General features: G+C 34.7%; 5 protein-coding genes across 14 annotated transcripts; 4 read left to right on the top strand and 1 right to left on the bottom strand.

The window, feature by feature from the left end:
• Window positions 1-2404: 2404 nt before the first annotated feature.
• LOC100804966 (DNA topoisomerase 2-binding protein 1-A) lies at window positions 2405-30235 on the top strand. 7 transcript variants are annotated; one of them, XM_014768877.3, is made up of 19 exons: window positions 2405-2599; window positions 3007-3258; window positions 3359-3401; window positions 4025-4146; window positions 14498-14605; window positions 15859-16003; window positions 16086-16177; window positions 17501-17594; window positions 18484-18973; window positions 19143-19285; window positions 19455-19774; window positions 20125-20292; window positions 22422-22712; window positions 22869-23285; window positions 23429-23473; window positions 23573-23658; window positions 29287-29374; window positions 29568-29696; window positions 29879-30235. In XM_014768877.3, the coding sequence occupies exons 2-18, from the start codon at window positions 3079-3081 to the stop codon at window positions 29643-29645; spliced, it is 2910 nt and encodes a 969-aa protein (XP_014624363.1). In that variant the 5' UTR covers window positions 2405-2599; window positions 3007-3078; the 3' UTR covers window positions 29646-29696; window positions 29879-30235. The 7 variants fall into 7 exon arrangements, with proteins under 7 accessions (XP_014624363.1, XP_006598813.1, XP_040866619.1 ...); XM_014768876.3 differs by having other exon boundaries at window positions 2406-2599; window positions 3004-3258; window positions 29284-29374; XM_006598750.4 differs by lacking the exon at window positions 29287-29374.
• A 3793-nt stretch (window positions 30236-34028) lies between these two features.
• On the top strand, window positions 34029-37815 carry NF-YA18 (nuclear transcription factor Y subunit A-18). The gene is made up of 6 exons (XM_006598746.3): window positions 34029-34683; window positions 34987-35296; window positions 35664-35812; window positions 35889-35963; window positions 36957-37124; window positions 37336-37815. The coding sequence occupies exons 2-6, from the start codon at window positions 35041-35043 to the stop codon at window positions 37645-37647; spliced, it is 960 nt and encodes a 319-aa protein (XP_006598809.1). The 5' UTR covers window positions 34029-34683; window positions 34987-35040; the 3' UTR covers window positions 37648-37815.
• A 3358-nt stretch (window positions 37816-41173) lies between these two features.
• LOC100170700 (PHD1) lies at window positions 41174-45435 on the top strand. 4 transcript variants are annotated; one of them, XM_006598606.4, is made up of 5 exons: window positions 41174-41740; window positions 42873-42905; window positions 43930-44158; window positions 44317-44449; window positions 44883-45435. In XM_006598606.4, the coding sequence occupies exons 1-5, from the start codon at window positions 41647-41649 to the stop codon at window positions 45147-45149; spliced, it is 756 nt and encodes a 251-aa protein (XP_006598669.1). In that variant the 5' UTR covers window positions 41174-41646; the 3' UTR covers window positions 45150-45435. The 4 variants fall into 4 exon arrangements, with proteins under 4 accessions (XP_006598669.1, XP_006598667.1, XP_006598668.1 ...); XM_006598604.4 differs by having other exon boundaries at window positions 44880-45435; XM_006598605.4 differs by having other exon boundaries at window positions 44317-44452.
• A 3456-nt stretch (window positions 45436-48891) lies between these two features.
• LOC100806043 (uncharacterized) lies at window positions 48892-52100 on the top strand. The gene is made up of 8 exons (XM_003548749.5): window positions 48892-49164; window positions 49448-49537; window positions 49655-49710; window positions 50156-50251; window positions 50366-50443; window positions 51131-51193; window positions 51271-51444; window positions 51700-52100. Exons 1-8 carry the CDS (start codon window positions 48963-48965, stop codon window positions 51877-51879), a joined length of 939 nt encoding a protein of 312 aa, XP_003548797.1. The 5' UTR covers window positions 48892-48962; the 3' UTR covers window positions 51880-52100.
• A 3119-nt stretch (window positions 52101-55219) lies between these two features.
• On the bottom strand, window positions 55220-57140 carry LOC100789089 (solute carrier family 25 member 44). The gene has a single exon (XM_003548730.5). It carries the CDS (start codon window positions 56451-56453, stop codon window positions 55431-55433), a length of 1023 nt encoding a protein of 340 aa, XP_003548778.1. The 5' UTR covers window positions 56454-57140; the 3' UTR covers window positions 55220-55430.
• Window positions 57141-57502: the final 362 nt, after the last annotated feature.

Raw genomic sequence — 57502 nt, 5'->3', positions numbered from 1 at the left:
ATTACTTAAATAATTTTAATTATATATAAGTTAAGTTGTTCTTATATAATTTTAGTATATAAAAATTTAAATTATTTATTTTCAGTATAAATATATGTTTTAAAATATGTTTCAAATTTGTTAGTTTTTAATTTAATTTTTTTTTATTTTAATTTTTTAACATATATATATATATACACACACACTTACAAACATACACACTCATGCACATATGCATGCACAGACATAAAGACATATATATAAATATATATTTTAAAAAAAGGATTACAAATATATTAAAAAATTATATTAATATAAGAATTTATAAATTATAAGCTTAAGACCCATGCATGGCACAGGTTATTACACTGGTTTTAGTTTTATAAAATACTATACTTATTTTCACTTTTCAGTCTTAACATGTAAATAATACTTTATTTTAATGTTTTTTTACTTCATTTTTTATGTTATTCTATATTAAGCTAATAAATATTAAAGTTAATAATATTTTATAAAACTAAGAATAAAATTTCAGTAAAAAAACTAAGAATTAAAATTAAAATATATTTTGTAAATTAAAAAGTATTTCATTCGTCCCATAATAGTTGTTATCTTACATTGTTTTATATAGACTAAGAAAGAATAATAAACAGGTGAAAACGATTAATAATTTTATATCAACATTAATATAATTATAGATTTTATAGTCAATCATTAATCTTATTATTATAAATTATATATATAAGTGTAAAAAAAATTAATGTTATACTAAAAAGGTAAAATGATCATTATTTTGAGATATATTTTTAGATTATAATTACAATGAAACAAAGAGATTGTCTTATAAAGTCAAAGATATTGTAATTGATAGTATAAGTTTGGATTAATTTTAAAAAAAAAATTGGATTTAAAGCTGAGAGATTAAATTTACTAAAAAAACAAAACAAATTTACTAAATTGTATATCTTATAAACAGGGTGCAAGCAGTAATTTGTTTTTTTTTTTTTTTGGTTGGTTTGGGACTGGTTTAGGAAGACTCGGCCTAACTCGCAATTATGCATTAGGGGATTGGAAAACCCTAGTTATCTCATGCAAAAAACAACGCAATCAAAGGGGAAACCACCACGAAGGGTGGCGCGTCGCCTCCAGCACCGCTAGTGCAGGGCCTGACGATACAAGACCACCACAGGGCGACAGTGGTGTGACAGTGACGACAGTGTAAAGGTTTCACAGTGGTGCAAATAAGAAAGAAAGAAAAAACGAAGGTGATAAGGGCCCCTAGCGCCACTGGATAATGACGAATGGTGGCGGCAACATGGACAAAGGCACCACGCCCTTGTGGGAGTTGACAAGAGGAAAAAAACAAAAACACATCATGAACGAAAATGACTAAGAAGAGGCATTTGAACAACGAAACGAATATAAAAGAATAAGAAAATAACAATGTTCGTCTATGCATGTCTCGCCAACGACTAAGGCGCTCACTGGCAAGATGATATGAAAAAAAAAGAAAGAAGGAACGGGAGAGAAGAAAAGGAAAAAGGAGAGCTAAAAAAAAAAGAGCGAGGAAGAGTCAAGGAATGGAACAAAGGATACCTTGAAAGCCCTCTCTCTTCTCTAATGGTGGAGTCAAGTGTCGCCCTATGCCGATGCCAAGTAGCGCTACTGGCGTAGGGCCCAAGGGCGTGAAGCTACCACATGATAACGACGAATGGTGGCGGCAACATGGACAAAGGCACCGTGCCCTTGTGGGAGTTGACAAGAGGAAAAAAATGAAAACACATCATGAACAAAAATGACTAAGAAGATGCATTTGAACAATGAAACAAAATAAAGAATAAGAAAATAATAACGTTTGTCTATGCATGTCTCGCTGGCAGCCAAGACGCTCACCGGCAAGATGATACGAAAAAAAAGAAAGAAGGAATGAAAGGAATGAGAGAGAAGAAGAGAAAAAAGGAGAGCTAAAAAAAAATAAAAATAAAAGAGCAAGGAAGAGTAATGAATGGAACGAGGGATACCTTGAGACCGACTCTCTTCCCTAACGATGATGTTAAGTGTTCTCATGATCCCATTTTTGTAATTAGTGCAGAGACCTTTCTCCTTTGAATTGAGCTCTCCTCTTCATCTAATGGACTCTCAAGGAGAACCCAATAGATCACACAAATGTGTTTTTATATTTTTATTTTACTCTTAGTGTTATTTTTTTTCTCATTCATATTATTTTTTTCATGTTTTGATTTCTTTTTTTAATACTTTTTTTGTCTTTTTTTTTGTTTTTACTGTTCTTTTTTTCTGTCTTTTCTTTCTGTTTTTTTAACTGTTCCTTCTTTTTTTGTTTCTTTCTTTTTCTTTTGTTTTTTTTTTTTGTTTTTTTCTTGTTATTTTTTTTTCTTTTATTTATTCTTTTTCAAGGGTATCATATCATCCAACATCTTTCTTCTCTCTGGATTTTTCTCCATCATTTCAGGGCTTTCTTTCTTCTCTTTTCCCTCCCATATTCCATTCTCCTCAAAATATCTCTCTATTTTCCTCTCTACCCCAACAAAATTTCAAAAATTTCCCCTCCTCTCTCCTTTTCACGTCACTTACCACAACTGGAATGCTCCAGTTTCTTAAGGTAAGATCACATTCCTGGGGTCTTCAAAAGTTTGCATCTTTTCGTTTCTGGGTCTGTCTCTTTCATCCTTCAATTGTGGTTAGTTTAATTTTAATTGCAGAATTGAATCAAACTTTTTTTTTTTTTTTTTATGTGGGTTTGTGTTATTTTATTGGAAGGGAAGACTTATTGTGGTATTGCCTTGGCATTTGGGATTCCCACTACTATGGTTGTTAGGTGCTTGTTTTGTGTTGTGTTGTGTTGTGTTGTGTTGTGTTGTGTTGTGTCCTGCTATGTACCATCTTGATTTCATTGGTAACAGTAAAAGGAAAAGGTTTTTCCACCAAACAAAAATCAAATCCCTCACTCTCACCCAAACTTCTTCTTCTTCCTCTCCCACTCAATTTCAATTTTTTCAATGGCAGCAGCAACAACAAGTTCCGAGTCTTAATTAGATAGAGAGAAATTGAAGTCGAAATCAAAGAATACGACGACTGAAGATGTTGAAGACGAAGCCATTCCAAGGCGCGAACGTGTTCATGTCGCGAAACCTCGTGCCGCCGGAAGTCTTCGACAAGCTACACGACGCGGTCAAAGATAACGGCGCCCAAATCCACCTCTGCTGCGACCCTTCCCGAAACGGCCCCAACGATTACCACATTATTTCTTCCAGCAAACACGTAATTGATAACTCCTCACCCACTTCCACTCTCGTTTAATCGTTTTCCCTCTTTTTCTCGCTTGTTTTTCTTCTGATTCCTTCCTTTCTCCGTTTTGCAGGAAAAGTTCGATGACCTCAAATCCAAGGGCTGTAAATTGCTCGGTAATTTTCCGTTTTCCAATTCGCGATAACAATGCGCGTTTGAAATTGCTTTCTGTTGTTGATTGAAACAGTCTCTATTCTAATGTCTGTGTTAGACAATTCCAGTTCTAGGTTTCAGTGATAGTATGCGAGAAATTCCACAATGTTCTCTGTTCATCTTCACATGACATGTAATTCAGTGTTATTAATTCTTTCTCATTTCCACAAAAAAAATATTTCTCATAAATTGTAAAATTTAAATGTGTTATGTAAAAATTGGTTGGGACTATGAATAGGTGATAGTTTAGGATCACCTAATAATATCTAGATGGTATACACACACTCTATAAGTGTGCCTTTGCGTTGGTTTGAGTAAATGATCACTTTGGTCCCTAAATTTGTCCATAATTAAAAAAAAAACATGTGACTAAAGTGATAATATTAGCATATATTTAGGCACTAAAAAAAGGACAGTAAGTAGTTAAAATTAGGGACTCTTTTGACATCTCAAGGACTTATTTAACATTTCTATAGTTTCAGGGACAATACGACTGTGTCTACCACTTTTAGGGACCAAAGTGACCATTTGCATGAAATTGAAATTGGTGTTGTTTGAGTTTTGTTTCTTTGTTATTGTTGAACAGGTCCTATATGTGTTCTTTCATGTGCCAAAGGAGGAAGGCCTCTTCCTAAACAAGGCTTTACTTGTTGCCTTGCCATGGACGGAGTCAAAGTACTTGCATCTGGCTTTGACACGGATGAGAAGGTATTTTCATTGTTGTCCATGTTTGCATGTTCCTGTATTTTCATTACGAGTAAATTTCCATTTTTGTTCACATGACTGTAAGCACTATTTACTTACCCTGACTTTACAAAACTCTCAATTCAGTCCCTGAATTTGTAAAATTTCTATTTTGGTCCCCATGACTGTAAGCACTATTTACTTACTCTGACTTTATAAAACTCTTAATTAAGTCCTTGAATTTGTTAAATGTTTCAAAATTTGTTTCTCTTTTGTCCTTTTTCGCTGGCATTAGGGATTGAAATGAATGAAATTTTACAGCATTTTATGGAGTCAGGGACCAGAGGGAAAGTTTCGTAAAGTGAGGGACTAAAGTGAATAACACTTACAATCTTAACAAAAAAGTGAGAGGTCTACTCAATTGGATATCAGCAGCAGGTTGTGATCATATTCAAGGTAGTCAAACTCGAGAGTCTATGTAGACTCGTGGAGCTTCCGTAAACTCGACTCATAAACTCCTAAGAGTTTACTTAATATAAAATAATAATCTATAAAAAGCAGGTTGCAGGTTCACTCATAGAATCGGAGGAGTTTACGAGTTTATGAGGTATCATTTGGCTCACTAAGCTATTTAATGAGATTTAAGAAAATGTCAAATGAGTGTAGAAAGAACACTTTGGTTTCTATATTTAAGAACAAGAGAGATATTCAAAATTGTATAAATTACAGAGGAATAAAAAGTCATACTACAAAATTATGGGAAAAATGTTATTGAGCATAAATTAAGAGAAGAGATTGCATAGAGAATCAATTTGGCTTTAAGTCAAGAAGGCCTACAGCATAAGTTATTTATCTTTTATGAGGCTTGATGGAAAGGCATCAAAGCAAAGAAAGAGACTTACATATGGTATTTATTGACTTGGAAAAAAATATGATTAAATGTAAGAGAAGTGTTGTGGAAGACTTAGGAAAAGGTGTTTGCATAACCTATATTCGGGCTATACAAGACATGTATGATGGGGTAACTATTAGTGTGAAAACTTCAGGAAGCAAGACTAAGGACTTTCCTATAAGGATAGAATTACATTAGGGCTTAGCCTTGAGGCTTTACTTGTCTACTCTAGTCTTCAATGTGCTTTTTTTTTGCTCAGCCAAAATATATATTATATTCATAAAATAGTACCAGAGGTACTAATCAAACAGATGATAGAATACAATTCATTGGTAGTTAGCAACAAGCATTGTGATTATGCAAGCTGAAAACTACCACTGATAGATGAGATTACAGAAAAGAAGCCTATATTCCTATGTTCTTGTCCAACAAAAGCCATCTTTGAGATTTGAGGACCACTGGTTGAAGTGAGGTGTGAAATTTTTTTCAAAGCATCTTAGCCATGACCATAATAAAAATACTGCGTCATCCATTATTTTCTGGGCATTGAATGAGCCATTGGAGAAAATGATACTGTTTCGGTGCTTCCACATAGTGTACGTCAGCGCTAACCACCATTGCTGCCATCTTTTCGCATGTAATCCTTCGAAGACTCCATAGAAATGCTGAAGAAAAGGCAGACTTGGTTGATGTGGGAAAACCCCCACAAGATTCACCCAAGCCATTGATTCCCACCATAGAGGGATAATTTTCCTGCAATAAAAGAATAAATGACTTGCGCTCTCATCCTCCAATCTGCAGAAAGGGCATAAGTAATCTTGTAACTCTACCCGCTTCTTTTTCAAATTGTCCCTGGTTGGTAATCTATCTTTGATTAGCCTCCAAACAAACATGGCCACTTTTGGTGGTACCTTGAGCTTCCATAATTCCTTGAATCCTCCATCCTGACCCTCTGTTGGTATGCCTTCTGAAATGACTCTATATCCTAGCTGAATAGCAGCCGCTTGGTTCTGCCACCCAAATCCAGTGGTCTTGCAAATCTGATCTGATTGTTGTCCCTTCGATATCTTGCAAGAAAGCAATTGCTAGTTCAATCTCGTTATCAAATAATGGACTCCTCCATTGAAATTGCCATTCCCAACCTTCTTCATTAAAGACTCCTAATTGCTGGATGAGTTGATGTTGCTGAGTCGATATGGTGTACAATCTTGGGTACTTTTCTGATAGCTTGGCCTCTCCAGTTAACCACCTGTCCTCCCAAAATTTAATCTTGTCTCCGCGCCCAACCTTCCACACAGTCGATCTGCCCAGCTGCTGCCCCTGTTGGGTGAGCTGATTTATTGTCTTGAGGTCCCTCCACCATAAGGATTCCGAATTAGCCCTTGGTGCTGCATCTAGATTCCTCCATCCTCCATACTTTGATTCAAGTATTTTTGTCCATGTCTCCCCCTGATTCTGTACCATATCCCATTTCCACTTTCCCAACAAAGATATATTGAACGAGGTGATATCTTTTACTCCCAATCCACCTTCTTCCTTTGGCCAGCAAACCTTATCCCATCGGACCCAAGCAATCTTTTTTTGATCAGCCACACCTCCCCATAGGAAATTCCTCTGTAATTTAAGGAGCTTGTGAGCCACCTGTCTGGGAACCCTGAAAAAGAGAAAAAATAGATGGGAATGGATGTTAGCACTGAATTTATGAGAGTCACTCTCCCTCCAAAAGACAAATGTCTTTGCTTCCATCTCGCTAATTTTCTCTCGCATTTAGTGATTATAGGTTCCCAAGTCTGACATCTTCTGGGATTGGCTCCAATAGGAATGCCTAGATATGAGAACGGGAAAGACATCAAGCTACAATTGAGGTAATTGGAAGCATCATGAGTCCACCGGTCCGACACACCAAAGGCCCCGTAACTACTTTTGGCAAAATTTATCTTTAGCCCCGATACTAGCTCAAAAGCACGAAGCATTGCTTTGATAGCTCTTACATTCTCCATAGTTGCCTCTCCCAAGAATATAGTATCATCTGCATACTGGAGCAGGCTAACTTCAACCTTATTTGAACCCACTAAAAATCCCCTGTAGAGCCCTCTGTCAATAGCTTTTGACATTAAACCGCTCAATCCCTCGGCTACAATGTTGAATAGGAGAGGTGATAATGGGTCTCCTTGCCTGAGCCCTTTCTGTGGTAAGAATTCAATGTGCTTAATAGGGACATACATAAGATTATCCTTAGAGAGAGAAACAACTTAGAGAGAGAGTGGCTGAGAGAGAGAGAAACAACTTAGAGAGAGAGTGGCTGAGAGAGAGAGACCTCGTAGAGAGAGAGTTTGCGAGAGAGAGCCTGTCCTAGTGAGCGTGAGGGAGAGAGAGAGAGGAAGAGAGAGTGGGAGAGCGATACGGAGAGATAGCAGAAAAGAGATATCGAGAGAGAGAAGCCGTGGTAGGGCCAGAGTCAACCATAGAGTGAGAGTCAATAGTTCACCCTCACACAGATGGCGCGATTATGGAAGGAGGAGAGACGTGTTCGAAGTAAACACTACCTGCATAGACGTAGAACAGCAACGTGAGATTCAAACCAACCAACTTCAGGGCACATGGACTCAAGTCAAGGGTAGGAGAAAGGCTCGATCGAAGCCCCATTCGGCACAAGGAAAGGATACAGTTGGTCATCCTGCTATTTACCAGAACACATCTCGAGGAAGGCGATCAACATCATCATGGAGGGACAGACCAGACATCACATCTTTCTATTTTTCTCATTTTCCTGACCATGTTCACGAAAAGGACCTTTGGAAGATTTTCCAGGAGTGGGGTAAAGTGTGGGAGGTGTTTATACCTATGAAGAGGAACAAACAAGGCCATAGGTACGGCTTCGTACGGTTCAAGGCGGTAGAAGACGATGAACGATTGGAGAGAAGACTTGATAACAATTTATACATAAAGGGGATGAAGTTGTTCGTCAACAAACCAAGATTCCAGAGAGGAGGCCACAGGGCAGATGATACTCAAGCAGGGAATCAAGGTAGAGCAGGAGTTAAGCTCTTGGAGCACGCTATATCGGAGCAGAAGAAACACCATAGCACTCTTCCGCCAAAGGTAAAATCATATGCGGAAGTGGTGAGACATCAGGGCACGCAGGAAGGAAAGGAGCTACCGGGGCTCACGATAGGGACCGCTGTAGAGTCCATTTTTATCCAAACGAAGAAGGAGCAAAAAGAATGGCTTGACAACGTTTGGGTGGGACGTCTAAAAAATAAGGGAATGTTCGAAAGGGTGGAGGAGGAGGTGCAGGGGTTGGGTGGTATGAATGTGAAATCAGCATATTGGGGAGATGATATGGTCATTCTTCATGATATGGACGATGACACGGCAGCCAAAATCAACCAACAAGAGACCGATAACGGAGGGACTCCTTTCTCTTCTATTCAGAAATGGACGCCGGAGTTGGCGACATCGTACCGTCTAACCTGGCTTCTCATTTGGGGCGTTCCCCTGCAAGCTTGGGAAACAGACCATTTCGCATCCATGGTGGAGACATGTGGGGAACTAGTGGAGCTAGACGCAGCAACGGAGGACAAGGTGAGGATGGACGTTGCACGGGTTTTGGTTCGCACGAAGAAGAAGCCTTTCATAGCTCAATCGGTGAACGCTGTAGTGGACGGAATTCGGCACCGCCTGGAGATTCGTGAGGACATGGATTCCGGATGGAGAAGAACGGCGCGTTTTGAACCTAAGGAGGGCTTTCCGCCGTCTCCTTTCTCGACGGACTATGAGGTCTCTGAAGCAGAACCAAACATCCTCGTCCCTCGTGGAGCTTCCCCTGACCGACGTTCTGATGATTACTCCGGAGATTGCTCCACCCAGTGGCTCTCGCCTGGTACGGTGGAAACGGGTCGGAGACGCCGGGACCACGGTTCCCGACGGTGGCGGAAACTCGGTAATTCCAACAGCGGTGATGACGTGGCGTCGGGCAGAAGGCACGTGACAGTACATGCTCCTGTGGAACTGTCACCTAGGAGAGAGGACCAGCAACTTTGCAACGACCATTTTTCTAGGAAGTTACATGTTAAGGGTATGACTGACCCTAAGCCTTCCTGCCCTAACCCAAATCAGACACCATTTGCGGAAAGTGTAGAGGCTGAAAAGGTCAAAGATGCATCAGGGCTAGGAAGTATACATCGGGTTTTGGAGGGATATCCCTCGGTCATGAATTCCGAGGAATACCCAGTGGGTAAACATGATTTAAATCTACCAGGTCTGTTTGAAAGGGCTAATAGCTCCCAAGGCTTGGAGGGGGACGGGGTACAGAAGGTTTTGGGCTTGGAATATAGTGGCCCAAGTATAAATGGCGGTAAAACTAGTTCTGTTTTCAAAGTGTATAGGAGAAAAAAGGAGGGTGTATCAGCGAATTCCAAGGCCCAGTTAAAGCTGAATCCAGTTTTTAACAACACTGGAAATGTAGTTGAACCAGAGAAGATGGGTACAGCTAGTAATATTAATCATAACAACGTAGGGGGCATGTCTCGGGCTTTAGATTCAGTCCTTTTGACCCCCAATCAGGAGCGCTCTTCTCATAGCCCTATTTCACCAAGTAGTTTCAACACTGAATTTTATGGAGTGGAGGAAGATGCTCACTGGGAGATAGCTAGAGACTTGGGATTATCATTTGCGGAGGTCACTACAAACATGAACAAGAAGAAGAAGGCAGAGGGTAACAGCAGTAAGGCAGATGCAGTAACAGCAGAGATGGGAAAGCAGCAGCATGACCCATGAATATTTTATCTATTAATTCGAGAGGTTTGGGAAGTGGAGTCAAGAGGTCAACCATTCGGAAGTTAACTCTGGCCAACAAAGTTGATATCCTCTGTATTCAAGAAACTAAAATGGACTCTATTGATAAAAAACTTTGCCAATACCTGTGGGGGGACAGCCATGTATCTTGGGAATATCTCCCCTCTAACAATGCAGCTGGAGGTCTCTTATGTATTTGGAATAACGAATCCTATGTGGTGGATAGAAGGGTGGTTGGAAATGGTTTTATTTTGCTGGAAGGAAGGTGGGTTAAGGAAGATAAGAAGGTTATTATTACCAATGTCTACGCCCCCTGTGATTTACAAAGGAAGAGAAACCAATGGGAAGAACTTCTTCAGCTAAAATCCTCCTATCCTGATGATTTATGGTGCATCTTAGGTGACTTCAACTCGATAAGATACCATCATGAGAGAGTGAGTTCTTCTCAGACAGAGGGCAACTCTCCTGGCATGGCTGAGTTCAATTCCTGGATTTCAGACATGGCCATGGAGGAGGTCAGATCTATTGGCAGAAACTTCACCTGGTACAGACCTAATGGGAGTGTAATGAGTAAGCTGGACAGGTTCTTCTTATCTGATAATTGGCTGGATCAATGGCCTGATACCACTCAATTTGTGCTGGATAGGGACTTTTCAGATCATTGCCCTATCCTTTTGAGATCCAAAATCATTGATTGGGGGCCTAAGCCTTTCAAGATCATGGACTGGTGGTTGCAAGATAAGGGTTTCCAGGATATGGTGGTTTCCAAGTGGAATAATTATCATCCTAATGGATGGGGAGGGTATGCTCTCAAGCAAAAGGTGAAATTCATTAAAGATTGCATTCGTCAGTGGAGTTACTCCAATGGTATTATCTCTGAAAAGAAGATTCAGGATCTCAAGAAAGAGCTGAATGATTTGGAGGCTGGTATTAATGATAGAATTCTGACTCCAGCTGAAGCGGAAATAAAGAAATCTCTTCAGGAGCAGCTGTGGAATGCAGCAAATGCCTATGAATCCATGTTGAGGCAAAAGGCTAGAGTGAATTGGATAAAAGAAGGGGATAGAAATTCTGCTTATTTTCATAAAATAATCAACTACAGAAGGAGACACAACGCTATCCAAGGTTTGACAATAGATGGGATGTGGATCCAAGAGCCTAGTAGTGTTAAAAATGAAGCTTTTAACCATTTTAAAGAAAGATTTTCTGAGCAGAATCTTAACAGGCCAACCTTAGATGGTGTCCAGCTACCTTCTCTTGATCAAGGAGAGAATGAAACCCTTGTGGCCCGATTCACAGAAGCAGAAATTACAGCAGCTGTGTGGGAGTGTGGAGGAGATAAAAGCCCCGGCCCGGATGGCCTTAATTTCAACTTTATCAAGCAGTTTTGGAAGACCTTGAAGCCTGACTTCATGCGGTTCTTGGATGAGTTCTACATCAATGGATCTTTCCCAAAAGGAAGCAATGCCTCCTTTATAGCTCTTATCCCCAAGCGAAATGATCCCCAATCTCTCAATGATTATAGACCAATCTCTCTCATTGGTTGTGTCTATAAAGTTGTTTCCAAGCTTTTGGCTAATAGATTGACCCTCGTTCTACCTCATCTTATTGATGAAAGACAAACAGCCTTCATCAAAGGAAGACATATTCTGCATGGAGTCATGATTGCTAATGAAGTCATAGCTGAAGCTAAAACAAGAAATAAACCCTGTATGTTCTTTAAGGTTGATTTTGAAAAAGCTTATGACTCGGTCTCTTGGGGTTTCCTTAATTATATGATGATGAGGTTGGGTTTCTGTGAAAGGTGGAGAAAATGGATTCATGGATGTCTATCTAGTGCATCAATATCCATCTTAATTAATGGCAGCCCCACTAGAGAGTTTGTCCCCGAGAGAGGCCTAAGGCAGGGGGATCCCCTTGCCCCTTTTCTCTTCAACCTGGTAGCAGAAGGCCTTACAGGTCTAATGAGGACAGCCATATCTAAGAATTTATTCACCAGTTATCAAGTGGGAAGCAAGCAGGAGGATGTCAATATCCTGCAGTATGCAGATGACACTCTGTTTTTTGGAGCTGCAAATTCGGCCAATGTTAGAGTCCTAAAGTCTGTTCTGAGATGCTTTGAGATGGCTTCAGGTCTCAAGATCAACTACTCTAAGAGTCAGTTTGGGTGTTTGGGTAAAACAGAAGCTTGGTGTAGACACGCAGCTCAATTTCTAAACTGCAGTCAGATGGCCATTCCTTTTTCCTACCTGGGAATTCCAGTGGGGTCAAATCCCAAAAGCTGGAGTGTTTGGCAACCAATCATCAACAAGTTGGAGTCCAAATTGGCATCTTGGAAGCACAGGTGTCTATCAATGGGGGGCAGAATAACCCTCATTAATTCTGTCCTGACTGCATTGCCTATCTACTTGCTGTCTTTTTTCAGAATACCCAAAAAAGTAGTCCATAAGATTGTTTCTATTCAGAGAAACTTTCTTTGGGGTGGTGACAATGATACAACCAAGATACCTTGGGTTAAATGGGACATTGTCTGTCTTCCTAAGAGCAGAGGGGGGCTAGGAATTAAAGACTTGAACAAGTTTAATATAGCCTTACTTGGCAAATGGGGCTGGAACCTGGTGAATAATCAGCATCAGCTTTGGGCAAGAATCTTATTGTCCAAATATGGAGGTTGGCATGCTTTACTATATGATAAAAACAGTGCTCACATCTCTCCTTGGTGGAGAGACTTAAAATCAGTCTTCCAGCAGCAACATCATAATATCTTAACCAGTAACTTAAGGTGGAAGGTGGGTAAAGGGGACAAGGTTAAGTTCTGGCTGGATAAGTGGAGGGGGGACGATTACACCCTCAAAGACAAGTACCCGGCTTTGTACCAAATCAGTCTTCACCAAGACTCTACTATCAACCTAATGGGCCAATTTGCGGATAACAGGTGGGAATGGAGAATTCTATGGAGGAGAAATTTTTTTGATCATGAGATTGATATGATGGCTGCCTTCATGGAGGACATTGCTGATGTTCAGATCCACTTTTCTAGTATGGATTGTCTTGAATGGAGGGCTGATTCTACTGGGTCTTATTCTACAAAATCAGCACACAGCCTCTTGATGGGTGATGGTACTTCTGCTGCTGAAGACAGTGCTTACAGGAGTTTGTGGAATCTGAAAATTCCTCCAAGAGCAAGTGCATTCTCTTGGAGGCTCTTAAAAAACAGATTGCCCACTAAGGCTAATCTAAGAAGGAGGCAGGTAGATTTACCATCTGATAGATGCCCTTTATGTGATGTAGAGGAGGAAACAGTTGGCCATATTATGTTTTCTTGTTCAGCAACTAGGAGCCTTTGGTGGGAGGTTTTAAATTGGGTTAGTAGAGTGGGCCCTTTCCCCACTGACCCTATAAATCATTTTATTCAATTCTCTCACTGGAACAGCAAGAGACATATAGTCAAGAGATGGGAAGTACTTTGGATAGCTCTATCCATGACTATTTGGAAACATAGGAATTCAGTGGTTTTCAATAACCAGATTTTCAGTCCCGAAAAAGTCATGGACGAAGCTCTGTTTCACTCTTGGTCTTGGCTAAAATGCATGGACAAAGACTTTGATATGCATTTCAACCAGTGGTCTTCTAACTTGAAGGAGCAGCTGTCTTAGGGGGGTTATGTCTGTATTGTTTTTGCTTTGTGTCTATCTTTATGCCGGTTGGGTTAGGCAACTTGCCTTATATTTTTGTATCCTATTTCCAGTACACCTAGTACTGAGTTATATATAATAATATATGATTTTTGCTGTGCAAAAAAAAAAAAACATAAGATTATCCTTGACTGTGTGCATGTAGCAGATGATATAGTTTCAATTGAGGAATCAAGGGAAGAGGTTAACTTTAAATTTGAGCTTTGGAGGTAGACTTTGGAACCAAAGAGTTTTTCCTTAAGTAGGAGCTAGACGAAGTATATGCATTGCAATTTTAGCAAGAAACAAGAAGAAAATGACTTGGAAATAAATATGGGAGAAGATGTCATACCTTAGCGTTCTAAGTGTAAATATATGGGATCAAAATTACAAAAATGATGGGGAAATTAATAAAGATGAAGCACATATGATACGAGCTGGATGGTTAAAATGGAGAAAGATGTCAAGGATTATGCGATTGTAAAGTACCTACCAAACTCAAAGTAATCTTTTATTGTACTACTATATGTGCAGCTATATTCTATGATAGTGAATGCTGTGTTTTAAAGGGACAACAAAAGAAAAAGGTGGGAGTAATAGAAATGAGAATATGAAGATGGATGTGTGACCACACAATAAAGGACATGATATGAAATGCTTATATATGAGAAGATATTGGTATGACCAAAAGATGACAAAATCGGTTAAAGTGGTTTGAACATGTGCAAAGAAGGTTACTAGAAGCTCTACTGAGGAGAGTAGATTTTATTGTTTTATCCTTGTGAAAAGGGGGAGAGGGAAACCAAGGACATTGGAGAAAATTGTAAAGAGGGATCTCATGGCGAATAATATTCCTGAAAATTTGTTCTTTAGTTGAGCTCAATGGCATCATGCAATCTATGTAGCCGACCTCACTTAGTGAGATGCGAATTTTTGTTGTTTGTTGTCTTCTCCTATACTCCTTCGTTTTTTTAATCTCAATTGTCAGTGTTTAATGTATGTGATCCTGCAGGTTAAGATAGAAGAGTTAGTGGCTGAAATGGGAGGAGTTCTACACACTAAAGCATCATTGGATTTGAACTTTGTCGTTGTGAAAAATGTTTTAGCTGCGAAGTACAAGGTCCGGTAACTCAAGCATATTCTTAATTATCACACACACAGACACATAGATTATGTTATGTAAATATTTTTGCAAGCAGGAAGCTCTTTCTTTTCTGTCTTATTGCTGCATTTTATTCATATTACCGATTAGCTTATGTGTTATATTCTATCTTGCATCTTATTATCCCCTCCCTTAATGAATCACAGTACCACTCACAGAAGTTCAGAACCAGGGAATTTGTATGCAGTTGTGCATGCTAAAGTTAATTGAAAGAGTTATCTCATTGCTTGACATTTGTAACACAGTATTTGGTCCAAAAAGAGGAAGCTTCTGAACTTGGACATATTTGGTGTTAATTGACTTTGTTAATGGCTAACAATTTAGAAAGTAGTATTTATTTATTCTATTCAGGATCATAGTCGTGTCTAATTTAGAACAATTTGGTATGATTACTTAGTAATTACATTCAAAGTTAGTCAATGTCATATCAAGGCCCTTATTATTTATTGGATGGGTTACTGCTTAAACCAGGAGCAATGTACTTGGACTGCAGAAGTGAGGAAGTTGTACTGAACATTTGTTAGGTTACTCAGCTATTGTAGATTGAGGTGATAGGCAAAACAATTTAATCTCAGATGTAGCACAGAAACAAATCAACAAACTGATAACAATACCATTCAAATTTGTGGTTGTGTTTAAAAACCTAAAAAGACTGATTTTTGTGTCCTCTTAGCAGTATATTTTATTTGATTGGCTGCAATACATTTGAGGCCCATTATTGGAGGGTTCAAAGTTTTTATATATTCAAGCTGATGCATAGTTTGTTGATCCTTCTCGCTGTAATGATTCAACTGATTTTCTTTTCCTTAGTCATGGCTCAGTATTCAAGGAAGTTTGATATATCTATTTGGATTGGAATAAATTTCTGTTTGGCATTCATTTTTTTGTGATTTGAATAGTTTAGCTTCCAAACTGTTGGTGGCTAATATGGTTCTTAATAGAGCTCACATATTCTGTTTCATGGTCTATCTCATTGAGTTGAGTTCGGCTACATCTCCGTACTGCATCTAGATGGCCATTTGATTGTGGAAATGTGCAGATACTAAAAACTCATCTGCCTTCTCTAATTATTCAACCTGTTAGCTCTGATTGTGTGATAATTCAGCAAACTGGTTACACTGTCATATTCAATCTTTGTGGAGGTTTTAATTGTCAATATGTTTGATTGTTTATGCTATACTATCTAATATACATTGCTTTATGTCTGGCAGTGGGCTTTGAATATATTGAAGAAACCAATAGTCACTTATGAATGGTTAAAACAATGCTCAGATGAGCATCGTGTTGTTCCTCAAGAGTCATACAAGGTCCTTCCTTTCTCTGGGTTAAAGATTTGTGTTACTGGAATCCCAGCAGGTTGAAATTTAGCTATCTGTTAGTATTGGTCATTGTAGAATGCTTCTTTTTTGGATGCTAATGTGCTTGAGATTTTTTTCAGATAATCGTAAGGAGATGGAGAAGCTTATTTTACAAAATGGTGGAAAATACTCCGCAGAATTGACAAAGAAGTGCACACATTTGATTTCTGAGATATCCTTCTGATAGTTCTTATAAATGATCGTGTATCTATTGGACATGCAAATATTCATTTATTATTTGAGTAGAGAACACATTTTCATTGTTTTTTAGCAAGCATTTTGCCAAATCTTCAATGTCAACAACATTTATGTGTTTCCTAATTTTTCTTTATGGACTATTTGGTTCAAAGGAGGAGAGGGAAGGGGAGGGGAAGGGAAGAGAAGGGATTTTGATTAGACATTATGTTTGATTGAGAGGAGGGGAGGTAGTCAATTCCTTGTTTGGTTCACAAGGGGAGGGGAGGGTTTTAAAAATAAATTTACCTTTGTATCCTTATAATTTTAAATGTCATTTAATTTGAAATGTTTTAAATCCCCTTCCCCTTCCTTCCAAATCCCTCCAATATTGGAGGGGAACAAAACTTAGATGTGGAGGGATTTTGCTCCCCTCCATTCCCCTCCCCACCTTTCCTAAATATTGAACCAAACAACCATTATTTAAAAAAATCCCTCCCCTTCCTTCTCCTCTCCTCCATTTCCCTCGAACCAAAATTATGTTAAGGTCATTTTTATTGTTGGATCATCAGCTTCTTGCTACGGAGTCTCAACACCGTGCTATTACTTTCCTTTTTTTGTGCTAATGACTATCAGCCAATCATAAATTATTCATAATTTCGAGTAATAATCTGGATACCCCCTCTAAAATAAAAAACTCGATAAAATTGTACTTCATTACACTTCATGCACTTTTTGATACTGTGTAATGCGACACATATTATTGCTTATTGATAATCAGTTTACAAGATTGCCCTAGTGCTTTCATTAGTTCCAATGCATTGATCATATTTGACCATGCCTCCCATTGTATTGACAAATTTCTAAAGACATTTCGGTTTAAAAGATAAGAACTGAGACTCATTTAGACAAGAATAATATTCTGATATTTGTTTCTTGTTATTCTTAATCTGTTAGAATGTATGACATTTATTTATTTTTATTTTCTAACAATCTGCAGTGAATCTTTGTATTGCTTTTTTCTACACTAGGTGGAATTTTGTTTCAACTGTATTAGTTAGCCTTTTGATAAGACAAATTCCTGTATGTTAAATATTTCTATGAATTAGCATGCTGTATTTTGCTTGTTTCCGTGTCTCCTATTGCACTACCTTATGGGCTTAGATGCCCTACTTTGCTTGCAATTGTGTAAAGGTTTGAAAGGTTGCTCTTTTCTTTTTCTGTATGAGATCCTCTTTGCCTGAATAATTTAGTATTTGAACTCAATATATGTTATTATGGTTTAGAAATGGTGGATATTTGTGTTCTTGACTGTTCTTACGCTCCTGAAGGTGACAAATATAAGGTGGCAAAACGATGGGGCCACATTCATATTGTGACAAGGAAATGGTTTGATCAATCTATTGCTCGAAAAGGTAACTTCTATGTTTTAATGATGTCTGTTGCAACAACTTTCAGGTTTGAAACTAAATAGTAGGACATCACATGTTAGAATATAATGTTACTATTGTGTTAGTGGTCTCTTAGAATTTGGGTTTGGACAAACTCAACCCCAAAAATTTTGCTCAAAATGTGAGGGTTACCCCTCTTCTCTTATATACACTGTTTTGACCATGCCACTAGTCATTGTGGGATACCCAACACCCCTCTCATGCCGAGGATTGAACATCTCAAGTGTGAAATTTGCAAAACTAGACATTTGAGTGTGGTCTAATACCTGGTGGCCTCATTGGGCCAACAACAGCTACTACAATAGACTCTGATACCCTTTTAAAATTTGAATTTGGGCCTAACTCAACTCCAAAAAGCTAGCTCAAGTTGTAAGGATTACCCTTCACTTTTATACACAATTTTAGCCATATCACTAGTCAATGTGAAATCTCCAACATGGTCTTATTATATCTCTCTAGAGTTATTAGGGTGCTCTTGTACAGGTTGTAATGCACTTGAACCATATTTCATTTTGGTCCTTCAGTTCAGTGATATATGTCATGTCACAATGGTACTCTGAAGATAATTAATGCCATCAGTTTTGTCTTTAAAGGGCCAATTTGATTTCATATTTAATGGTAAATTTGATGTTGTGCATTGGAGGACCAATTTGATGTACTTATAAATGGAGGACCAATGTGATGCCAGTAATATCTTAGGAGGACTAAATGAATTTTTACTCTGTTCGTAGGAGTTTAAATTTAGTGTTTGTAACAGTATACAATTATTTAGACCCGTATTAAATATATTATCTTCTTTCTCCTTTCCATTATTTAGACCGGTATTTGACCATCAGTTTTCATTTGTTTGTAGCATGTCTGAATGAGGAGTTGTTCGCTGTTCAGCATGGATCTGTATCTTCGCATAAAGTAACTAGGGACTTAACAATGCAACATAGCCAAGAAAAGGATTTCGGGAAATTGCACTCTGCGGCATCCTCAGGTGCTACAGATTCAAATGTGCAAGTTTTTTCTTGTGCTGAGTTTATGGATAGAGATCTCGAAGCTACACAGTCAGAACACATGTCTTCAGTTTCAAATGTTCCTTTATTTGCTAAGGAGGCAGATTCTGAACCTCTTCCATTGCAGACCTGCAGTGAATTGAACTTTGATGGTGCTGTTGCTAATGATTCTGAATCTGATGATAATGACCTGTACTTGTCAGAGTGCAGAATATTACTAGTTGGTTTTGAAGCATGTGAAATGCGGAAACTAGTTAATATGGTGCGTAAAGGTGGTGGCTCCCGGTATATGTCTTTTAATGACAAATTGACACACATAGTAATTGGGAATCCTACTGAAATGTAAGTCCAGTCTGATGTTAAGAAGAATCCTTATGGATGCATTTCATGTTTGTGTATCTCGATAGTTTCCTGAATTTATGTTTTAGATTGTTACCAGTATCAATCTTAAATGTTTTGGCAAACCTTTTTCTTTTCTTTAGTATTTAACATGGTTGTTTGTTTTTTTAAGGGAAAAGAAGGATGTGAGGAGTCTTGCTGCTTTAGGTGTAATTTATGTTGTTAAAACTGCATGGCTTGAAGATTGTGACCGTGAAAAGAAACAAGTCCCTGTTCTTAGGAGACACATTGCATATGATCTACTTTATCCAAAAGGTCTGCTATTATGATGTTCATGTTCACTTTTGTAGTATGTCTATTTTCTCTTAATCATGTTGAGCTGGAGAACACTTTTTAGTTAATCTATTAGATTTTTCTTGAATAATTTGTAAACTTGATTTTATGGAATTCATGCTTTATTTGTTCTCTGATTTCTTAAACTCAGCAAAAGGAGCAGTAACAGGCAGTATGTCTATGGATCACGCTAAAATCTCCAGCTTTCATCAAAGATTGCATCAGGTGGACTTTGAAATTGTAAAGCCAGAATCTTTGGAGAAAAGAAAAGAAGAGAAAAAAGATATGGGTATAAATGGTCACTCTTTCAGTGAAGCAATAGGCAGAACGATGCTGCAAAATCAACTTCCTGATAATAAATTGAGCTCACAAAGGATGACCCAACATAACTCCAGTGTTCAATACACGAAGTCAGCAAATGTTTTTAGAGGGAAACTATTTTGTTTCTCAAATTTATATCCTGAAGAAAAGGCAAGTCATTAGGATCTTAATAGATTTAATATAATTTTGCTGTAGAATTGTGAGTTAGGGATCAATGCCCAGGAAGTTTGAAAGACAGAAGTAGGATAAGAGGAATCTTGAATGTTCTGATTGATAAAAAACTATTTAGTTGGTGAACTTTGGGATTGATATAGACTTCATCTCAAAATTATTTCAAAATAGAAAAATCACCGGCATACATGGACAAAGTATATTTAAGTTTTTAGACATCAATATGCCACAACCTTATTCTATCAAAACCTGGAACTTAATCAGTATTAGAGATGTAATATAAAAACCATTCATTAATGTTTAATTTTAGTTTTGATTGCTTTTTTCAGAGAGGTGAGGTTGTTCAATGGATAACTCAAGGGGGAGGAGAGATAATAAGTGGGCAAACAAAACAGAGTACGTACTATACTATTGAGTGTCACGGTGTAACACCCACGTTGACACGTGATTCCAAGAGTTTGTATATTTCTAGTCATTGGATACGATCTTGTTTGGAGGTAAGCCTTATTAGTCACAAATGTATATTTCCCTTTTCAGCTTTATTTTTCAACGTTTTTATCTTCTGCAATTGTCAGGTGCTTGTTTGGCTATAAATCTTGATTTATATATTTAATAAATAAGATGAGTTGATGGGGAAAAGCCAAAACTGTCTTGGCCCAAGTGTTCCAAGTTATTATCTCAGAAGTTCTATTAACAAGAATAAAATAATGATGGAAAGTGGTAAAAGTTGGTTCCATTTTTACATGGCTGCAAACACTTAATACTTGGATCATATGCTATCAAAGCTCACAATCTTCATCGTTTAGTCGTTTCTCCTCAAATTCCACTGCGATTCCTTACTGAAGAGGATCGCAATCTCGATCATGTTAATCTGCAGTATCAAGTGTGGGAGAAACAAGATCAATTTCTGCCCGTATGGTCGCAATCATCTCTTTCAAGCTCTATGCTAGCTCGTGTTCTTGGATCTATTCATTCCTGTTGAAAGGGTTTACTGTAATGTGTTGTGTGCTTGGATGACCACACTTAGTCTTTATTTATAATAAGCAAATAGAATCAGTATTGATTACATAGGATCAATCTATTAATGAGTAATAATGACTAAATCCCTAATTGCTATCTAATAATAAATAGGAGAATAAAATATAATCTAATACTCCCCTAAAGTTGGAGCATATATGTCATATGAACCAAGCTTGTTACAAAAGTGGTAAACCCAAGAGAAAAGAAAGGCAGTTCTGGCTGTGTGATCGTGCTGGATAAATGATGGCTTGACAGCAGCCAACAGAGGCCCACAGGTAATGGGTACTGTTCACTTGTGAAAAGAGCACGCACTGAGGCAAAAAAAGTAAAGAGAGAGCACACCTTGAGGTGGAAAGGTACTCACGTGCTGATGTGGTGTGAGTGCGTGAGATGCACGTGTGTAGAGTGGGATAACCTCAGTGCTGTTAATCTAGCTCATAACATTCCTCTGGTGCTGTGAGATAACCTCAGTGCTGTTAATCTAGCTCATAACCCTGTCCTTCATGCAAGGACTAAGCACATGGAGCTTGATGTTTTCTTTGTTTGCGAGAAGGTTGTTGCCAAACAATTAGTTGTTCAACATATTCCTGGCCAGGATCAGTGGGCAGATATACTTACTAAGCCCTTGCCACCTGCTAGGTTCTCTTTTGTTCATGCCAAACTCAATGTGGCTGAGCTCCCTTTGGTTTCTCAGCCTTCTTGAGTTGCGGAGGGGGGTGAGAGTGTATAACTCCTTTCACTGTTTTGTAATTACCTATTGCTAACTGTAGTAGCTAAACTCTGGTTAAGTATAACTGCCTTGGTCTTGTAGTTATGACAAACTCCTAACTGAGCCTCTGTAGTATATATAGGTTTTGTAAACAGAGATTCAGTGTCTTTGTATTTTCTCAGTTTCATAATAAACATTTTCAGTTTCTCAACAACAGATAATGGCAAAAAATTAATATAGTAATGTTTACATCATCATCAGCATCATCATAATTATAATAATTACTCTTTTATCCCCTTGTAGTTTCACACTTTGGCCCAATTTTGGATTATCTTTATACTTATGAGAAGTTTTCATTTAAGTATTTGATTCCTAACTTATAAAAGACCCTTGGATTGAAAGTTTATAAGTATTGAAGGAGAAGTTAGATGGGGGAGCTTCTGAAAAAGTTGAGGTCTATAAGTTGATTTAACTTATGTGAGAAGTTGAATTCATTTTACCTCCTTGATTCATTTTATTTGCTTCTCCTGTTGGTGTAAGTGTTTGTTAAGAATTTTATCCAAAAGATCTCTTTATCAACTTACCTCCCTATTGTATCACTAAACTCCCTTGTCCCTTATTTTTGCTTGATTGATATGCTTATTAACCTTGCAAGTTTAACCATGGTTTTTCACTTTAACCTAAACTTTAGGAGGGTTTACGGGTTGAAAAAGTATAGTGGTTAAAAGTTGAGAAAATGGAAAACTACAAAGGGATGAAGTGTAATTTACTTTAACAGCGATAACAATAATAATAATAATATAGTGATAATGATTCCTTTTCTGTTGAAAGCTGGATTCTTTGAGAATATATGCTGGTTTACATACTTATACTGTGATTATGGTGTTTTTGTTCAAGGCTGGATCCTTGCTGGATGTTGACAGTCACATTCTTTATTCTCCACTTCCCTGCCGTGTTCCCTTGCCTGGGTTTGAAAGCTTCCGGTTTTGCTTTTCACAGTATGACGAGAAAGACAGAAATCTCCTAAGAAACTTGTGCTTTCATCTTGGAGCTAAATATGGGGAGAAGTTGACTAAGAAGGTTACCCATTTGTTGTGTAAATTCACCAATGGGCCCAAGTATGAGGCTGCTTGTAAATGGGGGATTCAATCGGTTACATCTGAATGGATATTTGAATGTGTCAAACAGGTAATGTATTTTGATGGTGACTGAGTACTGGGCAGTGTGAGCTTCAGTGTATATTTATGCATATTCATTATGCATGCATGTCTACATGTATTTTCTATGTTATGTATGTTTGACTAAGAAAAGTCCTTATCAATATGCAACTTTTTTTTTTTCCAGAATGGAGTTGTGGCCATTGATCAGTTTTTACCAAAAGAAGTCACTGCTCAAGACCGAGATGCAGGAATTTGCACTGTGAGTCAATTTCCTACCCAGGCTGTTCAAATGATAAGTGACTTGCCCTCCCAGTTGTCTAGTCAATCACAAACTTTGAGAGGCACGACAAATAAAAATGTCAGTTGTGGAGTTGATAATCATGAGACCAGTTTTAGGATACCAAGTAATTATAGCAAAAAGGCAAGGCTTGTGGAGGAACCTTGCCTATCCAATAAGAAGCCTTCAGCTTCAAATTCAGGTATTCATGCTGATGACAAGAATTTTTCCAAAGACAATATGCTTATAGATGCCGGGGAGGCTTTTCATGCTGTTCCAGATGTTGCTGCTGCAATTGAGGACTTGTTAGAGCAGACTAGTAAGGTAAAAGCAGATTTTTTGTTAATGGCATGTTGATATATATATATATATATATATATATATATATATATATTTTATTAAATTGGTTTTACTCCACTATGTCCGAAGCATTCCTGCTTAACTTTCTCTTTTTCTTTGGTATAAAGATGCATGATCAGAGGTCCCCAGCACAGACTGGGTGTGAGAGAAGTGTATCCTTAAGTGTGATCAATTCTATTGGGGTTGTGTTTTGTTTTATAATTTTCTTAATTTATTTTTCTGAGTAGTAGTGATCCTTGATGATAGAATAGATTTACCCATCTGATCGCTCAGTCCTTAGTGAAGATAATTCCAATCCTCATACTGTCTTTGGATTATCTAAACACTGGTTAAACAGGTTAGCTCTCTATAGTTTGCTGTTTAAAATTTATCATACTGTTGTCATCTCTCCACATAATCTTCGTTTGTCAAAATTAGATTTTTGATATCAAAAGGCCTTTAAAAGACCTATTTGATCAGTTTATATAGTTCAGCATTTCATGAATTCATTATGTGATGACCGCAGAACTTTTTGCCTTTATAGTTGCAGAATGTTGCATTGTGAAATCCATATTCTCAAAAATAATTTAAAAATTTGAAACAAGCAAACTCTAAATAGGAAAAAATTGCCTTAGTAACAATTAGCAATCGGCATCACCTATATGTTATCATCAACGAATTCATCTTAAAAATATTCTCTCTGTTTATTTTTATCTGTTTTTTGCATAATATATAATTGAAGAGAAATGAAAGATAGAAGAGATTTATTCAATGCTTTTAAATTGTGGTGACTAAGTTATTATTGATTTGAATACTTAAACTTAATGACTTTATTTGTCTATTGTAGGAATCAATTTGTTTCAGTCATTTTAGTGAAATATTTTTATTTTGAAGAATCACTTTTAAAAAGAAACCACTGTATTTGTTTAAGCTTTTACAAAAATAAAATTGGAAAAATTTATTATTTATGATTTGGTTTAATACCTTTTTTATTCCTATACAAAATCCGTTTTTCAATTTGCTCTTTATATAAAACAGATTTATAATCAAATCCCAGTGTTTTTTTTTTGGAAAGCAAAACTATAATATATTAATTAAATTAGTACCAGAGGTACTACAAAATACATAAGTAGAGTCCTGTGAATCATAAGAAAAACCGCCCTACACAAACAGTACCCTACTAGGGGTCACACTAGCTAAAAGCTATAGACATTCCTGAAGACCAGCAGTGGAAAGGGGTCTTGAAGTCTTTTTCCCATCCCCTCAGCCAAGTCCATAAAAGAAATAAGATGCTATCTGTCAACTTAGAGATTTCAAAGGAGTGATTATGGAAGATCATATCATTCCTGAGTCTCCAAATTGAGAATGTAGCTGCTACCCACCACATTTTCCATCTCTTGTTAGAAGCCTTTGAAGCTGCTGCAGAATAATGTTGGAGGAAATTATCCATTGGGCTGCAGTGGATAACCTTGTCTTCCTTGACCCAAGAGAAGAATTCCCACCACATAGGCATAATCTTATCACATTTGAAGAAAAGATGGGATGCAGTTTCAGGTTGACTATGGCAGAAAGGGCAGAGGTCATTTTCAACCTGAATTTGTCTCTTGAGCAGGTTATCCTTGGTAGGGAGTCTGTCCCATAACAACCTCCAAGCAAAAGAGAGAGCCTTAGGAGGAATTTTTATCTTCCAGAGTTGCTGGAACCCCTCATACTGACCTTGATCATCCAGCTCAGGTTGAAGAACTTGGTAAGTAGATTTAGTTGTGAACTCTCCATTAGCTTCAGCTCTCCAAATCCAGGTGTCCTTCAGGTTAATATTTAGGCTAGATGCATGGATTTGATCAATGAACTTAGACGCTAACTGCAGTTCATTGTCAAAGAGATTCCTTCTCCAAGACAAGTTCCAAACCCAACCATTCTCAGACCAAGATCCCATCTCTGCTACCCTGATATCTCTTTGGGAAGACACTCTAAATAGCTCAGGAAATTGATCTTTGAGGGGGATTCCCTCAACACCCCAAGGATCTTCCCAAAAGAGAAATTGGTCACCTCTGCCCAGCTTCCAACAAATTTGATTATCAGCAGCAAACATACTCTGCCCAGTGTTGATTATACAATGGAGCATATCATTATATACTATGGGTAATAAATAAAAAAAATAATTACAGATATTCTAGTTTCTTGATTACCATAATGTTGGGAAGTCCCACATAGCCTACCTCAATTTTTAGGGTGAAACTTAAATATCTGTTGAACCACTTCACTTAATGTCAATTGGTTTTAAGATGAAATCTAGTATGGTATTAGAGCCTATGGCCCATCTAGGTTCTCCTATTTTGAAAGGCTCGCATGTTCTGGTATCCATATGTGGAGGAGGGCTGTGCAAAAACCGGTTTGGAAAAAAACCGAACCGAACTGGTTTTCAAACTGGTTTAACTAGTTTTGTTTTTAACCCAAATCTGCGAACTGGTTTTCAAACTGGTTTGAAACTGAACTGGTTTAGAAAACCAGTTTTGAACTGAACTAGTTTCGAACCAGTTTATAATTCTTTTCAGAACCGAACCGGTTCTGAAGTGGTTTTAAATTAGTTTAAAACTGGTTTTAATAGTATTTCAAATACTCATTTTCAAATAACCAGACTAAACTCTGTTTATACCTGAACCTAGTCCAAATTTGAACACATTCTTCTAAGAGGAATAAAATATAAAATGACATACACCAAATTTCATCCTTAAAGGACCAAGAGTATATTATATAGCCAGATTCAGTAGATATAGACTTGTATGTAGCCAGCTTTTGGTTCCTATCGAGATTGTGTTAAGTCTGATATCTGAAACCAATTGTATGGACTATCACAATTATGTAATCTTTGTACCTCTGGTACTCGTCTATATATATATATATTATCTTTGCTGATAAGAAAAATAAAAAATATAGCCAGATTCAGTTAAAACCTCAAATAAACAAACATAATTTTGGCTTTCTAAATTTAAAACTTGCCTAGCATTCCAATGACAGAAACAATAAAGGAAAAAAAATCAATATTCAAAATGAAGAACAATAGTAACAATCTTTTAGATATATAACACACTTATCTTAAATTCAAAGTGAATACATTCATGCCTTAATTATATAGTGAAAACTCACTTATCTTAGCTGAAAAAACAGAAAAAAAAAATGTTAAAGTCTTGCCTGAAAATGCTGCAACTAGGCCTTGGAGTAGGGTGCTACCTAGTCAAAGGGGGAACTTATGCTGGCTCAGCCATATTGATCCTAGTCACAATGTGTTCTGTAAATGGTCCAGCTTTCGCAACATTAAAATCCAGCCAAGCAAATCAGCATCAACATACAAAAGTACACAAAAAAAGTGTAACTGTCTGATAACATAGAATAACAAAGGTTCTATATAAGCTGAAATTCAAACACACTATATCATGAACCGATTATCCTAAAATGATAATAAACTGGGTGAGAAAACATAAATGACTTTACATTACATATTTAACGTGTCTATTTATGCAAGAAACCTTTAGACTTAAAAGTAAACTTTTTCGAGAAAAATGAAGACAATAAAAAGCAAACTTGATATAAAGGGATTAACATGTAGATGAAGATGTCGGAAGAAGCAAGAAAAAATGTGGTATGACTATTCTATTTCTACATATTGTCCAAGGGAAATTTGATGGATGGTAGAGATATCACTGTAAGGATGATCTGATTATAATGAAAGAAAAAAGACCATCTAGACCCCTATCTTGTTTTTATTTATTTATTATTATTAAATATGTTTTTAGTCATTTTAAATGAAGTAATATTTATTTTTTGTCTCTAAAAAATAAAATCATTTATTTTTTTTGTAAAGGACAAAGACTGATACGTTTTCATAAAGAGAGACAAAAAATATAATTTATTTTTGAAAGATAAAAAAATGAACTTTGTTTGAAACAAAAAAATATATCTTTTGTTCGATACAATATGAATGAAAGAGGATGCATAAGGTGTAGAAGTAACATTTTGTTTTCTCACCCAGTTTATTACTATTTTAAGATAATTGATTCATGATATAGTGTGTTTGAATTTCAGCATCAACAAACAAATAGCATAGGCTGACAAATTATATTGTACATAAAAAAGGAAAATTGGAAAGAGAAAAAGATTTACAAAATAACAAGATAATGCACGCTGCACAGCAAGTTAAAAATATCACGAATAGCCCTGCAATTATCATAAATGCCACTATCACTAGAGCAAGGAAGTATTGCTATTCCACTCCAGTCACATCATGCTATCAAAGACATTAACTCAGACTAATTGGTATATACTTTATGATTACGTTAAGTAGAACAGTGATGAATTTATAAAAAAGAACAACAAATGAAACAAATGCTATAGTTCTGAGATGGTGACCCTTTCTCAAATTAGTGATCTCAAATTACATGTGAAGATTAAAGACCAGCTGTCAAACACAATATAATGAAATAGCAATGAGGGTCGACATTGATTAATTTTGCATTTTGACAGCTCTGGGAAGCACAATTTTGGCATGGAAGACAACTAATAATATTACTATTGCTGGTGCCTTTTGGTTATATAATGATGTTTAAACAGAAGGTATCCACCTTCTCCAAACTTAACAAAAGATAAGGAATCAAGACAGTACAGTTAAAGGCAGAGATACACTATGTATATAGCCTAAGTACATACTGTAAAGGAAATTGTGCATCGACATGCAAATTTGACTTATCTTATGGACAAACCATCAATTTTGATTAATAAATATGTTTTGCATTTTTTTAAAAAATGCAAATTTTGACTAGCACCAGTACTGCTACATCAAACAAATTTCTGCTCCAAATACCTAACAAACCTCTCAGAAAATCCCATAAGCAATCAGTGGAGGGGAACTCACTCATTCACAGAATCGTGGACAAAACAAAATCCACAATTTGAATTCAAGACCCCATGGATGAAATACATAAGAGAGGGAAAGGGATACTCACAGCCCTCAAATCAAAGTTAAGACTGAAGACCTTGTTTTCCTGTTACTCTGTTAGGCCGCTAGTGTTGGAAGGTCTCTGCATCCACTCTGCATGAATAATCATTTTATTTTGTGGATGATGGTCAATTAAATATTTCATATGCTATCATTTTATGAACTTTTTACACTTCAAATGAATTGATGCATGATCTACGACTGCAACATGGTGACATTGGTTTATCACAATGAAACCAAGTAGAATTTGGTATTTTAATAGTTTTTAAAAAAACCAAATTATCGTTGTTAAAGGCTAAAGTGAAAGGCCTACTCACCAAGCAAGAGAGTAAGAAATAAAGCAAACCCCCAAACCCACAAATATCACTCAAAACCTGCCTCTTTTTCCTATATTGTTACAGAGTCACTCTAAGGAAAAGCAAATTAATCAGTTCTGTCAGAGTGTTATGCACATTTTAGCAACAGAGAAAGAGAACATGCCTGCGGTGACCGGCGAGAGCACCTATAACCTCATCAGTGGACACGAACGTTCCGGTGAAGGTTCCGAGAAACAAACAGTATCTCAGCATTTCCTTCAGATCCGCCACAATCGCTTCGCCATTCGAACTTCAAAACCACAATTCCCTTCCTAAACAAATGAAGCTGCACAGCAAAAGGATCGTAGGATGATGAGAATGTGCAATGCAGTTCAAGTTCAAATGTTATCTATCCAAAGCTAATGATCCATAAAGATAACAGTGTTGTTAGATTACATTACGTGATCTTTTATTTATTATTGATAGAAATCAGTGATTATATTCCCTATTAATCAGTAATTGATTGATCATGTAATCAATATTGATTCTGTTTCTCTATTATAAATAAGGATCAAATGTGGTCATCTAAGACACACAATATTATAGTAAAACACTGTTATAAGTATAAACTATACCAGATTGCATATCATTTTTCACCTTTCTCAAAATCAGTACTGAGCTTATATTCTTTTAGAAGTGGAAGAAAAGATGATAATGGGGAGGCTTCTCAAGACAGAAGAGCAGGAATATATGATGGTTTTAGTGAAACACAGACAGAATCTCAGGTTATATATATCAGACATTGGCTACTCCCTTTACTGTTCAATTTTTGCAAGTACTTTGTCTTGATTGTGACTTCTGTTTTGTTTAAACATTTGTTGTTAGATACCCATCTCCCGCTGGATTTGCACTGGCTGTTGACTAATTACTATTTCTGAGTATACTTGGTGAATGTCATTTACTTTTGTCATAATGCAGGTTGTTAGTTATGAAGAAGATTTATCAGGAAGGCAAATGCTTATAGATAGAGTCCGAACTCGAAGTAGCTTGCAGTGAATGGAAACACAAACAGAATCTCAGGTTTTATATCTTTTGGACATTGGCAAGGTAACTCTTACTGTTCGATTTATCCAAGTACTTTGTCTTGATTGTGACTTCTGTTTTGTTTAACATTTATTGTTAGATACCTATCTCTCCCTGGGACACGAATTAGTTAACTTTCGCACTGGCTGTTGACTAATGACTATAAGAATACTTAGTGAATGCCATTTACTTTTGTCATAATGCAGGTTGTTGGTTATGAAGAAGATTTATCAGGAATGCAAAGTCCGATGGCAAATGCTTATAGAGTCCGAACTCGAAGTAGCTTGCAGTGAATAGGAACAAGAATCTGTCATGTCCTGATTTCAGAAACAAAAGAAAAAGAAAAAATCAACCTTGGTCAGCTAATGAAGGGAACATCGGCTGCTGCTTACTATATAGAAGGTCAATATTAATTATATTTGTCGTACCGTTGGAACAAGTTGAGTCTGATCAAATAAGTAACACCCTTAATTCCGTAGTGTAATAGTGTTTTACAGTAATATTGTATTGTCTTATCAGACCACATGAAATACTCTTATTTATAATAAAGAAGGTTTACAAAATACGAAAACTAAATAAGGAAAATAATTTCATACTAAACTGTTATAATTAAAATATATCAAATCATATATTTCATACTCTCCCTTGAGAGCTTATGTTATAAGAACAAAACTTATTAGAAATGTGGTAAATCCAACAAAATGAAAATAAAGACGGTTGCAGTTGTGTGGTTGCACTAAAAAACATTGGTGGCAACCAATAAAGGCCCTTAGATGCGACGCGTATTGTTCACTCGCCAGAGATGTGTCACGCGTCGTGTGCATGAACTTCTTTCATCAAAAAAGGTCCTTGCGTGTGGTCGTTGTGGCAGTGTTTTGAGTTGGTTGTGCATGCGGATAACATGATATTCTTGAAAGCTTGTTGATGCAAACCAATAAGAGGGTGGTGTACAAATGTGTTTGTGTGAGGGATGTTGGCGAACATCATTGTGGAAGTGGATTTTGAAATAGCCAGCCAAATGAAGGTGTTGAGAGGGGTGTTTGGTTTCAAACTGAGCCAAACAGTCTAAAGGTCAGCCAGAAGTAGGGAATGGTAGCGGAGGAGCTGCCGAATAATGGGTCTCACCGAAAACGACGTCACATGTGAATTTTTGAAGAGCACGTGGGTTACACGCGTTGGAGAGAGGAGGCGCGGGCAAAGGAGTTATGCATCGTGACTCTATTTTAGACATCATTAGCAAAAGGGATGGGTGGCGATGGCCAAACGGCGGATGCAAGTGTTGCAGGTACTTATTCACCCGAAAAAGAAAAAAGATGTGCATGGAGGCACATGCAGCAATGGCTGCCCGATGACCAACGTGGAGGTCATTGATGGTAGGATGCCAAGTAGAGAGGTCCATCGGAAACTTGATAAAGAATGATAGAAGAAAGGTAGCGAGCAAAAGTTCCCAATGAGAGACAATTTTTCCTTTTTCCCTCAACCTAACTCTGATATCATGTAACCGTGTTTTAGTGTAATGTTGTGTTGTCTTTTCAAACCACATCAAATACTCTTATTTATAATTAGTGAGGTTTACAAAATAAGAATTAAATAATGAGTAATAAGGAAAATAGTCTCATAGTTATAATTAAAACATATCAAATCATATATTTCACACATAGAATTAGGAGGTTGGAAAAGTGTAACGAAAATGATGGGTGTTCTAATTAGATTTATTGTATCTAAAACTAATAAATAAACTCAGTTGATTAAGAAAAATATAGTTATTACTATTTTAGTGGGAAGGGGCAGAAAGAAAGGGGATAACCATATGCTAAGTTGTGTAAGTTAGTAATTTTTGTTCGCATGACTGATCTAATTGGATAATTAAAATGCTCTTCATGAATCCGAAATCACATGACACCTTTAATGAAACAGTTAATAGATTCTCAAGATTCATTTTTTCAGGCTAAATTATCTTTTTAATCCCTTTTTCAGAATATTTATTTTTAGTCCTTGAATTATTTATTATATTTTTAGTCCAATTTTTTTCCATCCTTATTTTTAGTGCATGAACTTTTTTTATCCATGGACTAAAAGTATGGATGAAAAAAATTAAGGGAGTAAAAATAAAAATGATAAAAAAATTGAGGGACTAAAAATAAATAAAAAAAGTTCTAGGACTGAAAACAAAAAAATAAAAAGTTTAACAACTAAAAATATAATAAATCATTTTTGTATACTATTGATTGGGGCAGTTTTTATTGTTACTTTTTATTAACATTGAGGTTGTTAAGAAACCACTTCAAGAATTTAAATCAATGTTAATGTTGTAGCTCACGAACAGTTAGAGCGGAGATTAAAAGAGGGATTCTATTTGTAGATCCCATTTTTCTCTTCGCACTGTTTCCATTTTATTTTTGTAATTTTTTTTTCTAAAAAACAATCTTGATATAACTATTTTAAATCGAGATTTAAGTACTCTTAAAATATTGAGGAACCACATAAAAGTCTTATGATAACCAATAAATTAAATCCAAAAGTTACACTTTAATGTTTTAGAAAGTTAATTAATTAGTTTCTTTATATTCAAAAATGTTTTTTCTAATTACACATATTCTTCTCTTTTTTTATAAATTTTTCCCCAAAATTCTATTACTAAAATTAGGGGATTTCCTCGAATACATGATATATATATACTTACTTGAAGCTACTATCTTTTATAGTTCTCACTTTCCTCCAATTTATACCCTGTCAAGTTTCAACTCGTATAATGTACAATGTACATTACTCTAGTCATTTTATAATTTTTCTCACAATTTCTCTTAAATCATACTTTACTAGAAGATTTATGTCTCTTAAACCATACTTTACTTTCCTACATTTTTGCCCTATGGTTCCTAATTCCAATTTAAATGCAATATAACAAGCGTAGTTCAAGTTCGTGGTCGCCTACCCTCGAAACACATCTTTGTCATACTTGAACCTAAATTCACAATGCCAAATTAAAGTTTAGATAGCAACAATGTTATTTGTGTCCAAAATTCATGAGTTTTGTTGAAGACTAATTTTTGTTAAAGAACTTTATTAACCACCTTTAATGAAATATTATTTTTCAATCACATTTTTTTCATTCACAAGACTTCAATTCAATATTTTACTTAAAAAAATTAAGTCTAATTTCACTTATATACTAGTATTTGAAAATGTAAACATATTTTGCAAAAAAAAAAAATAGGCACATAATTTTATTAAATATGATACTATGAATACATTAAGCAAATAATATAATTTTAACAAATCTCAACAAGTAAAAAGATACATAATAATTTATGTCACTCAAAAAATTACATGCAACAAATATTATACATAAGGTCACTTTAAAAAGAATATATACACACACAATATGAATATATAACTTTTTTATATAATTTTATTTCTTAAAAATTCTCTTTATTTTCCTCAAATGAATCACACCAATGGTATCAGCCAACAATAAGGAAGCTAGTGAACGAGGACAATGATCCCAAGAGAGGAAGTTATCATCATGGGAAGTGCCAAATTTCGCAAGTCAGTCCGCGCAGGAATTGGCCTCACGAAAAATGTGTTGCAGTTTGCATTCCAATCCAATTCCAATAGTTTGTGAATTGAAAGGATGAGAGTAAAACACGGATGAATTGGATCTGGTTAGAAAAAAAATGGAAAAGATGTGAAGTCCCAAATTAAATAAAAGAACAATTATAACTATACTCGGAGTTTGACACATAGATTAACAATGTAAAATTAAATATACAACAAGCACAAAGGAAAAACAAAATGTAGAGAAGAAGTTTTATAATAGTCTGAGTTAAAGGGCATAAGAGTTATTCTTGAAGAAAAAATGTTCTCACCGCATAGGTAGAAGAATTTGATTGTATTTCTCTTCTAATATACGATAACATGTTAGTCTCAATTATTTATATTTAAAGGATCTTCAAACCATTTTGAACACCAATTATCTTTATCTAAAAATATAATTTTTTTTAAGAACAAGAAGATAATAAATATAGAGGAAAATAATATTGTTTGTAGTGCCTAAAAAAAATATTTTTCCTCCTTGTGTGTATTGACTAAAGGAGAGAGATATATAGACATAAATCTTATATGCAACAACACAAAAAACTCTAAGTAAAAGTGTCACACCCTTTTGAACAATGGAAGGCAACTTGTAGAAAAAAAACTTGACAAACCAAAGTTACAACTAACTACTAAGGCATAACATAAAAAACTTGTAACATTACTTAAAAAAACATTGACCCATTAAAAAATACTTTATAGTTTTGTGGAATGGTAGTGCATCTATAATAAGGTAAGGCAGACAGACTTCTATTTGCTGATGGTTGATACCTTACTGTTGTCTTTGGCAATATTTTTGTTTCTTGTTTATGTAAATACTCTGGGAATTAACCATTTATGAATTGGAGCTTTCAAATTTGGCATTTTTTTTATGTCAAAAGTCTTAAAAAGGAAAGAACTCCTTTTCATTCAACCCCTCTCTTTTCTTTTTCTCTTTTTATCTTATCTTTTAATACCCTATTTTCTTTTCAATTTTTTAAAGGTTCACATGCTTTTTATCTTTCTATTGTTTTGTTGATTCAAGTTGTTTTTTGTTGGATTGCTTTGTAAAGACTATGAACTTGTTAATGATTCCTAGACTCATGCTTTTCAAAGAAATTTGTTAACTTTCTTATTATTGGCATGCCTTTATTATTGAATAAAACCAAAATTTTGGTGCTCCAATTTCATTTTAGACTCATGCTTCTTTCTTATTATTGGCATATTATGCATTTGTTTGCATAAAAGAAGCACCTGACTTTCGATAGGGTAATTTAGCTGTCGCTTAACACAGGATGATAAGTTGATTCAAGATTTGAAAAGATTAACCAGTATTTTTTTTAATCTCTATACCAAGTCCTTACAAGTATCTTATAGGAGCTTTTGCATGGCACTTCAGATGATCTGATTTCTATGCTTTCTAGTCTGTTTACAGGAAGTAATGTTTTTCTCTTCCATACATCTCTTTTTCAATACAGAACCGTGAGTTCATTTTCTGACCATACACATGCTTAGCACTAGCTGACTTGTCTTGTTTGTTTGTGCATGTATAAATTTAACATGTTCATTAATAGTTTGATATGTTTACATCATTTCAAATTCTCAAAATTCTTGCAGTTGCTTTGCATAGTTTGGTTGCTATTAATAATTGCAACAACAATCTGATAAGTATATGCCTCTTTGGGAAATAGTTGTTGATTGAGAAAAGGCTGTAGACTAATCCTGATTTTCAGAAATTCAGATCAGTGTATTATTTTTGCGACTCTAAGCAAGCCTTGATCCATAGTGGAAAACAATGAAGAACTTATGTGAGAAAGACTCTGGTCCTACCCATTTAACATATTATGCTCTTGGACGCACATCATGGGGAACTTCCTCTGAATCTGATGTGCAACAATCATCCATGTCCAAAAGTTTGAGCTTGAAAATAAGTGTTCTTCCGCAACAATGCCATAAGACCAAGCTGTTGAATTTTCAGTATCAAGATCGAGATTCATCTTCAACTCAATCATCCGGCCAGTCTTATCCAGAAGTTGGTTCAGCACAATCAGGTATTTGTAATAAAATCTTGTCTATATCTGTGTATCTGACTGTGCTTATTGCTTCATTTTTTTTGTTTCTATATCTGTATATCTTTTCTATTGTGAAGCTGCTACTGGAGTACTCTGGAATCTTTATGGTAAAGAAAAAAAAATGAAGTAATACAAATTTGTGATTAAGATGACATTGTGAAGTGATAGTAGTATCTTACATTAGACTGTGCTTGTAGTATAATAATGATACTGTGATAGCCATACCTGTAATGACATCATTTTTTTCTTTTCAGAAATTGGAGTTCATTTTAGTCCTCAGAATGTTTAATCAGTATCAGAAAACACGTGTTACTTCCTAATGAATATTTATGAATATATTCTTTAGGTCAAATTTCAGTGCAGTGTAGCAATTGTTCTGCTTGTTCAACACTTAACACAACTGGGGGAAAGAGTGTGGAAGGTGTCATCAGCTCAACTGTGGGGATTCAGGATTATACCTTCCCTCTTTCACAACTGTGTTACAACCAATCACTTGTGAGTAGATACGTGATTGTGTCTTAGTGGACTGAGATTATTTGCAAATCTTTTTCCTTATTATTTTACTTTTCAGGCTCATACTGCATTCCACTTTGCCGAGCCGTGCTTTATTGGCCTAGTAGCTGCTCCATATGCGCCACAGCCTAATGTAAGATAATAGAGTCTATTCATTTTTTTTCTCACTATTTTGTATTTTTGTCGGCTTGTCTCCAGCATAGTGAGTTAAAGTTTTATCATAAAAACAAATTGCTAAAAAATAACTGTATGACAGACTCATGGCATCAGATTATGCTTTATCTGGGAAGTACTTTGGTTAGATCTGGTATAACGAGGTCTTCACTTTGTAATTGCTCCATGTTGTGTGTTCTGACTAAGTTTGGTATAATGCTACTTTTTTTATCCTGATTTTGTTGAGAATAGGGTAAAGGTCTTTATGGAAAAGCCTGCTGCTCTTGTTATGTGTCGTTTTATTTTGATTGGAATAAATTCTGTGCAAAGCTTTCTGAGAGGCTTTCGGATAGATGTTATTGTGGTTGAATCCTGTTGATGCCTTTTTTTTATTTTATTTTACTTGAATAGTCCATAGTTCATACTCTCTCAAGATGTTCAGTTTATACATCCTTGGGAATCTTTTTAGTCACCCGTCTTTGCTTTATTAATTTTTACTATTTGTTGTGCGACTGATAGCTTGCCAACCTTACAGATTCTCTTAGTTCGTTAAGTATATTTTATGAAGAATCTTTTTTATTTAAAAATGTGTCTTAGCTTTTCCTTTGCACCTCCTTCGTTCTTATTCTTCCATTACTTTTATTATTTATTAAAATACTTTTTCTTATGGTGGGGTACTTGTTCCTTATCTTTGACTCAAGATATTCTTTATTATAAACTCAATAATCAGAGATGCAATCTTCACAAGACAGCATGGTTATTCTTGGAAAAAAGAATTTGGGCTCTCTTTAGATAATAGGGCCACACAAATACAATTGAAGCTTCAAGTATTTGGATTCTCATATGATGTGTTGGTTCTCTAATATAACTAATGACCTAAAGAATTTACATAATGCCTTGACAATTAAAGTGAGTTGCACGTTTGTAACACCAAGACTATATTCTGAAGCATATGCTATCAAAACCTGGGCAGATTAATGATGCTCAGCTAGTAGGAATGAGTCCTGCTCGAATTCCTCTGCCACCTGATCTTATTGAGGGGCCTATGTATGTGAATGCAAAGCAGTACCATGCTATTCTGAGACGCAGGCAGTATCGTGCAAAACTTGAAGCACAGAACAAACTCATCAAAGAACGGAAAGTAAGTGCATTTTTTTGTTTCCAAGAAATGCTAGCTAGCTTATTGATTGAAATTTATTACAAAGTACAAAATAAATTTAAATTTAAATTTAAATTTTAAACCAATAATAGAAAGAGTGTTAAAATGAATGTGTTGCTAGGCATTCTTGTTTTGTTTCCTCTCCCCTCTAAGGTCAATTTCTCTTAACAACACTATCATCGTTGTTCTGCAGCCATATCTTCACGAGTCCCGCCATCTACATGCACTGAAGAGAGCTAGAGGTTCCGGTGGACGCTTTTTGAATGCCAAAAAGCTCACTTCAGCGAACCATGGTGATTCTATAACAACATGTTCTGATGTCTTCCAGCAACATGAGTCAGACTTTAGGTTATGTGGTTACCCTTCTCGTATTGGAAGAAGCGTGCAGGGTTACTCGGTGGAAATCAACATCATCTATCAGTCCTTATGTGACAAACTTTTTTGGCACACTAGCAAGTGTTCCATAGGGAAGTCATCCTTGGCTCATTTACATTATTATGTCTGACTAATATGTTCATGTTAGTTAATTGTTTTGGAACAAAGATATAGACCTTTGCTAGATTTCAATTTTCCTATATTGTATATTTGGGCAAAGTAGCACATTTAACTGACTAGTCACAAACAATATTTCTTTTTTTGTTGATGTTACATTGGAAATTGTCTTTTTTGAGAACTAAGGTTTTGGTTGTGGTGTATGTTTTTATCTTTGCACACTGATGCTGTATTAATCTTGAGAGAAGATAGTGCCTTGGCTGCTGTTGTTGGTGTCTTTGCTAAAATAATTTGTGTTGGGTCTTTGTCGTTTTTTGCTTCGGCTTATTATACGGTTGATAAAGCCTCCACAACATTTTGGTGGATAGGTGTTATGAATAGAAGTTGCCACTTGTGTGAAGGTGCCAATATCAAAAGCATCTTCTGCTTTGCTAAATATCACTCCTCAATCGTGCCTTGCTTCACTTCCATGCCAACCCTTCTCCCTACCAACAATTTGATCACTTTATTTTTATGAAAATTATTTTCATATCTTATTAGAGAATAATTGAAAACAATATCGAATTAGAGGAAAAATTTTCCCCATTTTTTTTTAGTTTACTCGACACAGTCACGTTTATTCGTTCCGGCCTTTTTTAACAAATAAAATATTCACCTTAATTTTGAAGTATATAAACATAAGTTTATAAATATTCACCTTACTATATATGACAAGCTGGAATTGTGTCATTGCTGTCATGTGTCTAATATTTTTTTTTTTTGGTGAATTAAAATAAAGTCACTTGTCTAATATAACGCCAATAGAAAAATAATATGTTTCACATATTTATGGTGATTATCTTTTTGACGCACAACTGGAAACATTTTCTTTGGTAAAAAAATTAATTGCCGCGTATTTATGTAAAATAACTTAGTTTTTGAAAAATATTTTATAAATGATTCAATTTTTGTACTATCAATAAAATAATTTAAAAATTGACATAGATTTTTTTACTATTGAGTGATTGACATTATAACGTAAAAATGATTTGGGCATAACTATGCTTGGCGATTGGATTTGGTGTTGGGGACATTTTTTATTTTCAATTTTTTTTGCATAATTATATCTTTTATCTTTGATTTTTTTTTTTTGGTGAAATTTATGTTTTGCATATTTATTTATCCTATTTACTTTCAACTTTTTGAAAAACTTGTATCTTACTCCTTGTGTTGACAAGACATGCTGAAATAAGAATCCAAGTCGAGAGGAAGATTCATAAAAAAATGAGATAAAATTTGTCAAAAAGTGAAAAAAATATAATTAAGCCCTTTTTTTTTCTTTTGTCTAATTAAAAATTATTTCATCCTTCTGTCTTCATTACATTGAATAATGATATAACGCTTTGTTTTTGTGTATGTATAAATGACACCCAAAAACAATCAAATTGTTTTTGTTTTTTTCTAAGAATTTTTTTTAGACAAGCAAGAATTTATTTATTATTCCTCTAAAAAAATAACTTATTTATTATGTTCTATCTATCAATGTAGCAAAATTTCACACGATTAATTAATTAAAAATCAATATTAAAATTAATCTTAAGATAATTACAATAAAAATCGAGAATATAGTTTGAAAACTATATATAATAACAACACATTTCAATTAAATTTTTTTTATATATAAAAGAATCACATTCTAGATTTTGAAAAAAATATAGGATTCTGACATTGTTATTACATGTCTAATATAAAAAAAATTATGGTGATTTTTTTCCTCGTGCAATCGTGCACTTTTTTTTTTAATGTTAATTGTCTAATTAAAAGTTGTTGCATCCAACTGGCTAACTTACATTGAATGCTAATATAACAATCTAACTGTCTTGTAGTTTTTTAAGAGTTTAATTGTTATGGATTGTTAGTGTAAATTGAGTGTAAACAATTTACACGGTAAAATAATTTAATATTATTGTAGAAATGATATTTTGAAATAGTTATTGTAAATCTCCATTAACTTTTTTTAAGGAAAAATATCATAAACTTATTATATATATATATATATATATATATATATATATATATAATATGTAATTAGACGACAAAACAATTCAATTAAATTCTTTTTAAATGAAATAATCACCTTATAGATTTTGTTAAAAGATAGGATAGTAACATTGCTATCACATGTCTAACATAACGCCAAAAAAAAATTAATAATGAAGTTTTATATATTTATGGTGATTTTTCCCCTTGTATACAACCCTTTTTATTCTAACTCTCTAATTAAAAGCTATAAGTACATTATGTATTAATATAATGATTTTGTTCTCCTAACAAAGGTTGATTCGATTGGTAACAAATAAACTTATCTCACAAGAATGTGAATTCATTTTTTTTTGTCAATTATAAAAAATTTGTTGATGAATAATTTATAAATACGTTTATAAGGTTGATGAATAATATGTAAGTTTGTCAATATATGATTTGTTCTGACCATGGTCCTGAGACCAAATTCACTAAAATCTTTTTTGTTAAAAAAATATTATGTCGTGTTTGCTAAAGGATACTTAAAAATAATTAAATTATTTTTGTAAGAATTTAATTTTCATGCACTTCATCATACAAAAATCTGACTCAATTAATTAAAAAATATTATTAAAATAACTTTAAAAATAATTATCATAAATGTAAATAAATTTATTATATATAATAATTTGGAATTGATTAACAATGTATTTCAATTCAATTGTTTTTTTTAATGAAATAACCATCTTTAGATTTCTAAAAAAACAAAGGATTGTGTCATTGTTATCACGTATCTAATCTAATAGTATATAACAACAAAAAGAAAATAATATTTTCTCCTTTTTTGGTAGAAAAGCTGATTACTGTTTATTGTATAAAACAATAAATTTTATTTTTACAATTCTATTTTGAGTGTTTGAAAAACATTTTATGAATTGCTCTAAACAGAGCGTTTTTTATAAACGATTAGATTTTTTGCTATAAAAAATTTCAATAAATTTTTGACGTGGACGTTTTAACATTGATATTATAACATAAAAGTAATTTGGTATAATTATGCAATGGTGAAAAGTGTCGTAAGAATAAGATTAAGAAATCAGCAAAAAAGAGAGAATAGGATTAAGAAATAACTATCAAGTATCAACTATCCTACGCATTCGCACGTAAATTTTTTTTAACTAAAACTTATTCAGCAAAATAAAAACTTAAGTAAAACTTTAAAATATAAATTTAACTTATTTAAAACTGTAAAATAATATATATGATTAACTTAAGCGTATGAAAATAATAATTTAAAACTTAGAAAATAAAACTATAAATTATTATTTTCAAAAAAATTTATAAGTATAAATAATTGATATAAAAAAATATAAAAGTAAGCAATTTTAAAATGTTAAGAGCTAAAATGAACAACGTGAAAGAAATAAAATTGAAAATACCGAACAACAACAAAACTAAGGTTGATTTACTTGTTGCTGGATAATATGTAAATTTTTTTTAAGCACTTAACTGTCATGTCACCGGTTAGTCTCCAGATCGACTTAACTAAACTTTTAGTTGTATATTAAAAAAAAAAAGGAGTTGATATATTTGTATGAAGTATAATTTTTTTTTTTTAATTTGATGGTGTTTTTGACCACGCCGGCGCAATGATATATCCTCTTGATTTTATTTGCTTTTTTTTTTTATTCTTCTTTTTGAGTACTCGAGATTTTATTTCCAATTTTTCGAGTTTCGACCAAAAATATTAATTGAAAAATTATAATTGTAAATAAAGAAGGAGAAATAAAAAGGAAGAGTTTTTCGCTGTTGTTGTTGTTGTTGTTTGTTGTTGCATTTTTTGCACTTGCAAAATTTTGGTTGCAGAGGCAGAGAGAGGAGGCAACGCCACACCGCACCACTCTCACTCTGCAACACCCGAATCTCGTTTCACCTAAACGACCTCGTTTTTGCGTTCTTTTCCCTTTTCTTCTTCTGATTTAGGTTTCAGAGAGAAGAAGAAGGAGCAGCAATGGACTCTCGCACGTATAATCCTCGCACCGTCGAAGAGGTTTTTAGGGATTTCAAGGGCCGAAGAGCTGGTCTCATCAAAGCCCTAACCACCGGTAAAAAACAATCTTTTTTTTTTCTTTTTGTGAAATGATTTTCAATTTCTGTGTTTTTCACCGTTTTTCTAGTCAAGTAATGTGCTTTGCATGCAAATTTCGTGATTTTTGGTTCTAGTTTTCGGTTTTATTTAATGGGTCGGTGAAAAATTTTCGTGTGGGGTTTTAGCTTCGTGTACGCGTCGCTGTTATTGTCGTTGACGCGTGACAAGTGTTGGGGAGAAGTTTCGGTTTTAAAATGTTGAGAGCTTCTTACGTTTTTTTGAACTTTAAATTTGGGGGTGAAAGTTTTCGGTTTTGTGTGCCATGTGTAAATTTTGATTTTTTCGAGTATTTTTTTTTTTTTTTTTTTATGTTTGCGTTGAAGCTAGCTAGTGTGAATGTGTTTGGTTTTTAAAATCTGTATGAATTGTTTTCAGTGGTTAATTATCAATTGGTTTGATTCGTGTGACAATTCATGGCTTGCTTACTGGCATTTTAATGTGGTTTGAGGAAGAGGCTTTGAAACTACCATAGTGGCTGTGTGTGTGGTTTATGAGTTTTGTATGATTTGTGCTTTGTAAGCAATTTTCACGTGTTTCTTCCTTTCAGTGTGCTTAACTCGGGTTTGCTTAGCACATAATGTGGGGGGTTTTGTGATATTTTTGTCCGTTTCTTTTATTTCCTGATTATTAGGCTTTGTTTGTTTACTGTTTTCAAAAACAGTTTTGTGTTTTATAAAATTTGGTTTTGTCTCCTGAGCACATTTGAAAGTTTTTGTCCCTCCTTGAGCACATTTCTGTTTTCTAAACGTTTTCCCCTGAGCATTTGAAGAAAATAGAAGAGGATGAGAAAACAACTTCCAACTGTTTTTGGTTTTTAAAACACTGGTTTTGGAAACAACTTTTGAAACTTATTACATATTGGATGAGAAATAGATTGTTGAGTACTGTGAAATTGTTTTAAAAATCAGTTTTTATAAGAAAAATTGAGAAGAAAATCTAACAGGCCCTTAATATCTATATTCATTTTCAACGCTTGAATGCGACATTCAGCCTTCTGTATTTGTTTATCTTTTACAATTTATATGCTAGAAGGTTTTGGAAGCTTTTCCATACTCATGCGCTTTTTCTTCTTGGTAATGCTGTTGCAGATGTTGAAGATTTCTACAACCAATGTGATCCTGGTTAGTTATACTTTCTTTTCATGTAGTCTTTGTGTGCCACAACACTTGTGTTTTTGAATAGCCAATTGGCTTTTAATTTATTGTAAGGATGGATTCAATTGTGGTTTCTGTAAAAATTAACTAATAAATAATCCTTCTGTTGATTTACTATTATGTTTGAAGGATTTTGTGCTCTGAATGTTGGTCTAACTATTATTGCTTTTTGGGGTTTGTGCTTGGTTCCTTGAGTATTTTACCGTTTCTCGCCTTTAATATATATAATGCAGTCAATTTATATGAGGGTATCATTTTAAAACTCTTCCAAGTTACCTGTTCTTTTGATTAATTTTCACTTCTTCTGGTTCTTACATCAAGGAACATTATTTAAAGCTAGCTTATAATCATGCTTTTTTTTTCCTTGTATTAATTCCTTTGTGATGTCTTGTTGAATTGTGGCTTAGTTATGTGTTTCAATTGGAACTTATCTGTTCTTTGTCTTTTAATTAAGTAGTTTCAAATAATGATTTTTTTTTGGGAGGGGGGGATTGTATGTATTCCATGTGATAATCAAAGTTAGTTTTCAAGAATGTTCTAAAGTTCGACTATAGTATACAAAATACAATGGCAGAATGACAATAGGGATTAACATGATGCAATGTTTTTCCTATAAAGCCTTTGAGTGGTTATTTTATTATTGAAATGTGATTATCAAATCTGGTTGTTGACTGAACTTAAGGGGAATGCATTTACATTGTCAACTTGTCATGCTCATATTACTGTCAAATGTCATTCTCCTATGGACATTCTTGTATGCAGAGTTAGGTTAAATTAAATTGAATGCCTGTCGCTTCTCAGTCTCTTAGTGGTAAATTTTTGTTAATTTTTCCTTGGAAAGAGATATTATTTTGCAGCTCTTTTAACTGCGAAGAAAAATACTGTAGAGAAAGGATTAAGAATTTTTAGAGGGATTGAAAGGCTTCCTGTTTGTTTTAGATATTATATTTGGTGCTTGTGTTTTACAAATCAATTCCCTTCATTCTTTCAGAGAAGGAGAATTTGTGCTTGTATGGCTTTCCCAGTGAGCAGTGGGAAGTAAATTTACCTGCTGAAGAAGTACCACCAGAGCTTCCTGAGCCCGTACTGGGCATTAACTTTGCTAGGGATGGCATGCAAGAAAAAGACTGGCTATCTTTAGTTGCTGTTCATAGTGATGCATGGTTGCTTGCTATTGCATTCTATTTTGGAGCCAGATTTGGGTTTGATAAAGCTGACAGGTATTTCATACTCTGACCATAAATCTTATCTGAAGTTAACTTAAGTTGGTGGAAAATCACAAAGCAGTTGGATCCTGCTTGTCTGATTTATGTATCTCATTGGTTTACTTCTTTTCTTCACGTGTCTCATTCTCTCTTGATTTGAATATGTAATGCAGGAAACGGCTTTTCAACATGATCAATGAACTGCCAACAATATTTGAAGTTGTTACTGGTGCAGCAAAAAAGCAAGTTAAGGAGAAGTCTTCAGTTTCAAACCACAGTGGCAGCAAGTCTAAGTCCAGCTCTAAGGCAGTAATAATATCTTCTCACACCTGTGCATGACATATAAATATATTTATTAACTTCCAAACTTTTGTGTTCCTTACATGTATAAATGATCTATTTGGATTTTGTACTCATAACTACCCCCCTCATTCCTGTAAGAAGTGGGGAGATGAAAAGGGGGGATAAAATGTCCGAATTCTGAGCATGGTTACTTGGTTTTGTAATAGTTGTTTTGAAATCTAGATTTTTGTGAATTTCATTGCTTGAATTTCTGGATGTGGTAGTGCTACAACATTGACGTTTTCAAAGTCTGTTGAAGGTCATGGTTTAAATGGAATGCATTGTAATGTATGACAATCTGGCTCATATTATGCATGGTGTCAATGTGTCATATTGTGGTTCTTTTACTCAGCTAGTTTGCTTTCTCATCTAAATTGTGTGTTGTCTTTTGCAGCAGCGGGCTCCAGAATCTCAGAGTAGACAGTCAAAGCCATTGCAACCAAAAGATGAGGATGAAGAACTGGACGATCAAGATGATGATGAACATGGAGAGACCTTGTGTGGGGCATGTGGTGAGCACTATGGCACTGATGAATTCTGGATTTGCTGTGACATCTGCGAGAAGTGGTTCCATGGTAAATGTGTGAAGATCACCCCTGCTAGGGCAGAGCATATCAAGCAATACAAGTGCCCATCTTGCAGTAACAAGAGAGCTCGGCCCTGATTGACATGAGCCAAGTTCCATCATTGACAATCATTGTTGGACCCTGTTATTCTGCTTTTCTTCCTAGATGTTGCAGTTAATGGATAGTTTCTGTTTGACTTGTGTAGGTTTCTTTTTCTAGTCTGTAGGATTCTGCTGTGTTGGTTTCGTTAGTATCAGCTGCAATTCAGTTGATGCCTTCTTGGATTTGATCAATTTGTAGTTTATGCATTGTTGACTTGGGAAAGTGAAGTCTTTTCCTTAATGTCACTCTAAAACTAGGTTAATGAAACAAATTTATTTGAAATGGATGTCTAGTTATGTCATTGTTGCTAGTTTGCTACCCTCCCCCAACACCAAAGGTGAAGTTCTTGGGCATAAAGTTTTTGCATGCTGGATATGTACATTCTCATTTCTAACTAGAGAATTTCTACATTGTTGGGTCGGCTTGGAAGTTCTTATTCCCATAATGGAGTTGATCATATTTTGAGCTTTGCATTGGGTAAAAAAGTGGCTAAGCTAATGTTTGCGGGATACAATTCTTTCTATTTTATTTAGTTAATGAGTGCATGCTTCATATCTTACAAAGCTTGAATAGTTCATGTGAGACCATTTGCCAAAGGATTAATGCTCACGAGACCAGCATTTTCGGAAATGTGACTCAAAATATTTGATGGATTCAAGTTAAATAGAAATTCAACTTTTAACAAACACACCCTTAAGTCAGGATGTTATTTTTTTGTGACAATTATTGTTTGGTATTAATTGGCAGTTATTGTTTAGTGTTAATAGAGTGCAATTGTTATTTGGTATTATTAGGGAGTTATTTTTTAGGTGACAATCGTTGTTTAATAGTATATGGTGTAGAGGAAGTTAAAGATGAGATAAAGGTAGTCTTTTATAAGTTGAAGGAGAAGCTTGTATTTATGAATGTGTACTCGAACCTTGCCTGTGAACCAAATTAAAGGGAATTGCTTTGCGCACCAATATTGTCATTCTGTAAAGTTGATAGGGATTGCAAATTTGTAAGCATATTACGGATTGATAATTTGTAATGGTTTATGGATTATCAATCCATAAGTGACCCATACGATTTAAAAAAAAAATTACGAATTAATTTAAAATTAATTATCCTTGCAAATCGAACTTGTGACTTTCAGATTATTAGCAAAATTCATATATGTAAAAAAATGTATTATTAAATTAAAATTAATTATAATAAGACTAAAAAATACATTAGATTTATGTTAATAATATGTTTTTTTATACATAAATTTTTATTTACAATTTATATATGTAAACAAATTAATCATTACATCAAAATTAATTTCACAAAATTTATTATGTAAATTTATATGTCCATTAGAAATTTTAGTGTTATATATAATGATAATAATTATTTTATAACATAATTGACTTATTAATTTAGTTGGTTAGAACATGGTAGTAATAATCTAGAAGTCACATATTCAATTTTTGTATGAACCATTAATTTTAAACTAATTTGTAGAATATATCTTTTAATTTTTTTTTTAAAAAAAATTGTACAAATTGTCAATCTATATTGGTACGGATAATATTAGAATTTTCCATCTTGTTAGTTTGGTATTTTTGTGCATTTAAATTCTTGGGTCCAACACATTAGGCCTATTTGTGATAGATCCAAAACAATTAAGTTACTAAAAGACAAAATCTAAAATGATCAGAAAACTTATAACAAAAATTGACTTGATTCTATTAAATGTTTCGGTGCACTAAACATCTCATCGAAGAAAGGATTTTTTTATTTTATTTTATACAATAGTCGTAGCGAGATTCAATCTTAAAAGATCTTACGTAAATTATTCAAACTCTCTCATGGATACGTTGATCCAAACCAATCCTTTTTAAGTATACCTTCACTAGAAAAAAATGGTTTAAAGAAATGAATACTTTTTTTTTAATTATTTTGTCGCCTAAGTAATTTGACACTATTGATTCACATCACCTCTGAAGTATGAGAAAAATGTCCCATTTTTTTTTCACAAGAATTTAACAAACCTATATTTGAAGCAAATTTGGTACTCGATTGTATACTCTCTTATGTTCATAGTATACTCCATTTTTTACAAGAATTTGACACTATTTGGTAGCTTTCTCTTATTTTTATTTTAAAAGAATTTTCAAATAAAGAAAATATAACCATACAAAATCAGATGTCATTGCTATAGTGGAATAACAACTTGATTACCCTCAATTAATTCCACTATCCTCAAAGTTGACATCCCTTTCTCTAATCATATTTTAAAGAGATTACACTTGCTAATTGCTATAGACAGCAGAAGTAAAGGATCCACTTTCTATCACTCCTTCTGATGTTCTGGAACACTGACCAATATTCCCATATTGATTACTATAAGTTTAGTTTAAGCTCATCCAGTATAAGGTATTTCCGGCTAGAGAGTATCAGATTAAATCTTCACATCCATGGCAGAAAGTTTATCAGCACAACACATGCTTCTATATTTACATGTGAATGAATCGATAATTCACACGACAAGAGAAGTTTCTCTTCTTGTTTGAACTTTGCGAGCTCAAAGTCTCAAAGTAATACAATAAATTTTAGAAAGAGGCAGAAAAAAGAGAAAGAGATATGTGAGTAGGAAAAAGAAAACAGAGAAAATGGATTGTAACTTAGGCAGTGATATAAGAAAGTTGAACATGAATAACATTATTCTATAAATACTAGGATATGCTGGCAAAAAGTCTGAAACTATGTGCTCATAACCCAAGAAAAAGAAAATTCACAATATGCTATTAAGAAATGTGAAAATTAACTACTTCCCAAATAAAGTTACATACAATATGGCAAATGATATAAACATTTAAATCCAAACAAGCACACAAATACATAATCATGATACCTATTTTAACTTTCTTCTGGTGTCCAAGATGAAAAGGTTGCAGTATACACATGTAGATCCAAGCTCAAATATTTGTTAAAGTTCTGCCAAACTAAAGTATCACCGATTATTTAATGCTACATAAACCTCAATCAGTCATTAACATATGTAAGCTATCTAATTACATTACTAATACAATGTAAACTTAACATCATTTTATTTTCTTTTCTGATAAAAGAAGAATGTTTTATTAGAGAATAAGTAGAAAAATTACAAGGGGAAATACAAATTGGCATTGCATGATTTCACACACGGGAAAGTCAACCTAGGAACCTATCTTATTCTAATCAGAGAGAATACAAGTGTCTTCTTAATTGCACAAGAATAAAAGTAGCCAATACTGCTCAGACCCTACTACCTCTACTAAAAAATGTGATTATGTAAAATCAAATTTGTGGGGGAATCACTTTAATTGCAAAAGCTTAACGTGATTACTCCATAAATGTTGAAAACAAAAATAAGTCATAAAAAATGGTCATCACTTGTTCTACATTTCACAAACATGAAATCCCAGAAACAAAAATTGAAACTTTCCACTTGATTGGTGGGGGAAAAGTAAAATTAGGACTCGCCTTTGTCTTTTTGCTCATCTGGGTCTTGAGTTTCTGAAGAAAAAACGCAGCCTCTTCTATGCAATTTGGTTATGGCAAACCCTAGAAAGAAAAAAGGGGTGCATTGGGATTTTTGAGTTGTTAGGTTAGCATGATCCAACGGTTAGTGTCAATGTATAATGTAATTCAAGTTTTTGACGGCTGTGATTAAAAAGATTGAATATTATTTTCAGGGATTATTAATTATTAAGGAAATATGATTCATTAATATTCAATGGTAAGAAATGCGTTATCCTTTCTAGCGGGAAGAAACGGTTTGAGTGAGTGTGACACTGCCAACAATGGTGTTGGCATATGCTGCCATGCTTTCTTCCACTTTACCGTTTCAAAAGTCTGTTCCTTTGACTTCTCAACGTTCAGGAACAGCATTTGGTTCCTCTTTCCAATTCAATAGAGAGAATGGTACTGTTGTTACACCTCTTGTCGTGTGTCATGCTAAGAAGAAACTCAGTTTTATGGAGCAAATTCTCGATTACATTGAAGGTGGCTATTTTTAAGCATACCTCATCTTTTTTTTTTGTTCTTAATCTTATAATCAATTTTCCTTTCAAAGTTCGGTTGCGGTTGTGATTTCGTCACTATCTTTGATATTGTAAAAAATTGCACTAAATTTGACTGATGAGGCCATAATTGCCTTTGCAATGTGATTAGGACGCTCTAAAATTGTTGATGATGTGGCTGCAATCATGGTCGCGGACTGATCTTGTTTCCACCTTTTTGTTTTCCTTGTTGTGCTCATTGCCTTTGATTTTCTGTTCATTTTCAGGGGGTCCTAAATTAAGGAAGTGGTATGGTGCACCTGATATCCTTGAAAAAGATGGTACTGCAATAGAAGATAATGAGGATGATTATCCGGGTGAGCAAATATGGCATAGTGATCCATAAATGGCAATGCTTATATTTGTATGGGAATCTTATTATCATTTGTTTTTAGCATTGGTGATTTTGTTTTGACACAAATGTTTCAAAACAGAAGATGAAGTCAGGGATGCAGTGCTGGTAACAGATGGAGATAGTGAGATGGGTCAGGTCTGCTAGCCTTTTTTTTTGTCAACTTTATTGCAAGCCCAAAGCCTTGGCTTGATAACTTGATGCATCAGAGTCTTGAAATTCTGATTTCATATTTTTGTTATAGATAGATATAACAGATAAGAATTACAATTAAGTGAGGGGAAAAAGGAAGGGCCATGCAGTGTCCAATTCTAAACTGGCCCCCGAAACAACTATGAAGTATTCCAATATAAGCAGAAAAAATGTAAAATGATAAATTTATTAAATGTCTGCCGTTGAATTGTAATTGTACTTATCTTGACTCATAGATGATTGATCCAATTTAATTTGGCAATACATCATCTTATATCTTTATTGTCAACAAGTCACCTCAAATTCTTAATGTGTTTGTATTCATAACCATGATTGATTTACATTATCAAATGAATTCTGACTTTTTAGCCTTATTTTCTGGCTTATGTAGATGGTGATATTGTCATTGATTGTGAAAAAAGCTCGAGTAAAGACACTGGTTAAGGATAAAAGGGTTGCACTTGAAGCCTTTGGAAGTTATGTTGAGGTGGGTGAAGTTAGTTTGCAAAACCACTAGCAGATAGAAACTGTTTATTGTTGGTTTGTAGTTCTGTCCATTTTTTAGTTTCTTATTATTGATCACATGATGCTTGTTGCAAAGTCAATGGCAGGAGATACAAGTGACAAACGATTTGTCAAGAAAGCTCTGAGAGGAGTTCGCACAATCATATGCCCAAATGTATGCACACCTTGTCATGCCTCTCTAAACAATCTTGCTTTACTTCACAGAGGTTACAAATGTCTAGAGTAAGCTCAATGAATCAAAGTTCAGAAGAGATGGAACAAACAAATCAAATCCCCATAAACCAGATTTGCTAAAATTTCATAGCTTTTTTCAATAGAGTTGAGTTTTCTGTCAAGGCTATATTCTCTATGAGGAAATAAGTGAAGCTTCTCTTGTGATGTGCCTTTCAAATATAAGCTGCCATAAGTCTTTGCTATTCAATGGTTGATTTCATTGTAAAATCCCAGTTCACTTTAGCAAAATTAAACTTAGCAACTCAACACTCTTTTTAGCTTATGAGAGGAAGACATTATTGACTCTTGTTAATATGGAGAGTGAATTTCCCAGATCTGATTTTTATGGAATGACCAACAAAGAATCATTTTCCACTTTCCCGATCAAATTAACAGACATAGAAAACGTATATAAGCATGTCTACTGCTGTTGTTTATTTGCAAAGGAGGGGATAGTCTTTTTTATATAAATCATAGTCCAAGTAAAACATTTTCTTTTAATTGAAATAGTTTTTACCTGTCCTTGACTTTGTATCTTTCTATTTTCCCCCTATTTTGGACTATAATGAGAATTGAACTTCAAACAATTTTTCTGAAGAAATGTTTGAATCATTTCATTCTTTTCCAGGAGGGATTTCTTTCTAGCGTTGGTAGCCTTCAAGGGGTACAACATGTAATCGTCTTATCTCGGGTACTTCCACCCCCCATCCCAATTACATTTTTTTTCACCGCAAACACAATCTTCCTTTTGTTTTAACAAAGTTGCAGTTGTCAGTTTATGGTGGTCAAAGTGGCTTTCAATCCATGATGAAAAGCAATGCAAAGAAATTGGCTGAACAAGATGAATCAGTATTGAAAACCTCAGGAATTCCTTACACCATAATTAGGACCGGTGCATTACAAGATACACCTGGTGGGAAGCAAGGCTTTACCTTTGATGAGGTACAAACTAAAGGCCTTAATTTCTTCTTTTTGAGAAAACAAAACAAGTTTAATGATCAATCCACCTTAGAGTCTTAGACATTCTTAAGTGCATTTGCTATTGCTTACTGAATTTCGGAATCATTGTCAAATAGACACACTGCTTGGATTTTCATTTATCACTTCAACTTGAAATCTCCTAAACAAAAGCTGGTGCTGACTATTTATAATATCATAGCCAGCACTACTAATTCCATTTGATTTTCATTACAACAGGGTTGTGCAGCTAGTGGAAGTATTAGCAAAGAAGATGCTGCCTTTGTTTGTGTAGCAGCTTTTGATTGTGTCCCACAAACTGGATTCATTTTTGAGGTGGCCAATGGGGATAACAAAGTTTCAGATTGGAAAGAATGTTTGGCCACATTGATGGAGAAAGCAAGTCAAAAACTTCAGTGACTATTGACAGGGAATGTGTGTCCTCCCTATTGAATTCTTGATGTGCAGAATGGTCTCAAATGGGTTTGTTTTTCATGAGAGGAAGGAAAGCCTTGTGTTTTTCCTTACCTTAAAGTGGTCAAAATTGCTGCTTTCAGGCTGTAACCGCATATTTTGATAACCATTGTTGATTAGAAGGCAAGAAATTCATGCTTTCTCTAATAGTAAGTGCTTTCATCCTATTGGATCCCTTAGCTAGTAGATTTAAGATAAGTAAGCACATGCATGATATAAGGGTTTGTATTGATTTTTACACACTTTTCTTGCATGGTTTTGTGCTCATAGGTTGTGTTCAATCCTTATAATTTGCACCTCTAGAAGTGATTAATCAAGTTGTGTTAATAATTTGTGTCAAACTTAAACGAGTTGAAATAGAACAGGGATAAAAAAAAATCTATCCAGAGATGCAACACAAAATGAAAACAAAACTGGGGCAGGGGACCATAAATTCATGTAAACTACTGTGTGTATGTTTGGGTTGCTGTCCAAATGTGGTGGCATTCCAATGGACTTCTAATGCATTATGGTGTATTTTGAGTACTCTTACCAATTTTCACACATTTCAATGCATCCAAATGGTTAAATTTCTCTCTTGTTGGATGGAAATCAACATATGTTGAACAGAGAAGTATAACCATACACACTATATATAAATGTGGATTTAATTTGTTGCCAGCACGAATTCTGAGACCGTTGAACTGAGAAGTATAACCATACACACTCTATATAAGTAAGGCCTAGGTTTTTTTTGCAAAAAATGTAATTTTCTGGCCACATTTTAAGCAAACATAGCTTATGTCCCAAGAGAAAGCTCAAGTCTTTAGCCTTTATTAGAAACAACGTTGGTGGTGTCTTTTGAGTTACTATTCTGACCTCAATGTGAACTATATCTATCACCAAATAGCTACAACTTTCATTTTCATTGTCTTCAATCACCTATGAATGATACCAATCTTTATTGGTATATATAACTACAGCTTTAAATATATTTTTGTTCCTTTTAGTTTATCTTAATTTCAGTTTGTTTTACTTTAAATTAAGCTTTTAGTTTTATAACAAGGGAGTCCAGCTTTAAATAACCTTAGATCAGGGTTTATTTATTAGTTGCGGATAGCACAATAAAATAGCAGTAGAAAATAGATTCATTTCTGTATCAAGACTTTGGTTTCTACCAAGACTACTATAAGTCTGATTTGAAACCAATTCTTTGCTTTCTTAATCTGTAACCTTTGTATCTCTGGTACGCAGATCAATACATACTTATCTTTGCTGATAAAAAAAAAAGGAGTCTAGCTCAATTAGTTGAATAGGATGTGTGAATGTTATAAATTTTTTGATACCGTGTTCAATTTTTAATCCCCACAGATAATTTTTTTTCCTAATTTTATAAGTTTAAGTTTTAGTCTTTTTGTATGAGTTTAATAGATATGCAGTAACAATATAAAAATTGTTATATTGTTAACTAATTATAAATAATATTAATATAATTTTTAAGATATTTATTATAAAAGTCAATAATTTTATCATGCATAATAATTTTGTAATTATAGTAAAAAACCTTTATAATTTGAGTTGGTTTTGCTCTCTAATTTTATTCTATTTAGTTTTTGATTCCTCTATTGATCCAAATGATTGTGCCTTATAGAGTAGGTGTTTTGACATATACTACTTGAAGCAGAGGCTAAAATAATTTTTTCTTTAAATTGATAGAGATTAAAATCAAAATTGAAGTAAATTATATGAATAAAAATATATTTAAACATAATTTTATCAGTAAATTATATAACCATGTATATTTTTATATAAATATTAAATTTTATAGTATACTTTTTAAAAATATTTTCTTGGGATATCCTTATCCCTTAGATTCCCCCCTGTAATAACATCTATTTGTATTTTTTTTTTTTTTTTCTTTTAGTCTTAAAATCTAATAGTAGAAATTTAAAATTAGACATTAGCAATACTAAGAAACACACTCAAATCTAAAACTATTTTAAGAAGCCAGACATATTAAAATAGACAAGAATATATCATATTAATTTCTTAAAGGAGGAGGATATAATACTCCTATATAAGAGGAAGACCAATTATGATATGAGCAATGCTTAAAGGAGGATAATGTAATTTATATTATGAGTTTTGAATATTATAACATTTTTCTTACTAAAACACGCTAAACAAATTACACTTGTTTATTTAAATGCATTTTATATTTTAGTGCACTATCCATTTCTTTGTACATTATTGGTATGAATTTCATTTAGTTTATTCAGGGTTTACCTACCCACCTCCCTATCACTATATTTTCTTTTTACTAGTCCATGATGACTAATTTTTTAAGACAGCTTTTTAAAATGATACTTAAAATATCTTTTTTGGACAAGTGGCACGTACATATGATGGTTGTTTCAATTAGTTATCTTGTAAGATACATGGATTCTCCTCCTAAAGAATCTACCAGTTTATTATATTCCAAAATTTATAAACAACTAGATAGAAATCAAAGACTCAGTCAGAAGCGGAATCCAAAACAAGGATCAAAACAACAATACAAACTCGTTTGAGCATTATCTCATATTTAATGTTAAATTAATTTATAAATGGAAGATATTTACAGTATAATTTTTTAACACTTCATGTGGATAGAAAAGTGTGCTGATTTATAATGAAAACTTGTGGGGCTAAACCTCAATAAAATAATAACTTAAATCTGTTCAAGATTCTATAGAATACAAAGACTTGTGCAAAGATGCAATGGGGCTGCTATGTAAATTTATTAGGCAGTGGGTAAATGAGGAATTTTAATTTTCAGAAATGGACCAATTCCCTGGCCCACCACTTAACATGTTGGTAATACTAGCCCCACCATTGTATTAAAGTTATCCACTGTAAACCAAACCTAGATAGATACAAATAAATTAAATACATGAAAGTTGTTCCCACTTCCTAATAACTAGCCTAGATCTACTCCTTAGAAAATGAGTATAAAAATACATAGAAGATTCTCGGATGTTAATGTGACTGCTATACTCAACTCAACTAACTCAACACTTTTTTTCTTTTTTGTTTGAAAAGTCTTGAGTAGATCACATGGTAGACAAGACTCAAGTTGAAAACCACAAAGCTACGTAATGTTTGAAAGCCACATGATTCTTTGCATTTCAGAGTTGCAAAGTCAGCTAGTTCATGATATTCAATTTGAAAACCAGAGTGACTCATGATTATCAAATCAAACTCTCCAATGTAAACATGAAGCCTATGCATAATCTCAAAGGTGATTAAGAAATATAGAATAAATGTGTTAGAAGTAAGTAAATTTTTATTTATATAATAACCTGCAATGACTTACATTGATCAAACAGTCATTGTAGCAAGCCATACGTGAAGAAACAACATTGACAAGTGAAGAAAAGAACAGAAAAAACAGACAAATAAGGGAGGAAAGAAGAACCTCCTCTTCTCTTTGTTTAACCTTTATTTTTTTCTTTTTGCTGTCATAAACCTATCCTTCATCATGTCAAAACCTCTTGATTCTTCGCAGAGAGCCGTTTGAGGAGCTCATAAGTTGTGATCATTGTTGTTGCAGACATTGACATAGAAGCCCATCTAGGTCCCAATCCTCTATAACAAGCCATCCAACCACCTTCCCTAACCAGACTCCTCACTGTCTGCATAGCTGTGGGTCCACGACGGCCATTCTCATCACCATCCAGGACCTGCAGTCTTGTCTTGATGGTATCCAGTGGCATGGTGATCAAAGCAGACATGCCACCAGCCACTGCTGCACTGACTCCCTGAACTGCCATCACAGTCTTTGTATCAGGCTTCAGTGCACTATCATTTCCCTTGCACAAGTAGTACCCAACTCCACCCCAAACCATCCTTTGTGCAACAGAATATGAAGCCCACCAAACTGCATTTGAAGGGGCATAGGTCAAAATTGATATCCCAAAACCCCTATACAAGCCCCTAAGACCATCACTGCTCAAGATCTTCCTGAAGGCATCAATCCCGTTGATGTACCGAAGAGCTGAAGCCTTAGAATTTCCCGAATCACAAACACCTTGAACCATCAGCCTCTGGCTCACGACATCAACAGGGGTCCACACAAGCTGAGCTGCCATGGCTGCACTCAAGCCAGCAGCTGCATTGGCAACTGCAGCAGCAGTTGGTTCAGCAAGACCAAACCTAACAGTGGCAGTTCCCACATTGCTCTTGGTAACCTCTAATGCAGCCATGTAAAGAGCCCTAGCAGGGATTGTGCCCATCAAAGAAGTCCCGAACCCGCGGTACAATGCTCTAAAACCCTCACCCCTAATCAAGGAAAATGCAGTGTTGATGCAAGAAACTTGGGACTGAGCCACTTGCTGCCTAGTCTTCAACACAACAACAGGGTAAAGAGCTGCAGAAACCCCAGAGAAAAGAGCAGCACCAAGGAAGAAAAACTTGGATTTATCAAGCATTTGCCAATCAATCTCACCCGGAACATGAACCTCTTCACTAGATTCATCATCCTCTGCCACACTCATGCTCATTTCCCCCACTTTCTCAACCAAGGTTTTAAATTGTGATCGCGGTTTTTATCGTGTTCCTTGATATTAAGGAAAATTGCAGACAAATGTGACCGATGTGGTCACAATTACGGTCATAGACACTCCAAAAACCTTGACTTTACGGCAAAAATCCTGTTTTTCAAAACCTTGTTCTCTACCACCCCCCAAAAAAACCCAGAATTAAAATCTGAACTTTCCTACAAAAACACCCTCAGACCATCACCATCTACAACCCTAACTGTACAAACTTTGCAAACCCAGCAAAGAAAATTGGAAAATAAAGGAAATATAAAAAAAATCAAAAAAGAAAAGAAACGAAATTCTAGCTGTACAATTCGCAAATTACAATCGAGTGTTACGAAATTGGAAGGGAAATATCACAGGGTTTATGGGAACGAAGTGAGTGGTATTTTTTTCCTCTTGTGGAACCAGGTTTTGGATCGAACGTGTGACACGATGAATAGATCTAGCATTTCTAAATTAACAAAGGGGGTGTTGCAGACGATTCATACCGGAAAAGTGATCAAAATCGGCGCCAGCGATTGAAAGTTTGAAGCTTGCCGCAAAATTGGAGGCACCCATCGGCATCAGAGAGGCATATATAGATAAAAAGTTCAGAGCATCATCGATAAAGAGTGTTGTGTGTGTGAGAGAGAGAGGGGTGACCGGAATGAGAGGTGGATTTGTAGGCGGGAGAAGGAGGGAGGGACAGACACGTGTCGGTCACGGATTAGGGGCTGTGTGTATGTGTACGTTTGTTTGTTAGGGCGTTTTTGTTTTTGTTTTCGTTGTTGGTTTGTCAGATGGAGTGTTGTCCGAGAAAGTTAGTGACGTGGCAATCCTTATCCAGTGTTGGCTCGAGATTGGTTCTCCTGTGACGCGTACCACAGTATCATGTGACTTGTTTGTTTTGTTCAGTATAATAATAATATTAATGTCTGATCCTGCTTTTGTTGTCACATGATGTAGGAATAAAATGATGACTAGTGTGTGTATCATCTGGGTAGTCTTTAATAAGTTTTCATAGTACT

The sequence above is a fragment of the Glycine max genome, chromosome 16, assembly GCF_000004515.6.
Source record: "Glycine max cultivar Williams 82 chromosome 16, Glycine_max_v4.0, whole genome shotgun sequence".
Lineage (NCBI taxonomy): Eukaryota > Viridiplantae > Streptophyta > Magnoliopsida > Fabales > Fabaceae > Glycine > Glycine max.
The sequence above is the reverse complement of the archived record's forward strand: the minus strand, read 5'-3'. Positions and strand labels throughout refer to the sequence as shown.

Coding starts and splice junctions, on each gene's coding strand:
- LOC100804966 (XM_041010685.1), top strand. CDS start 3,079: ATGTTGAAGACGAAGCCATTCCAAGGCGCGAACGTGTTCATGTCGCGA. Junction 3,402..4,024: donor CAAGGGCTGTAAATTGCTCG/GTAATTTTCCGT, acceptor ATTGTTGAACAG/GTCCTATATGTGTTCTTTCA. Junction 17,595..18,483: donor TCAATCTATTGCTCGAAAAG/GTAACTTCTATG, acceptor ATTTGTTTGTAG/CATGTCTGAATGAGGAGTTG.
- NF-YA18 (XM_006598746.3), top strand. CDS start 35,041: ATGAAGAACTTATGTGAGAAAGACTCTGGTCCTACCCATTTAACATAT. Junction 35,813..35,888: donor TGTGTTACAACCAATCACTT/GTGAGTAGATAC, acceptor TTTACTTTTCAG/GCTCATACTGCATTCCACTT. Junction 37,125..37,335: donor AACTCATCAAAGAACGGAAA/GTAAGTGCATTT, acceptor GTTGTTCTGCAG/CCATATCTTCACGAGTCCCG.
- LOC100170700 (NM_001250992.1), top strand. CDS start 41,647: ATGGACTCTCGCACGTATAATCCTCGCACCGTCGAAGAGGTTTTTAGG. Junction 41,741..42,872: donor CATCAAAGCCCTAACCACCG/GTAAAAAACAAT, acceptor ATGCTGTTGCAG/ATGTTGAAGATTTCTACAAC. Junction 44,453..44,879: donor CTAAGTCCAGCTCTAAGGCA/GTAATAATATCT, acceptor TGTCTTTTGCAG/CAGCGGGCTCCAGAATCTCA.
- LOC100806043 (XM_003548749.5), top strand. CDS start 48,963: ATGGTGTTGGCATATGCTGCCATGCTTTCTTCCACTTTACCGTTTCAA. Junction 49,165..49,447: donor AATTCTCGATTACATTGAAG/GTGGCTATTTTT, acceptor GTTCATTTTCAG/GGGGTCCTAAATTAAGGAAG. Junction 50,252..50,365: donor CCTTTGGAAGTTATGTTGAG/GTGGGTGAAGTT, acceptor CTTGTTGCAAAG/TCAATGGCAGGAGATACAAG.
- LOC100789089 (XM_003548730.5), bottom strand. CDS start 56,453: ATGAGCATGAGTGTGGCAGAGGATGATGAATCTAGTGAAGAGGTTCAT.